Source organism: Zea mays, chromosome 5 (genome assembly GCF_902167145.1).
Source record: "Zea mays cultivar B73 chromosome 5, Zm-B73-REFERENCE-NAM-5.0, whole genome shotgun sequence".
In the NCBI taxonomy this organism is placed as follows: Eukaryota; Viridiplantae; Streptophyta; class Magnoliopsida; order Poales; family Poaceae; genus Zea; species Zea mays.
In genome coordinates, this window is record NC_050100.1 from 185,579,519 (window position 1) to 185,642,260 (window position 62,742).

A 62,742-nucleotide genomic window follows, 5' to 3' on the forward strand; every position below is an offset into this window, starting at 1 on the left:
TGCATAATGACCCGTCTTCCCACACTTGAAACACGTAGTGCCTGGACTCTGTCCTGCAAACTTCGTCGGGGTGCCAGTGGGAGTAGCCTGTCGAGGAGGTGGAGTCCTCAGTGGTGATTGCTGAACTGGGCGCGGTCCTCCAGGTCGAGTCGGTGTACCCTGTGGTGAACTGTAGCGAGGACGAACACTGCTGCTACCCTGTCCTTGTGAGATAGCCTTCCTCTTCAAATCACCCAGTTGAACACGCTTGTGTTCAATAGCAAGAGCCTTATCAAGTAGCCTCTGAAATGATGGAAAGGTGTGTGCAACCAGTGCATACTGCAAGGGTCCATTAAGCCCTTCAATGAAGTGCTCCTGCTTCCTCTCATCCTCAGCAACTTCCTCTGGAGCATACCTCGAAAGCTGAATAAACTTGTCTCTGTACTCGCTGACCGACATGTTGCCTTGCTTTAATGACAGAAACTCCTTCTTCTTGATCTTTATCATGCCAGCTGGAATATGGTAGTTCCTGAATTGCGTACTGAACTCTGCCCAGGTGATAGTATCAGCAGCATCATGGGCAGCAGTATATGAATCCCACCAATCAGCAGCAGGACCCGTCAGACGTCCAGAAGCATATAGAACCTTCTCCCGGTCCGTGCACTGTGCAATATTCAGCATCTTTTCAACGGATTTTAGCCAATCATCCGCGTCCAGTGGATCCGGTGAGCTTGCAAATGTAGGTGGCTTATGACTCATGAACTCCCGGTGCTTATCACGGGGTGGAACTGGTGGTGGTGGTGGAGGCAGTGGCACTTGTTGCTGCTGTTGCTGTTGTTGAAGTTGTTGTTGCAGCTGCTGTTGTTGCGCCCTCCTTTCTTGGCGTATCTCATCTCTCTCCTGGCGCAACTCCTGGCGTATATCTTCTCTTTCCTGACGCATCTCTTGGCGTTCTTGCTGCATCTGGGCACGCATATCAGCCATAGTGTCCGCCATTTGCTGCATCACCGCCATCTGAGCAGCAACCAGTGGGTCAACTCCGCCTGGTGGAGGATTAGGAGGATTCATCTCTGCAGGCTGTGGCTGAGGTTGTCTATATATCCTTCGAGTGTGTTGGTTAGGAGGCAAATCAATTCCACCACCCCTCCTGGTATTGACCATCTGAGTTAGATACATATGGTAAGAAAGAGCAGTAGACAAGGCAGTAATTACAATCAGGTTTCTTTGGGGGATTTATTAGCTAAGTAGATTAGTGTGTCACCTACTAAAGCTAATACAATACCTTATAGTGGTACATGCTAAGATGTCCATCTATACTATTTCAATCAATCAAAGAAGCAAATCAGGCATTGATCATCAGAACAATCAACCAACTTTTTTTTAAATATAGAAAATAGTTTTGATTTGGTCTTAGGCCTCATATCTCTTAAAATGTCATAGGGGTAGGGATTCCAAGGTGTGAAATCCATCTTGTCTCAGAGTAGAAAAGGTAAGAATGATCAGAGTAGAACAGTATAAGGTGAGACAGGATCAAGATAAGTGTAGAAAGAATCAGAGTAAGGTAAGTAGGTAGGGGTTTGTCCATTTCTATCTAGGTTTCGTCCTACAGTCAACATTTCCCTCTGATACCACTTCTGTAACACCCGGCTTTAAGGAACAAAGCCAGGTGCATCTCATACATGCGCCAAGAAGACAACATATATAATAACAGAGTGTATAGAGATAAATGTCATAAAACATCAGAGTATTTATTACATAGCGAAAGACTTATTACAAAATAAAAGTGTAAACCTAAAACGAACTAAGGATCGTCGGCGCCAATGTCGACTGAGAAACGCCACCTAGATCAAGTCGAATGCCTCAGTGTTAGGCAGCTCCTCTTCGACCACCTGTTCTTCTCCTGTGGGGGGGGGTGAGACAGCAAGAGTGAGCTCACATACGTTCATAGCTCAACAAGTCGTGGGGAATAATGTGGCATGAACTCACCAAAGGTGGGAGTTCATGTAGTGTAAGGCTAATCAATGAAGTAAAGGCTGAGGCTGAGCATTGCTTTTATAAGTTGGTCAAAATTTTATTAGCAATTACTAAGTGTAAGTAAATACCAAACCTTAATAATAAAGAACAGTAATAGTAAAATAATCCCAAATGCGATGCAAATGTCAAATTGAATTTAAGTTCCATAATTAATCATGTGAGGGTCCGAGCCGCTCATGACCGTGAGCACGGCTAGTATACTAGTTTTACACTCTGCAGAGGTTGCGCATCTTTACCCACAATCCGTGTTACCCATCTGCCAAGGGGTCATGAATCCCATACACCTCTACCAAGGAAGCGAGGCAGGATAACACTACGAGGCCTTTACAAAGTTCCACTAGCTTCAGACTACCCGCTACAGTTTATAGGAAGTTCCAATGCAGGGTTCCTGGCTGACCGCCATCGCAGCAAAATCAACCAGGGACCTCCCTACACTGACCACTCCCCTACTGCCCTTGCCCCTTTCGGGTAAGGTAGCCCTCCACTAGCTTTCCTAGTTAATCAGCCAAGGGCGTCCCATTAAACCCTTGTGGTAGCACTGTTTTCCCGGGTGGTCGCTCCATGTTCCCATTAATTTAATGATCTTAACATGAACAGTAATAATAACAAGATAATAACAGGATAATCATGTGTAGTGTAACTCCATACCCAATCCACATAAAGCAATAGCAAGTACTACCCAAAAATATTTCAGGGGTGAACAAGGTATAGAGGTAATCAAAACTGGGGTAACATAAAGGCTCCCATCAAAATTAACCTATGCAGATCATTAAAATTAATAAGAACATGGCTGGGAAAAGTAAGTGATCAAGGGCACAACTTGCCTTCAATGAGCTCCTGCTCAGCTACTTCTACTTGTTGAACCTCAGTTTCCACAGTGGCTTGCTCGTCTACTCGCATCAACACAATACATACATAGTATAGCCAAAATCAACATCACACCAAACAGATGAATAAAATATACAGTAAAAATCTACACATTAAAATGAAATCATAGGAACTGGAATCACTAAATTTGGAGTTATAAGTTTCAAGTTATGAATTTCCTAAGGTTTAATGTGATTAAATTAGGATTAAATGTTAAATTAATTTTATAACTCTTTTCATGTCAAAACAGAGATACAGGGTGATAGAGAACATTATTACAAAATTTTAGAAACTGGAATGGAGTGATTTGGACTAAAAATGAATTTTCTATGGATTAAATAAGTTCTAGGAATTGTTTTTATATTAAAAAACTATTTCTGAATTTATTTATTTGATTTTTTTCATGATCTCTGGACTGGGCGCACGAATTTCAGAAAGCTCAGGGGCTCCGGGGTAAAAATCCCCAGACTCAGAGGGCACCCCGAGCTGGACGGCGGGTTAATTTATTAAGTCCCTAGGGTTTCTTTAGCAAAAGGTGCAGGCCGAAGAGGTACGGAGAGATCTCGGCCGCTAGATCCAGAACCGAGGGTCCGGATTAAATCAAGCCAGCGACGAACCGGTATGCGACAGGATCCACCCGATCTAAGATCGACGGACCACGGTGCCCCAACCCCAGATCGATTCGGCGCCCTTAGATCCTGCATCCACGGTTCCCGATTAGCCGAACCCCGGTTTCTAATCTGGATCGCTGATATCCTATCCTACGGCTGGTATCGTTTTCCCCAACCTCGCTCACGCCGCGGCGGCGCCGCACAGTGATACGGCGGAGCATCGCCGTGGACTTGCAATTCGACGCCTGGACGCCCCAACCTTGAAATTGACCGGTGCCAAACTTAGAGAGGGCGATGGCGATTACGGAAAGTGGTTTCTCACCGACGAAGGCGCTACGGTGGTGTCGGTCCACGGGAGGAGGCGGATTTGTGGCGGTAGAACTCCTCCGTCGAGGAATTCCCGTGTTCCTCGTGGCTCTCAGCTCGACTTGAGGGCCTCTGCAGCTTCACTGCTTCCCGGCGAACGTCTTCGACCACCAGTGCGGATCCGCGCGCGAGTGCGCACGGGAATCACCGGCGGCGGAATCTCTCCCCGAAGCAGCGCACGGCGGGGAAGGCTTCGGAGGGCGCAGGCGGTGTGGGTCGAGGGTCGCGAGGGTGGAATGGAGAGGGGGAGGAGACGGACCGAGTCCCGCTCCTATAAGAACGTGGCCGCGGCCGGGTCGCTCCAACGAGCTTCGCGGAATCCGCGCGCGCGCCATGCTCGGAGCAGTCGGTTGAGGGAGGTGGAGCTGACACGAGGGTCCCACGAGGCAGTGAGCGATGCGCGAGCTGAGTGACTGGACAGTGGGGCCCACACGCCAGTGTGACCGCGCGCGGCAGGAAAGGGGGTCTTGGGCCGCGCGGGTGTGATAGGTTTAGTGGGCCAGAAACGAAGTAGTCGGCCCAGGTAAGCTTTTATTCTTTTTCTTTTTTATTTTTCTTTCTATTTTCTTCATTTCTAAGGTTTTTAGTTTGAATTCAAATTTAGTTTCAAACCTTGTACAAATTTGTTATCAAATCATATTATGAAATGAAAAGTACAAATTCTAGAAATATATTGATATTATTTTTATTTTCATATCATTTCTCTTCTTACTTTTAAACCCTAGTTTTCAATGTAGGGCTTAATCCAATTTCTAGTCATTTTATATTATTATTATTTTTATTTAATGCACAAACATAAAAACTCCAACAAATGCACTTTTTTTATTTTAGAATAATTGTTCTATTTAGTCACTCTCAATTACATAGGTGCTCTTTTTATGATGCAAATAAGGCACACAAAATGTGGAAATCCACTATCTTCCTTTGTATACAAATTTGAGTATTACAAATCCTACCCCCTTAAAAATAATCTCGTCCTCGAGATTTAAGAGGACCTAGGGAAAAGGTGGGGAAAATCTATGCGAAGCTCTTCTTCTCTTTCCCAAGTTGCTTCATCTTCACCGTGGTGACTCCATTGAACTTTGCACATCTTTATAACCTTATTCCTCGTAACTCGAGTCAATGTATCAAGAATCTTGATGGGGTACTCAGCATAAGTCAAATCCTCTTGAACACTAAGGTCTTCCATTGGTAACTGTTCTTCAGGTACCCTGAGACATTTCTTCAGCTGAGATACATGAAATACATCATGAACATCCGCGAGATGATCCGGTAACTCCAATTGATATGCGACCTCTCCCACTCGCTTTAAGATTAAGAAGGGTCCAATAAAGCGAGGGGACAATTTTCCTTTGACCTTGAATCTTCTCATACCCCGGAGTGGTGACACCTTCAAATAGACATAATCACCCTCCTTAAACTCAGGTAGTCTTCTCCGGGTGTCAGCATAGCTTTTCTGCCTGGACTGTGCAGTTCTCAAATTCTCCCTTATTTGCTGGACTTGTTCTTCTGCTTCCTGTATAATCTCAGGTCCAAACAACTGTCTTTCACCAGTTTGATCCCAATACAGTGGAGTCCTGCACTTTCTGCCATACAAAGCCTCAAACGGTGACATCTTCAAACTGGCCTGATAGCTATTGTTATATGAGAACTCCGCATACGGCAAACTCTTATCCCAACTACCACCATGCTTAAGGGCACAAGCTCTTAACATATCTTCCAGTACTTGGTTAGTCCTCTCAGTCTGCCCATCAGTCTGTGGGTGGTAAGCCGAACTAAAATTCAATCTTGTATCCAATGACTCGTGCAACTTCTTCCAATATCGAGAGGTAAACTGTGATCCTCGATCTGACACAATCTTCTTTGGCACACCATGTAGGCAGACAATCCGTGCCATGTACAACTCTGCTAACTTGGCTCCAGAATATGTGGTCTTCACTGGAATAAAGTGGGCTACTTTAGTTAGCCTGTCCACAATCACCCATATAGAATCATAACCAGCAGACGTGCGGGGTAATCCAACAATGAAGTCCATGCCAATCTCTTCCCATTTCCACTCAGGTATCTTCAGTGGGTGCAATAATCCGGCTGGCCTCTGGTGTTCAGCTTTAACTCTTTGGCATACATCGCACATAGCCACATGTGCAGCCACATCTCTCTTTAGTCCATACCACCAATACTTTTGCTTCAAATCCTGATACATCTTATTACTCCCAGGATGGATAGAATAAACTGAATCATGTGCCTCCTTCAATATAGTTTCCCGAAGACTTTCAATGTCGGGAACACAGATCCGATTCTTGAACCAAATCGTGCCTTGTTCATCCTCCGTGAACTCTGGGCCTCTACCCTCTGTTATCAAATCCTTGATCTCCTGGATTTTAGCATCACCAATCTGACCTTTACGAATCTCTTGCTCCAAGGTAGGTTCCAATTCAATAGTCACTCCTTCCGTATGTGTAACAATCCCCAGGTTGAGCCTCTCAAAATCTTTTGCTAATTCATCAGGTAGCTGGACAACGAAAGCGGAGTGAACATGTTCCTTACGACTCAAGGCATGTGCAACCAAATTTGCCTTGCCTGGGTGATAGTGAATCTCCAAATCATAATCCTTAATGAGCTCCAACCAACGGCGTTGCCTAAGGTTGAGATCCTTCTGAGTGAATATGTACTTCAAACTCTTATGATCCGTGTATACTTGGCACTTAGTTCCCATAACGTAGTGTCTCCAAATTTTAAGTGCATGCACAACCGCTGCTAATTCCAAGTCATGGGTGGGGTAGTTCAGTTCATGCTTCCGCAACTGACGAGATGCATAGGCAATCACATGTCCTTCTTGCATGAGCACACATCCAAGTCCTTGGCCACATGCATCACAGTAAATGTCAAATCCCTTCTGCAGATCTGGCATAATCAATACTGGAGGTGACATCAATCTCTCCTTCAATTGATCAAAACTCTCTTGGCATTTCTCATCCCACTTAAATTCTCTTCCTTTCTCCAAAAGCGAGGTCATCGGCTTGGCAATCTTAGAGAACCCTTCAATAAATCTCCGATAATATCCTGCGAGTCCCAAGAAACTCCGAATCTCCGTAACTGTAGTGGGCACTCTCCACTCCATTATCTCCTTCACTTTAGCAGGATCCACTGCTATTCCTCCATTAGAAATAATATGACCAAGGAATGGCACCTTGTCAATCCAAAACTCACACTTGCTGAACTTAGCGTAAAGTTGATTATCCCATAACTTCTGTAGCACCAACCTTAGATGTAGTTCATGATCACTTTCATTCTTAGAATAGATAAGAATATCGTCGATAAACACCACGACGAATCTGTCCAAATACTCCATAAACACTTTATTCATCAAATTCATGAAGTAAGCTGGTGCATTGGTTAGTCCAAATGACATAACAGTAAACTCATATAATCCATATCGAGTCGAGAATGCCGTCTTGGGAATATCCGATGGTCTAATCCTCATCTGATGGTAACCAGATCGGAGATCAATCTTCGAGAACACTCTAGCACCTCTCATCTGATCAAATAAATCCTCAATACGGGGTAATGGATACTTGTTCTTCACCGTAACATCGTTGAGAGATCTATAATCCACACACATCCGCTGTGATCCATCCTTCTTCTGCACAAATAACACCGGTGCTCCCCAAGGTGAGGAACTCGGACGAATGTAACCAGCCTCTTGTAACTCCGTTAACTGCTTCTTAAGTTCCTTCAATTCTTCTACGGACATTCTATATGGCCGTTTAGAAATAGGGGCGGTTCCAGGTAAGAGATCAATAACAAACTCAACTTCTCTATCAGGTGGCATCCCTGGTAACTCCTCTGGAAAGACATCCGGAAAATCTCTAACCACCCGGATGTTGTCTCCAACAAACTCCTCAGGCATGAAGAACATTGCACGCATGGATGAGAAGGTTACTGCAATATTAACTTGAAACCTTTCTCCTTTAGTGGTAGTGAGTTCCACGGTACCTCTACCACATGCTATAACGGCCTTTGCCTTTCTTAGCCATGACATACCAAGGATCAGATCTATACTGCTTGACTCCAATATTATAGCAGTAGCTCCAAATTCTCTACCCATAATGGTCAAGGTCAATCTGTGTGTCATTTGATTCGCCTCAACAGGCCCTTTAGGTGTAATTACTATCATGGGTTTTCTCATATTTAGCAGTGGTATTTCATTTGTGTTGGCATATCTAGCAGACATGAATGAATGTGTAGCACCAGAATCAAATAATATGGTTGCAGGAATTGTATTAACATAAAACCTACCAATTACGAGGTCCCCACCATCAGGAGTATCATCAACGCTGACTTGATTCACCCTGGCTATAGAATATCCCTTGCCAGGGGTCTGTTGCTTGTTCTGAGCTGGAGTAGTAGCAATCCTCTGTGGGCAGACATTTGCATAATGACCCGTCTTCCCACACTTGAAACACGTAGTGCCTGGACTCTGTCCTGCAAACTTCGTCGGGGTGCCAGTGGGAGTAGCCTGTCGAGGAGGTGGAGTCCTCAGTGGTGATTGCTGAACTGGGCGCGGTCCTCCAGGTCGAGTCGGTGTACCCTGTGGTGAACTGTAGCGAGGACGAACACTGCTGCTACCCTGTCCTTGTGAGATAGCCTTCCTCTTCAAATCACCCAGTTGAACACGCTTGTGTTCAATAGCAAGAGCCTTATCAAGTAGCCTCTGAAATGATGGAAAGGTGTGTGCAACCAGTGCATACTGCAAGGGTCCATTAAGCCCTTCAATGAAGTGCTCCTGCTTCCTCTCATCCTCAGCAACTTCCTCTGGAGCATACCTCGAAAGCTGAATAAACTTGTCTCTGTACTCGCTGACCGACATGTTGCCTTGCTTTAATGACAGAAACTCCTTCTTCTTGATCTTTATCATGCCAGCTGGAATATGGTAGTTCCTGAATTGCGTACTGAACTCTGCCCAGGTGATAGTATCAGCAGCATCATGGGCAGCAGTATATGAATCCCACCAATCAGCAGCAGGACCCGTCAGACGTCCAGAAGCATATAGAACCTTCTCCCGGTCCGTGCACTGTGCAATATTCAGCATCTTTTCAACGGATTTTAGCCAATCATCCGCGTCCAGTGGATCCGGTGAGCTTGCAAATGTAGGTGGCTTATGACTCATGAACTCCCGGTGCTTATCACGGGGTGGAACTGGTGGTGGTGGTGGAGGCAGTGGCACTTGTTGCTGCTGTTGCTGTTGTTGAAGTTGTTGTTGCAGCTGCTGTTGTTGCGCCCTCCTTTCTTGGCGTATCTCATCTCTCTCCTGGCGCAACTCCTGGCGTATATCTTCTCTTTCCTGACGCATCTCTTGGCGTTCTTGCTGCATCTGGGCACGCATATCAGCCATAGTGTCCGCCATTTGCTGCATCACCGCCATCTGAGCAGCAACCAGTGGGTCAACTCCGCCTGGTGGAGGATTAGGAGGATTCATCTCTGCAGGCTGTGGCTGAGGTTGTCTATATATCCTTCGAGTGTGTTGGTTAGGAGGCAAATCAATTCCACCACCCCTCCTGGTATTGACCATCTGAGTTAGATACATATGGTAAGAAAGAGCAGTAGACAAGGCAGTAATTACAATCAGGTTTCTTTGGGGGATTTATTAGCTAAGTAGATTAGTGTGTCACCTACTAAAGCTAATACAATACCTTATAGTGGTACATGCTAAGATGTCCATCTATACTATTTCAATCAATCAAAGAAGCAAATCAGGCATTGATCATCAGAACAATCAACCAACTTTTTTTTAAATATAGAAAATAGTTTTGATTTGGTCTTAGGCCTCATATCTCTTAAAATGTCATAGGGGTAGGGATTCCAAGGTGTGAAATCCATCTTGTCTCAGAGTAGAAAAGGTAAGAATGATCAGAGTAGAACAGTATAAGGTGAGACAGGATCAAGATAAGTGTAGAAAGAATCAGAGTAAGGTAAGTAGGTAGGGGTTTGTCCATTTCTATCTAGGTTTCGTCCTACAGTCAACATTTCCCTCTGATACCACTTCTGTAACACCCGGCTTTAAGGAACAAAGCCAGGTGCATCTCATACATGCGCCAAGAAGACAACATATATAATAACAGAGTGTATAGAGATAAATGTCATAAAACATCAGAGTATTTATTACATAGCGGAAGACTTATTACAAAATAAAAGTGTAAACCTAAAACGAACTAAGGATCGTCGGCGCCAATGTCGACTGAGAAACGCCACCTAGATCAAGTCGAATGCCTCAGTGTTAGGCAGCTCCTCTTCGACCACCTGTTCTTCTCCTGTGGGGGGGGGGGGTGAGACAGCAAGAGTGAGCTCACATACGTTCATAGCTCAACAAGTCGTGGGGAATAATGTGGCATGAACTCACCAAAGGTGGGAGTTCATGTAGTGTAAGGCTAATCAATGAAGTAAAGGCTGAGGCTGAGCATTGCTTTTATAAGTTGGTCAAAATTTTATTAGCAATTACTAAGTGTAAGTAAATACCAAACCTTAATAATAAAGAACAGTAATAGTAAAATAATCCCAAATGCGATGCAAATGTCAAATTGAATTTAAGTTCCATAATTAATCATGTGAGGGTCCGAGCCGCTCATGACCGTGAGCACGGCTAGTATACTAGTTTTACACTCTGCAGAGGTTGCGCATCTTTACCCACAATCCGTGTTACCCATCTGCCAAGGGGTCATGAATCCCATACACCTCTACCAAGGAAGCGAGGCAGGATAACACTACGAGGCCTTTACAAAGTTCCACTAGCTTCAGACTACCCGCTACAGTTTATAGGAAGTTCCAATGCAGGGTTCCTGGCTGACCGCCATCGCAGCAAAATCAACCAGGGACCTCCCTACACTGACCACTCCCCTACTGCCCTTGCCCCTTTCGGGTAAGGTAGCCCTCCACTAGCTTTCCTAGTTAATCAGCCAAGGGCGTCCCATTAAACCCTTGTGGTAGCACTGTTTTCCCGGGTGGTCGCTCCATGTTCCCATTAATTTAATGATCTTAACATGAACAGTAATAATAACAAGATAATAACAGGATAATCATGTGTAGTGTAACTCCATACCCAATCCACATAAAGCAATAGCAAGTACTACCCAAAAATATTTCAGGGGTGAACAAGGTATAGAGGTAATCAAAACTGGGGTAACATAAAGGCTCCCATCAAAATTAACCTATGCAGATCATTAAAATTAATAAGAATATGGCTGGGAAAAGTAAGTGATCAAGGGCACAACTTGCCTTCAATGAGCTCCTGCTCAGCTACTTCTACTTGTTGAACCTCAGTTTCCACAGTGGCTTGCTCGTCTACTCGCATCAACACTACATACATAGTATAGCCAAAATCAACATCACACCAAACAGATGAATAAAATATACAGTAAAAATCTACACATTAAAATGAAATCATAGGAACTGGAATCACTAAATTTGGAGTTATAAGTTTCAAGTTATGAATTTCCTAAGGTTTAATGTGATTAAATTAGGATTAAATGTTAAATTAATTTTCTAACTGTTTTCATGTCAAAACAGAGATACAGGGTGATAGAGAACATTATTACAAAATTTTAGAAACTGTAATGGAGTGATTTGGACTAAAAATGAATTTTCTATGGATTAAATAAGTTCTAGGAATTGTTTTTATATTAAAAAACTATTTCTGAATTTATTTATTTGATTTTTTTCATGATCTCTGGACTGGGCGCACGAATTTCAGAAAGCTCAGGGGCTCCGGGGTAAAAATCCCCAGACTCAGAGGGCACCCCGAGCTGGACGGCGGGTTAATTTATTAAGTCCCTAGGGTTTCTTTAGCAAAAGGTGCAGGCCGAAGAGGTACGGAGAGATCTCGGCCGCTAGATCCAGAACCGAGGGTCCGGATTAAATCAAGCCAGCGACGAACCGGTATGCGACAGGATCCACCCGATCTAAGATCGACGGACCACGGTGCCCCAACCCCAGATCGATTCGGCGCCCTTAGATCCTGCATCCACGGTTCCCGATTAGCCGAACCCCGGTTTCTAATCTGGATCGCCGATATCCTATCCTACGGCTGGTATCGTTTTCCCCAACCTCGCTCACGCCGCGGCGGCGCCGCACAGTGATACGGCGGAGCATCGCCGTGGACTTGCAATTCGACGCCTGGACGCCCCAACCTTGAAATTGACCGGTGCCAAACTTAGAGAGGGCGATGGCGATTACGGAAAGTGGTTTCTCACCGACGAAGGCGCTACGGTGGTGTCGGTCCACGGGAGGAGGCGGATTTGTGGCGGTAGAACTCCTCCGTCGAGGAATTCCCGTGTTCCTCGTGGCTCTCAGCTCGACTTGAGGGCCTCTGCAGCTTCACTGCTTCCCGGCGAACGTCTTCGACCACCAGTGCGGATCCGCGCGCGAGTGCGCACGGGAATCACCGGCGGCGGAATCTCTCCCCGAAGCAGCGCACGGCGGGGAAGGCTTCGGAGGGCGCAGGCGGTGTGGGTCGAGGGTCGCGAGGGTGGAATGGAGAGGGGGAGGAGACGGACCGAGTCCCGCTCCTATAAGAACGTGGCCGCGGCCGGGTCGCTCCAACGAGCTTCGCGGAATCCGCGCGCGCGCCATGCTCGGAGCAGTCGGTTGAGGGAGGTGGAGCTGACACGAGGGTCCCACGAGGCAGTGAGCGATGCGCGAGCTGAGTGACTGGACAGTGGGGCCCACACGCCAGTGTGACCGCGCGCGGCAGGAAAGGGGGTCTTGGGCCGCGCGGGTGTGATAGGTTTAGTGGGCCAGAAACGAAGTAGTCGGCCCAGGTAAGCTTTTATTCTTTTTCTTTTTTATTTTTCTTTCTATTTTCTTCATTTCTAAGGTTTTTAGTTTGAATTCAAATTTAGTTTCAAACCTTGTACAAATTTGTTATCAAATCATATTATGAAATGAAAAGTACAAATTCTAGAAATATATTGATATTATTTTTATTTTCATATCATTTCTCTTCTTACTTTTAAACCCTAGTTTTCAATGTAGGGCTTAATCCAATTTCTAGTCATTTTTATATTATTATTATTTTTATTTAATGCACAAACATAAAAACTCCAACAAATGCACTTTTTTTTATTTTAGAATAATTGTTCTATTTAGTCACTCTCAATTACATAGGTGCTCTTTTTATGATGCAAATAAGGCACACAAAATGTGGAAATCCACTATCTTCCTTTGTATACAAATTTGAGTATTACAAATCCTACCCCCTTAAAAATAATCTCGTCCTCGAGATTTAAGAGGACCTAGGGAAAAGGTGGGGAAAATCTATGCGAAGCTCTTCTTCTCTTTCCCAAGTTGCTTCATCTTCACCGTGGTGACTCCATTGAACTTTGCACATCTTTATAACCTTATTCCTCGTAACTCGAGTCAATGTATCAAGAATCTTGATGGGGTACTCAGCATAAGTCAAATCCTCTTGAACACTAAGGTCTTCCATTGGTAACTGTTCTTCAGGTACCCTGAGACATTTCTTCAGCTGAGATACATGAAATACATCATGAACATCCGCGAGATGATCCGGTAACTCCAATTGATATGCGACCTCTCCCACTCGCTTTAAGATTAAGAAGGGTCCAATAAAGCGAGGGGACAATTTTCCTTTGACCTTGAATCTTCTCATACCCCGGAGTGGTGACACCTTCAAATAGACATAATCACCCTCCTTAAACTCAGGTAGTCTTCTCCGGGTGTCAGCATAGCTTTTCTGCCTGGACTGTGCAGTTCTCAAATTCTCCCTTATTTGCTGGACTTGTTCTTCTGCTTCCTGTATAATCTCAGGTCCAAACAACTGTCTTTCACCAGTTTGATCCCAATACAGTGGAGTCCTGCACTTTCTGCCATACAAAGCCTCAAACGGTGACATCTTCAAACTGGCCTGATAGCTATTGTTATATGAGAACTCCGCATACGGCAAACTCTTATCCCAACTACCACCATGCTTAAGGGCACAAGCTCTTAACATATCTTCCAGTACTTGGTTAGTCCTCTCAGTCTGCCCATCAGTCTGTGGGTGGTAAGCCGAACTAAAATTCAATCTTGTATCCAATGACTCGTGCAACTTCTTCCAATATCGAGAGGTAAACTGTGATCCTCGATCTGACACAATCTTCTTTGGCACACCATGTAGGCAGACAATCCGTGCCATGTACAACTCTGCTAACTTGGCTCCAGAATATGTGGTCTTCACTGGAATAAAGTGGGCTACTTTAGTTAGCCTGTCCACAATCACCCATATAGAATCATAACCAGCAGACGTGCGGGGTAATCCAACAATGAAGTCCATGCCAATCTCTTCCCATTTCCACTCAGGTATCTTCAGTGGGTGCAATAATCCGGCTGGCCTCTGGTGTTCAGCTTTAACTCTTTGGCATACATCGCACATAGCCACATGTGCAGCCACATCTCTCTTTAGTCCATACCACCAATACTTTTGCTTCAAATCCTGATACATCTTATTACTCCCAGGATGGATAGAATAAACTGAATCATGTGCCTCCTTCAATATAGTTTCCTGAAGACTTTCAATGTCGGGAACACAGATCCGATTCTTGAACCAAATCGTGCCTTGTTCATCCTCCGTGAACTCTGGGCCTCTACCCTCTGTTATCAAATCCTTGATCTCCTGGATTTTAGCATCACCAATCTGACCTTTATGAATCTCTTGCTCCAAGGTAGGTTCCAATTCAATAGTCACTCCTTCCGTATGTGTAACAATCCCCAGGTTGAGCCTCTCAAAATCTTTTGCTAATTCATCAGGTAGCTGGACAACGAAAGCGGAGTGAACATGTTCCTTACGACTCAAGGCATGTGCAACCAAATTTGCCTTGCCTGGGTGATAGTGAATCTCCAAATCATAATCCTTAATGAGCTCCAACCAACGGCGTTGCCTAAGGTTGAGATCCTTCTGAGTGAATATGTACTTCAAACTCTTATGATCCGTGTATACTTGGCACTTAGTTCCCATAACGTAGTGTCTCCAAATTTTAAGTGCATGCACAACCGCTGCTAATTCCAAGTCATGGGTGGGGTAGTTCAGTTCATGCTTCCGCAACTGACGAGATGCATAGGCAATCACATGTCCTTCTTGCATGAGCACACATCCAAGTCCTTGGCCACATGCATCACAGTAAATGTCAAATCCCTTCTGCAGATCTGGCATAATCAATACTGGAGGTGACATCAATCTCTCCTTCAATTGATCAAAACTCTCTTGGCATTTCTCATCCCACTTAAATTCTCTTCCTTTCTCCAAAAGCGAGGTCATCGGCTTGGCAATCTTAGAGAACCCTTCAATAAATCTCCGATAATATCCTGCGAGTCCCAAGAAACTCTGAATCTCCGTAACTGTAGTGGGCACTCTCCACTCCATTATCTCCTTCACTTTAGCAGGATCCACTGCTATTCCTCCATTAGAAATAATATGACCAAGGAATGGCACCTTGTCAATCCAAAACTCACACTTGCTGAACTTAGCGTAAAGTTGATTATCCCATAACTTCTGTAGCACCAACCTTAGATGTAGTTCATGATCACTTTCATTCTTAGAATAGATAAGAATATCGTCGATAAACACCACGACGAATCTGTCCAAATACTCCATAAACACTTTATTCATCAAATTCATGAAGTAAGCTGGTGCATTGGTTAGTCCAAATGACATAACAGTAAACTCATATAATCCATATCGAGTCGAGAATGCCGTCTTGGGAATATCCGATGGTCTAATCCTCATCTGATGGTAACCAGATCGGAGATCAATCTTCGAGAACACTCTAGCACCTCTCATCTGATCAAATAAATCCTCAATACGGGGTAATGGATACTTGTTCTTCACCGTAACATCGTTGAGAGATCTATAATCCACACACATCCGCTGTGATCCATCCTTCTTCTGCACAAATAACACCGGTGCTCCCCAAGGTGAGGAACTCGGACGAATGTAACCAGCCTCTTGTAACTCCGTTAACTGCTTCTTAAGTTCCTTCAATTCTTCTACGGACATTCTATATGGCCGTTTAGAAATAGGGGCGGTTCCAGGTAAGAGATCAATAACAAACTCAACTTCTCTATCAGGTGGCATCCCTGGTAACTCCTCTGGAAAGACATCCGGAAAATCTCTAACCACCCAGATGTTGTCTCCAACAAACTCCTCAGGCATGAAGAACATTGCACGCATGGATGAGGAGGTTACTGCAATATTAACTTGAAACCTTTCTCCTTTAGTGGTAGTGAGTTCCACGGTACCTCTACCACATGCTATAACGGCCTTTGCCTTTCTTAGCCATGACATACCAAGGATCAGATCTATACTGCTTGACTCCAATATTATAGCAGTAGCTCCAAATTCTCTACCCATAATGGTCAAGGTCAATCTATGTGTCATTTGATTCGCCTCAACAGGCCCTTTAGGTGTAATTACTATCATGGGTTTTCTCATATTTAGCAGTGGTATTTCATTTGTGTTGGCATATCTAGCAGACATGAATGAATGTGTAGCACCAGAATCAAATAATATGGTTGCAGGAATTGTATTAACATAAAACCTACCAATTACGAGGTCCCCACCATCAGGAGTATCATCAACGCTGACTTGATTCACCCTGGCTATAGAATATCCCTTGCCAGGGGTCTGTTGCTTGTTCTGAGCTGGAGTAGTAGCAATCCTCTGTGGGCAGACATTTGCATAATGACCCGTCTTCCCACACTTGAAACACGTAGTGCCTAGACTCTGTCCTGCAAACTTCGTCGGGGTGCCAGTGGGAGTAGCCTGTCGAGGAGGTGGAGTCCTCAGTGGTGATTGCTGAACTGGGCGCGGTCCTCCAGGTCGAGTCGGTGTACCCTGTGGTGAACTGTAGCGAGGACGAACACTGCTGCTACCCTGTCCTTGTGAGATAGCCTTCCTCTTCAAATCACCCAGTTGAACACGCTTGTGTTCAATAGCAAGAGCCTTATCAAGTAGCCTCTGAAATGATGGAAAGGTGTGTGCAACCAGTGCATACTGCAAGGGTCCATTAAGCCCTTCAATGAAGTGCTCCTGCTTCCTCTCATCCTCAGCAACTTCCTCTGGAGCATACCTCGAAAGCTGAATAAACTTGTCTCTGTACTCGCTGACCGACATGTTGCCTTGCTTTAATGACAGAAACTCCTTCTTCTTGATCTTTATCATGCCAGCTGGAATATGGTAGTTCCTGAATTGCGTACTGAACTCTGCCCAGGTGATAGTATCAGCAGCATCATGGGCAGCAGTATATGAATCCCACCAATCAGCAGCAGGACCCGTCAGACGTCCAGAAGCATATAGAACCTTCTCCCGGTCCGTGCACTGTGCAATATTCAGCATCTTTTCAACGGATTTCAGCCAATCATCCGCGTCCAGTGGATCCGGTGAGCTTGCAAATGTAGGTGGCTTATGACTCATGAACTCCCGGTGCTTATCACGGGGTGGAACTGGTGGTGGTGGTGGAGGCAGTGGCACTTGTTGCTGCTGTTGCTGTTGTTTAAGTTGTTGTTGCAGCTGCTGTTGTTGCGCCCTCCTTTCTTGGCGTATCTCATCTCTCTCCTGGCGCAACTCCTGGCGTATATCTTCTCTTTCCTGACGCATCTCTTGGCGTTCTTGCTGCATCTGGGCACGCATATCAGTCATAGTGTCCGCCATTTGCTGCATCACCGCCATCTGAGCAGCAACCAGTGGGTCAACTCCGCCTGGTGGAGGATTAGGAGGATTCATCTCTGCAGGCTGTGGCTGAGGTTGTCTATATATCCTTCGAGTGTGTTGGTTAGGAGGCAAATCAATTCCACCACCCCTCCTGGTATTGACCATCTGTGTTAGATACATATGGTAAGAAAGAGCAGTAGACAAGGCAGTAATTACAATCAGGTTTCTTTGGGGGATTTATTAGCTAAGTAGATTAGTGTGTCACCTACTAAAGCTAATACAATACCTTATAGTGGTACATGCTAAGATGTCCATCTATACTATTTCAATCAATCAAAGAAGCAAATCAGGCATTGATCATCAGAACAATCAACCAACTTTTTTTTAAATATAGAAAATAGTTTTGATTTGGTCTTAGGCCTCATATCTCTTAAAATGTCATAGGGGTAGGGATTCCAAGGTGTGAAATCCATCTTGTCTCAGAGTAGAAAAGGTAAGAATGATCAGAGTAGAACAGTATAAGGTGAGACAGGATCAAGATAAGTGTAGAAAGAATCAGAGTAAGGTAAGTAGGTAGGGGTTTGTCCATTTCTATCTAGGTTTCGTCCTACAGTCAACATTTCCCTCTGATACCACTTCTGTAACACCCGGCTTTAAGGAACAAAGCCAGGTGCATCTCATACATGCGCCAAGAAGACAACATATATAATAACAGAGTGTATAGAGATAAATGTCATAAAACATCAGAGTATTTATTACATAGCGGAAGACTTATTACAAAATAAAAGTGTAAACCTAAAACGAACTAAGGATCGTCGGCACCAATGTCGACTGAGAAACGCCACCTAGATCAAGTCGAATGCCTCAGTGTTAGGCAGCTCCTCTTCGACCACCTGTTCTTCTCCTGTGGGGGGGGGGGGGTGTGAGACAGCAAGAGTGAGCTCACATACGTTCATAGCTCAACAAGTCGTGGGGAATAATGTGGCATGAACTCACCAAAGGTGGGAGTTCATGTAGTGTAAGGCTAATCAATGAAGTAAAGGCTGAGGCTGAGCATTGCTTTTATAAGTTGGTCAAAATTTTATTAGCAATTACTAAGTGTAAGTAAATACCAAACCTTAATAATAAAGAACAGTAATAGTAAAATAATCCCAAATGTGATGCAAATGTCAAATTGAATTTAAGTTCCATAATTAATCATGTGAGGGTCCGAGCCGCTCATGACCGTGAGCACGGCTAGTATACTAGTTTTACACTCTGCAGAGGTTGCGCATCTTTACCCACAAGCCGTGTTACCCATCTGCCAAGGGGTCATGAATCCCATACACCTCTACCAAGGAAGCGAGGCAGGATAACACTACGAGGCCTTTACAAAGTTCCACTAGCTTCAGACTACCCGCTACAGTTTATAGGAAGTTCCAATGCAGGGTTCCTGGCTGACCGCCATCGCAGCAAAATCAACTAGGGACCTCCCTACACTGACCACTCCCCTACTGCCCTTGCCCCTTTCGGGTAAGGTAGCCCTCCACTAGCTTTCCTAGTTAATCAGCCAAGGGCGTCCCATTAAACCCTTGTGGTAGCACTGTTTTCCCGGGTGGTCGCTCCATGTTCCCATTAATTTAATGATCTTAACATGAACAGTAATAATAACAAGATAATAACAGGATAATCATGTGTAGTGTAACTCCATACCCAATCCACATAAAGCAATAGCAAGTACTACCCAAAAATATTTCAGGGGTGAACAAGGTATAGAGGTAATCAAAACTGGGGTAACATAAAGGCTCCCATCAAAATTAACCTATGCAGATCATTAAAATTAATAAGAACATGGCTGGGAAAAGTAAGTGATCAAGGGCACAACTTGCCTTCAATGAGCTCCTGCTCAGCTACTTCTACTTGTTGAACCTCAGTTTCCACAGTGGCTTGCTCGTCTACTCGCATCAACACAATACATACATAGTATAGCCAAAATCAACATCACACCAAACAGATGAATAAAATATACAGTAAAAATCTACACATTAAAATGAAATCATAGGAACTGGAATCACTAAATTTGGAGTTATAAGTTTCAAGTTATGAATTTCCTAAGGTTTAATGTGATTAAATTAGGATTAAATGTTAAATTAATTTTCTAACTGTTTTCATGTCAAAACAGAGATACAGGGTGATAGAGAACATTATTACAAAATTTTAGAAACTGGAATGGAGTGATTTGGACTAAAAATGAATTTTCTATGGATTAAATAAGTTCTAGGAATTGTTTTTATATTAAAAAACTATTTCTGAATTTATTTATTTGATTTTTTTTCATGATCTCTGGACTGGGCGCACGAATTTCAGAAAGCTCAGGGGCTCCGGGGTAAAAATCCCCAGACTCAGAGGGCACCCCGAGCTGGACGGCGGGTTAATTTATTAAGTCCCTAGGGTTTCTTTAGCAAAAGGTGCAGGCCGAAGAGGTACGGAGAGATCTCGGCCGCTAGATCCAGAACCGAGGGTCCGGATTAAATCAAGCCAGCGACGAACCGGTATGCGACAGGATCCACCCGATCTAAGATCGACGGACCACGGTGCCCCAACCCCAGATCGATTCGGCGCCCTTAGATCCTGCATCCACGGTTCCCGATTAGCCGAACCCCGGTTTCTAATCTGGATCGCCGATATCCTATCCTACGGCTGGTATCGTTTTCCCCAACCTCGCTCACGCCGCGGCGGCGCCGCACAGTGATACGGCGGAGCATCGCCGTGGACTTGCAATTCGACGCCTGGACGCCCCAACCTTGAAATTGACCGGTGCCAAACTTAGAGAGGGCGATGGCGATTACGGAAAGTGGTTTCTCACCGACGAAGGCGCTACGGTGGTGTCGGTCCACGGGAGGAGGCGGATTTGTGGCGGTAGAACTCCTCCGTCGAGGAATTCCCGTGTTCCTCGTGGCTCTCAGCTCGACTTGAGGGCCTCTGCAGCTTCACTGCTTCCCGGCGAACGTCTTCGACCACCAGTGCGGATCCGCGCGCGAGTGCGCACGGGAATCACCGGCGACGGAATCTCTCCCCGAAGCAGCGCACGGCGGGGAAGGCTTCGGAGGGCGCAGGCGGTGTGGGTCGAGGGTCGCGAGGGTGGAATGGAGAGGGGGAGGAGACGGACCGAGTCCCGCTCCTATAAGAACGTGGCCGCGGCCGGGTCGCTCCAACGAGCTTCGCGGAATCCGCGCGCGCGCCATGCTCGGAGCAGTCGGTTGAGGGAGGTGGAGCTGACACGAGGGTCCCACGAGGCAGTGAGCGATGCGCGAGCTGAGTGACTGGACAGTGGGGCCCACACGCCAGTGTGACCGCGCGCGGCAGGAAAGGGGGTCTTGGGCCGCGCGGGTGTGATAGGTTTAGTGGGCCAGAAACGAAGCAGTCGGCCCAGGTAAGCTTTTATTCTTTTTCTTTTTTATTTTTCTTTCTATTTTCTTCATTTCTAAGGTTTTTAGTTTGAATTCAAATTTAGTTTCAAACCTTGTACAAATTTGTTATCAAATCATATTATGAAATGAAAAGTACAAATTCTAGAAATATATTGATATTATTTTTATTTTCATATCATTTCTCTTCTTACTTTTAAACCCTAGTTTTCAATGTAGGGCTTAATCCAATTTCTAGTCATTTTTATATTATTATTATTTTTATTTAATGCACAAACATAAAAACTCCAACAAATGCACTTTTTTTTATTTTAGAATAATTGTTCTATTTAGTCACTCTCAATTACATAGGTGCTCTTTTTATGATGCAAATAAGGCACACAAAATGTGGAAATCCACTATCTTCCTTTGTATACAAATTTGAGTATTACAGTAATGGAGTGCGTTTTGAAATACGAGGGTAGCGAAGGGGCATCTTACTATACTTCTTGCGCTCATGGCGCTTAGAAGTGGCGGATGCCGATTCCGAGCCGGAGGTGGAGGGTGACGAAGAGTCGGTCTTGTAGTAGACCACCTTCTTCATCTTTTTCTTCTTGTCACCCTTCCGTTGGGACTTGATGGAGGAAGATGATTCCTCCTTGTGCTTGTGGGCGGACTCCCTCGAGTGTGTTCTCCCCGAGCTTGCGGACTTGTCGCCGCCGGTCCCGATCTCCCTCATGGCGGATGCTCTCGACATCACTTCGAGCGGTTAGGCTCTAATGAAGTACCGGCTTTGATACCAATTGAAAGTCGCCTAGAGGGGGGGTGAATAGGCAAATCTGAAATTTATAAACTTTAAGCACAACTATAAGTCGGGGTTAGCGTTAGAATTAAATTCGAGTCCGAAAGAGAGGGCGAAAACAAATCACATGCAAATAAGGCGGATGACACGGTGATTTGTTTTACCGAGGTTCGGTTCTTGCAAACCTACTCCCCGTTGAGGTGGTCACAAAGACCGGGTCTTTTTCAACCCTTTCCCTCTCTCACACGGTCACCTAGACCGAGTGAGCTTCTCTTCTTAATCAATCGGGACACTAAGTCCTCACAAGGACCACCACACAATTGGTGTCTCTTGCCTTGATTACAATTGAGTTGGAAACAAGAAAGAAGGTAGAAGAAAAGCAATCCAAGCGCAAGAGCTCAAATGAACACAAATGTCTCTCTCTCTAGTCACTAATTTGTTTGGAGTGATTCCGGACTTGGGAGAGGATTTGATCTCTTTGATTGTGTCTTTGAATAAAGTCTAGAGCTCTTGTATGAGGTTTGATGGCTGAAAACTTGGATACATTGAAGTGTGGTGGTTGGGGGGGTATTTATAGCCCAACCCCCAAAAGAACCGTTGGTGAGGGCTTCTGTCGTATGGTGCACCGAACAGTCCGGTGCGCCATCGGACACTGTCCGGTGCGCCAGCCACGTCACCAGGCCGTTGGGTTCCGACCGTTGGAGCTTCTGACAAGTGGGCCACCGAACAGTCCGGTGGTGCACCGGACAGTCACTATCCACTGTCCGGTGCGCCTTCTGGCGCTGCTCTGACTTCTGCGCGCGCAGGCGCGCACTGTTCACTTTCACTGTTCCTCTGCAGATGACCGTTGGCGCTTAGAGCCGTTGCTCCGCTTGGTGCACCGAACAGTCCGGTGCTACACCGGACAGTCCGGTGAATTATAGCGGAGCGGCCTCCCAAATTTCCGAAGGTGGCAAGTTTGGAGTTGGGTTCCCTGGTGCACCGGACACTGTCCGGTGGCACACCGGACAGTCCAGGGCGCCATACCAGGGCTGCCTTCGGGTTGTCTGTTGCTCCTTTTATTTGAACCCTTTCTTGGACTTTTATTGGTTTGTGTTGAACCTTTGGCACCTGTAGAACTCATAATCTAGAGCAAACTAGTTAGTCCAATTAATTTGTGTTGGGTAATTCAATCACCAAAATTCATATAGGAAAATGTTTGACCCTATTTCTCTTTCAATATATATATATATATATATATATATATATATATATATATATATATATATATGGGAAATTAAGGACGGTGGCAACATTAGAGTAGGGTGGGCTTAAGCCCCCTGCCGTTTTCGAACCGTAGTCTCATAAAGCCTTCTCTAAAATTACATTCTATATTTTTCATTATGTATTTTATGATTTATATCGTTTATATTTTAATATAAGACTACTTTAAACTGTTATATTGGTTTATTATAAGTGGTTTAGTGAGATTATGGCGTTGTTTAGTTCAATCTCTTTTATTTTTTTTCTAGCTTTGTCTTGGTGGACATAACTAACCTTGATAAATGTGGCTAGCAAAAAAATGTGATTATAAAATTTAGAGCCACACTTTATTACACTTAAGTAATCTTGTCATGCGATATGTGGAGTTCAAAAGAATCTTGTCTAAGGGATCGTTTGGGATAACTCCCTTCTTTGAAGAGAATCACTCCGAGTTAGTGAACCACTTAAAATATCAATTGATTCATGTGGGCTTGTGGGGATTAGGAGACAATCATTTCTTCATTTATATTAGGAGTTGTGAGCTAAAAAAACATGTTTCACCGTGCTCCATGTTATATTCAGGTGGGATCAGAAGAGAACCACTTCTCATCATCTCCTAACCCTGCTCCATCATATGAATACACTGAAATCACTCTATCGAGAATCAAGTAGCAGAGTTGAAGAATCATGGAGCAACTCCCAAATCATGCCTCAGACTATCTACTATTCATTAAACAACAATGTGAAAGAGGTTGTCCTCTCCTCGTCGCTCCTAAATTTGTATCCGGATGTGTACTAACACTTTATCACACCTAAGAAATCTTGTCCTATGGCACATGCAGCCCAAAAAGATCTTGCCTAAGGGGCCGTTTGGGAAAGCTTCAACTTCTTTTGAGATAATTACTCCTAACCAACCAAACAATCAAATGTATCAATTGATTCAGGTGGGGATCAATAGATATTTATTTCTCCATTTACACCAGGAGTTAGAATCTAAAATAATATATTCCATTCTGCTCCCTGTTATATTCAAATGAGAATGAGGAGAGAATCACTTCTCATCAGCTCCATGTGTTGTAGGGCGTTGTCGGCTCAGGCTCGCTCCAACCGAGCCCCCTTTCCCTCCCTAAACTCAAGTGATGGAAGGGCTCCAATGTCCCCCCTCCTTGTCCCCCAATAATCACTTGTCAGCTCTTTTCACTCTTAGAGCTGATTTGGTCATAAAGAAATGGAGGGAGTTCATGAGGAGAAATCTCCTTATTATTCAATTTTGAATAGCAAGGGAATTGCTTTCTATAGATTCCCTACATTTCTTTAGTCAGCAAAGCAGCCTTTGAACGGGATCTCTAATCTCTCCATTCATCGATTAGTGATATTAGACTGTGTTCACCGGTCGACTCTTCCCTCCCCCTCCCCTACTACTGTAGACCATATAGGGGCTACAGTACACCCCTAAACCCTTCATCGCAGCCCTCTTCCTCCTCCTCTCCCCTCCCGTTTCCTTCTCTCTCCCGCTACATGGATGGGGACGCTACCGCGCTCGCCTCCCCCTCGGCTGGTACCTTCCCAGACAAGCACCCGCGGTCGGAAAACTCCGTCCAGCGAGCTCCAGGTGATTCTATCGCCACTTCAACGCCGCCGGAGAAGGAAGCCGTGGATCCGCGCACGGCCGCGATTCCTTTCTACTGGTCTGTGCGAAGGCGCCGCCGCCGGTCGTCTCTGTCCGCCGGATCGACGTCTGCTGGGCGGAGGTCAACGAGGGTTCGTCGATTCGCCGACAGATCTACGCTCACCCGATCTGCGTCATTAGAGCTTCAAGTGCCAAGGTACGTGACTCGCTGCTCCAAGTTCCAGAGCTCCGATTCAATCCGTGTCCCAACATAACCTAAGTTCGATTGACCCTAGGGTTTACATGTACTTCACATGTTTAATTAGAACGATTTATATGTTCATGGCGAACTTGGTCAACTAGGGTTAATTGGTCAACAGATCCGTCGTTATCATCTACACCAAGACCAATGCTTTAAGTTGTCGATCATAGGATACGACATGAACACTCTTGTCTGCTTTTGATATTCGTCATCGTCGTCTGCTCATTTCAGTGTATCCACCAAACTGTAACTGGTGAATTAATTTGCAGTCATGTTGTTTGTATGATGTTTGCTCAATGATGCTCGTACTGAAATGAATGTTGTTCTTCCTATTCCAAGAACTAAGTACCAATAACCGTTTACTTTCCCAACAGATCCCCTTGTTGTTCCATATCAATTTCTTCTAATTGGACTAAGTACCTCTCTGTATGACTTGTAGTCAGTTATCATAATTTCTTCAAATTGGACTAAGTACCTCTGTGCATGAGTTGTAGTGAGTTATGATAATTACTTGTAATTGGACTAAGTACCTCTGTGTATGAGTTGTAGTCAGTTATCATAATTTGTTCTAATAGGACTAAGTCCCTGTGTGTATGAGTTGTAGTCAGTTATCATACAATTTTCCTTACATGCCTCCGCATTGCAGGGAACTGACGATACCTTTACTTATTATGCAGCTTCAAAATTTTAATTTCATTATTTGACGTCCACTTCAACTAACTGAGGTTCTAAATCCTTTTTTGCTTTAGTTATTTGTTTGTAATGTACTGCTTAAGTGTACTGTCCATGTATGTTGTCTGTGCTCCCATGTTTCTTCTGCAAGTTTATTTTATTACAAGGCACCAACATATTCACCCTTGCATGGATACTGTGATCAAATAATTTAAAGTGCTTAAACATTGGAACCAACAATTATTGGTAAATTGCAATAACATTGTGGTTCATAACTTTGCCACAAATGTTTATTACATTTGTACCCACATTTGTTTCCTAACTTACATTAACACTTCAATTTATGCAATTAGTAACGGAACTGGCCCTAATTTTTTCATCTATGCACCTTGTCTAGCCAACGAGCAACTGCTTGAGGATTCAAATCAAGATGAGCAGCCATGATGCCAAAGTGCTGCAACACTTGGGCCTCAATCTTGCATCCTCAGTGGAAAGTCGTGCAGTCAATATTAGGACCTTTTTAGAAGAGGCTTTCCGTCATTTGGGTGACGAGCATTACCTTCTCAATGCTCTACTTGCTATTCGAAAGGAGGTAGACCTGATGGAGCAGGATGCACTTGAGACCAAAGCAAGGTCTGACCCAGAGAAGGAGAGGATGGAGGAACAAATTAACCTTGCTGAGGATGCGAAGCCAGTGCCTAGACATTTAACTTTCACCCCCTTCCTCACCAGAATTGTATGAGGCCAGTGACAATGACTCCTACGACTCGGACAGGTCCACTAGGTATAGCATTTGGAACCTGTAGTAGTGCTACCTAGAACCTGGTGTTAGTGGTAGTCATGCATCCAAATAAAGTAGGATGTTATGTGTTATGTGTTTCATGCATGCGTAACCGATGTACCAATGCTTGAAGCTTATCTTCGTTATGTACGAACCTTTTGTGGAATGCTTTATCCTTTTGTATTAAACTTATGTGGAACTTAATGTATCCACGTTTGTTATGTGTTGTCCAACTTAATGTATTTATGTATTTCATTCCAGAATGGCAGACAACAACACAAACACACCTTTTCGACCACCTGCTGCTAGCCCAAATACAGGTAACCAAATTTTCCCCCCCACCTATGTGGGATCCTCAGATGTGGCAGGCCCAAGGGTTCGACCCAACACAGGGTTCAACATTTAGTAATCCTTCATTTTCCCATATGATCAATCCTACCTGGTCCCAGGGACCTAATGACCCATCTGCATGTACCTTTCGTACTCCATGGAACCCATATTTTGGTATGACAAATCCTGGGGGTCCTCCTACACAAACATCTTTCGGTCAACCACAATTGGTACCACCCATTCCATGTCCACCGGTGTCCACCCATGTTCCCAACCAGACTGACCCTATAACTTTTGAATCCGAAGCAGAACACAGCGTCCAGGAAGTTAACAGCCCTACCAAGCCTTCAGATACACCAGGGACATTTAGGAGGACGAAGGAACAGAACTTCAAACCTGATGAAGACTTGTTGCTTTGCAAAACATGGTTAGAGATTAGTAGTGACCCAGTGATTAGCACAGGGCAGAGGAAGGAGGGTTTGTGGGCTAGAATAGAGAAAAGGTACAACGAACTTAGAGGTGAGTTTCCATTGAGACTTAATAGGGCTCTCAGCAGCAGGTGGGACAAAATAAGAGCTGAAACAGGCAAATTTGCTGGATTCTACGCAAGAGTCCTCAGGGAAAACCAAAGTGGCCTCACAGATAACGACAAGGTACACTTATATGAATTTGTAATACTTTATGTATGGTCATGGTTGATGTGAACTTACTGTTATTCGTGCACTGACACGTGGTTGTACATGTTCTTTAGACTTCGAAAGCAGCAACTTTGTATGCAACATCACAGAAAAAGCCATTTCATTTCATGCACTGCTGGACGCGCCTGAAAAACGAACCCAAATGGGATGCCATGGTTCATGGCAGCCCCTAGAGAGGCAATGCGGGGACAGAGCCTGTTCGTAGTCTAACACCTACAGGTTCTGTTAATGAAGTGCAATGTGATGAGGGTGGTTCAAAAGGCAAGAGACCATTAGGACGTGACTCGACGAAAGCATCCAGGAAGAAGTCAATGTCCAGTTCATCCCAGTCTACTGACTACCTGTCAAGACTCCATGACATTCAAATTGCAAGATTGAAGCAAAGTGAAGAAAAATCAGACCTCAAACAACAAAACATTGAGTTCATGAAGGAAGTTGAACTTAAGAAGTTGGAGGTTAAGTCCAAGGAAATAGAAGTGCAGGAAAAAAATTGATGATGGAAGATAGGAAGCAAAAGGTTGAAGAGCTCAACAAACTTTTTGCCATGGATATGGATGCTTTACCAGAAGAGTTGAGAGCTGTATACATGGCGATGAGAAAAGGTTTAATTGATTTTTTCATCAACAATCCTATCTGAAGAGTACTTATTTATTTCATAAGGTGTTGCTCACCTTTGTATCAGCGTACCCAATTCATGTGTGTTTGCACTTTATACAATTTGGACTAGTCTGAACATTTCCTTACTATATTGAGAACATGAGCATGGTTTTTGAACATTGTTTATTGTAATAAAATTGATATTCATAATAACGTTGTCATACATGACTAAACGTTTGGCAACATATGCAAATTATTTGTAGCAAATGCATTACAGAGGATAGTTACCATGACTGCTTCACTGACGCCCAACATACATGACTTCCATTGCTACAACTACTTGTACTTAGTTCATAATCGAAATATAGAACATTATTGAACCACATAATATGGATGAAGACCTTCAACCCATCGACCCTCGACGTGCCCAAAGGTGTTCTATCAGGTTGTGCTGCAAAGACAAGTATGTGGTCTGAGATGTGATGTCCTGGTCGGGGTCGTTTGGTAATTCAGAACGGATATGATTGTTTAGCCACTCGTTGCGGACCTCAGGAATATTGTTACAAACTTCGGGGGGACCTGTCGGGCCAACGAAATCCAGATTTGCTGCACCATCACCTTCGTCCTCGACAATCATGTTGTGCATAATAATACAAGCAGTCATCATGTCTGCGAGGTGATTACGATCCCAACCATAAGCAGGTCCACGTAGAACTGCCCACCTCGCCTGCAAAACCCCAAATGCTCGCTCTATGTCCTTTCGACAACTCTCCTGCTTTGTTGTGAAGTGAACCTTTTTTTCCTCAAAAGCGTGCCGAATTGCTTTTACAAAGGTAGGCCAATTGGGATATATACCATCGGCTAAGTAGTATCCGAAATTGTACGTGGTACCATTAATAGTGAAGTGCACAGGTGGCATGGATCCATTACGTAACAGATCAAACACTGGTGATCGATGAAGGACGTTGAGATCATTGTTAGTACCTGGCATTCCAAAGAAGGCATGCCAAATCCAAAGGTCATACCCTGCGACTGCCTCTAGTATCATTGTTGGCCTCGAATTGCGCCCACAAAACTGTCCGCGCCATGCAGTAGGACAGTTGCGCCATTCCCAATGCATACAGTCGATGGAGCCTAGCATACCCGGAAACCCCCTGTCCGCGTTAACACTAAGTATGCGAGCAATGTCGTCGTGGTTAGGGATACGGAGGTATCGTTCGCTAAAGGAAGATATGATTGCGCGACAGAAACGGATAAGGCAGTCCCTAGCCGTAGTCTGTCCAATCTGTATGTACTCATCGACGACATCGCTTGGTAACCCGTACGCAAGGATACGCAAAGCAGCACATACTTTTTGCAATGGACCAAGACCTGCTAAACCAGTTGCATCACATCTTACTGTGAAGTAATCGTCTTCTCGTTGAACGGCACGAAGGATACGTAGAAACAAAGGACGTTGCATCCGAAACCTAAAATCGAAAACAACGCAAAAAATAAGAATGTGAAGCTCCAAATGAAAGTCAAAATATTACTTAGGAAACGTACCGTCGACGAAATACATGGGATGGATACACTGGATTAGGTCCGAAGTAGTGGTGCTTGATGAGATTTTCTCCAGCAGCGTGATCCCTATGGATAACACGGCGAGGCAATGAGGAGCGCCTACGACGCATGCTCGTGTCTCCGATTACATGGTGCTCAACATGGTGCCAAAGCAAAAGGTTATCGATCTCATCGTCGGACTCATCGGACGATGAAGACAACACCAGGCTTCGCAATGAGTCCATCACGAGCTCAACTTAGACTACGTAGTATGTATTTTTGATGGAATGTCGGATGAAACAGAAGACACGAATGTGTAGGTGGGTGGAGCATGCCCGCAGGAGGACCTTATTTAAAGATAGCTTCAGTGTGTGAAGGAAACCAGAGGGTCGTGGCTTGCCGGAGAAGACAGTCGTGTGCTGGAAGCCAATCGTGTCGTGTACGAGAAGAATGTTAATTCCTTTTTTTTAAAAAACATAAAATGGAACCGTATTTATAAGACCGTATTAATACTAATTATGGCGTTTGGTAATTAATTGTGGAACACGTGACGCCGGTGTACTGTTCAAATAACAAATACAAATAAAATTAATATGTCATGGTACGAATGTCCGTGTACTGTGCAAATAAGAAATAAAAATTAAATTAATATTTAATGGTAGTTATCCCCGTGTACTGTAGAAATAAGAAATAAAAATAATATTAATATTGGATGGTAGTTGAGTTAGTTGATGAAGAAAATATATAATATTATTGTGGTGGGGTTTAGAGGATAGATATAGGGGGAACCGTTGTAGAGTGTGGAGAAATAGGGGGAGAGAGAACGCTGACGTGGCACGTGAGTGGGATATAGGGGGAGAAATTTAGGGGGAACCGTTGAAGTCAGTCTTAACTGTGACATCCGTTGTATGCACGACCACACATTTATTTAATATTTGTTGATGCGTACTTCCGTCAGATTCGTTTACATCACTGTCCTTTGCATACCTACCTTTGTGTCCTTCACGAATTTTTTTACGACATCGAAACTAGAATATGAATTTTAGTAGCACTGCACGTATGGAGGACCGAATTTAAAGAATATTATTAGAGATAGGCATTTTATTTAATCTCAGTGACGATGCAGCTTCTCTCATGCATGTTCCAAGGCGAGCGGGGGCAGCGGAAGGCGAGCGGCGACGTCGGGGGAAGGCGAGCAGAGACTGGAACCTATGCGTGCTACGATGAGGATCCACACAGCAGCTTGAGCTTGCTTCTCGCCTTCTCTCGCGAGCAAGTTTTTCATTGTTTTCTTGGACCGTTAGGTGGAAGGAGCCGTCCGTTAGTTTTTCTTTACCGTTTGCCATGACACGGGATGAGAGGAGAAATTTGTGACTGTGCCACTCAATTTTGGTTGTCTGTTATTATAACATCTCGTGTCTATGATTAGTGGGACTATCTATGTCTATGATTTATACGTCCGATGATATACTAGCGAATGGCGATGAGACTATCTATATCTATGATTTATACGTTCGATGTTATACTAGCGAAGCTAATAAATCATAATAACAAAATTGCCAATGTCTCGGATGTGAGAATCTCGAGAAGACGAGGGGGCGTCCCCGTCCAGAAGAAGGGGGCCAGTATGACGTGTCTATCTAGTTAGTTCTCGATAGCCTCTCTCTCCCTGCCTCCCCGCTGTTGTGGTTGCGGTGCTTCTGCTGATCTGCTCCGTCTTCTCCTCCCGGCAATGGCCTGCTTGGAGGCGCCCCCGCGCGTCGAGCTCTGCCCGGTCTCGTGCCAGCCCCGCGGCCTGCAGCTTCCGCCATGGCGGCTCAGCCTGTCGAGGTCCTCCTCTTCATGCAGGTACTCTCGCTTCCTCCCCCCTTCGAAGTGTGTCCTCTGTAGAGCGAGGGTGAGATGTAGGGTCTCCTTCTTCCAGAACAACCTAGGTACCCAGCGGCGTACGTGCCTTCCTAGCTACCCCACTGCTAGTCTGCTAGTAACTGTGCGTTCTAGGTTTTTTTTTTGGTAGCTTTGGCAACCAGTTTAAATTACCTCAAGAAAGCTTCTTTCTTCGGGGGGTCAAAATTATCTGGGACAAACCCTGCCCCTTGGCACAGTAATGGGGTGTTTGGTTTGAGTAATGAGCTAGTATATCATTTTCTCACTCCTAACTTTTTTGTTTGGTTTGTGGAATAGAATAAGTTGATACATCACCACTCAATTCCTCATAGTTAGTTAATTAGTACTAATATGTGGAATGAAGTTATCCCATCAAATTTGAGGAATGGATCCATGATGCACCACTTTATTTTGGATGGAGTAGTTTCTCAAACCAAACACCACATAAGTTTGTAAAGAATGCACTACCTGGTTGCTGGCCCAGTTCTCCTCAACGATTTTCGTAAAAACGTCATCCACACCCGGCCACTTGGGTTAGAAGTGGATCGAAGGGATTGAAGGAGTTTAAATCTTGTTAGTCAAAATTGAATAGAAATGGACTAATCTCCGTCAAGCATCCCCATGCAACCGCTAATGGATGGTTCCAGTGCACTGATTGTTGTCTTGTGTCCATGCAGATCTTGCACCCTTGTGTCTCGCCAGCTTCCAATTTGCAATGCACAGTCATGTGAGATTACCTGCTCATCCCTTAACAACTTCTCTCCTTAAAAGCACGCTGCACAGGCAATTTATCTTCGCAGCGCACGGAACTCCTCTGTGATGCAGATGCTGATGATTTATGGGTGGCTGCGCCTCATAGCCCTGCATCTGTTCGCTCAAGGTTGCTTGCAGCGGAAAGAGAGGAAGCAAAGGCTGTCCTGTCCCTGTTTCTGAGGCAGAAAGGTCTGCGAAGCACGCTGGCCGCACGGATCGTCAACAAATCGGATGGCTTCATCGAGCACCTGGTCTCGAAGCTCCAGATTGCTTACAGATCTCGATATGCTGAAGGTTTTGTGATTTTTTTTTTCTTACAACCTATACCTATTGGTCATGGTCTCATGGACTTTTTTTGACAACCTGTGTTTTTATTTTTCAGGAAGGGAGCTGAGCACGCCTGAAATCAGAGACGCTCTCCTTCCCTATCTCGAAGCTCTCTCCAAAGAACATGGCGACAGTTTGGTCGAGGTGGTGGAGAATTTCCCCGACCCTTTTGCTATGGAAAGGGAAGCCTTATCTTCATCAATGGCGTTTACACCCACGAGCTCAAACAAGCAGAAGGCGATTGCTCGAATAAGCACGGCAGCCTCAGGCGCCGCCCTCCCTGAGCTGGTCCCCTACCTACTAGACCTTGGCATGGACCACGAGGAGATAAAGGACATCGTGCGCAAGTTCCCAGCGTTCGCGTACTACAGCGTGGATCGCAAGATCAAGCCCCTGGTGGAGCTCCTGCTTGAGCTTGGGGTGAAAAATTCCAGCATACCAGGAATCATCAAGAAGCGGCCCCAGCTGTGCGGGATCAGCATGTCAGACAATCTCAAGCCGATGATGGCTTATCTGGAGAGCATCGGCGTCGACAAGGCTCAGTGGAGCAAGGTGATCACCCGCTTCCCGGCGCTCCTCACGTACAGCCGGAACAAGGTGCAGACGACCGTGAGCTTCCTCGCCGAGCTAGGTGTCTCCGAGAAGAGCATCGGCAAGATCCTGACGCGGTGCCCCCACATCATGAGCTACAGCGTGGACGACAACCTCAGGCCGACCGCCGCCTACTTCCGGTCGATCGGCGCGGACGCCGCGTCCCTTATCCAGAAGAGCCCGCAGGCCTTCGGTCTGAACGTCGAGGCCAAGCTGAGGCCGACCACGGAGTTCTTCCTGGCGAGGGGGTTCAGCGTCGAGGAGGTCGGCGTCATGGCGAACAGGTTCGGGATCGTTCACACGCTGAGCCTGGAGGAGAACCTGCTCCCCAAGTACGAGTTCTTCCTGGCGATGGAGTACCCGAGGTGCGAGCTCGTCAAGTTCCCGCAGTACTTTGGGTACAGCTTGGACCGGCGGATAAAGCCACGGTACGCGAGGATGACTGGGTGTGGGGTGAGGTTGATTTTGAACCAGATGCTTTCGGTCTCCGATGCCAGGTTTGAGAAGATTCTAGAGAAGAAGACGGCTAGGCTTTGATAAGACAGCAGTTTCAGATTAGGCACAGTGTTGGAGTTCATTTGAGAAGAACTGTCAATGATAAAACCATCAGTTTTCAGAGCACGTAGCTTATTATCGTGGCCTTCATGGACGTGCAACGTCCAGAGGCGAACTGTTTGATGTGCTAATCTGTAGTTAGCTTCTGCGAGGTATTGAAATGCATGCAACTTTGGCAATCAGAAATGCCAGTTGCAGTGGGCGAGATTGCTTGGTGCTCATTTATGCAGTACTCGGCGACAATCTTTGTTTGAAAATGAAAATGGAATCAGATGACACCGATTACAAACAGTAGGAAGCAAACCGATGTAACGGTAATGAATACCACAAGTAATGGTGTTGCGTTACATTTTAAGCGAACAAACAGCATATACATGGTTAACCCAAGATTCTCCTGCATAAATGAAAGGTATTCCAATAGAAAGCGTATGCATATGGCACACAGCTGTACATAGCAGAGCAAAATCATCAAACGAGATGATACGATCAGATTTTGCTATATCACTGAAATTTTAAGGGATCAATGATCAGTGCATTGCAGCCAATGGCTGTACATGATACGAGTTAAGTTACAGTGCACACAGGCACATCAATACCACAAGTCTAGCCTTCGTTCAGGGCACACAGGCACACCAATAATACCACAAGCTTAGCATTCGTCAAAATTTGTCAACAGGCACCAGTATCACTCGCTCAAGTCTGATTAAACACATAAAATGTGATTTCAGGCAAACCTGTTTTCTTTTACATAACAATGTCTTTGGTCCCCCCGGTGCCAGCACTTCAAAAGATGTTCCTTCTTGTACCTCAGTGCTCGTCTTGAGCTCACAATGAAAGCTTCAATTGGCCAGTCTGATCCAAAGTAACCAGGTTAACAAATGTTGAAACTTGAGGCAAGGTAGTGACTCTATATGGCAAAAAAAGGAGGAAACTTCACTGGTGCATCATATACATAAAAAAGGAGCACAACATGACATGGTACTCTTTACCACATTCGGCCTTATTCGGTTATTCCAATTCCATGTGGATTGTAGTGTATTGAAATGGATTGGAATGAATTTTAACTTGCTATGGATTTAAACCGACTCAATACCACCCAATTCACATAGATTAACAGTGAAACGAACAAGCCCTTCAGTGGAAAGATGTTTCAGTTACTCCCTCTCCCCAAATTATATCAAGTTCTAGAGTTGTCCCAAGTGAAATTATTTTAAGTTTCATCTAATTTTATAGAAAAAACAATAATATTTATGACATCAAATTAGTATCACTAAAGATATCGTGAGATAGATTTTCATAATGCACTTATTTGATGTCATAGATGTTATCTTTTTCTATAAAGTTGGTCAAACTTAAATGGTTTGACTTAGAGTGACACTAGAAACTGATTTATTTTTTAACTGAGAGTACATAGTATAACAAATAAGCTCACAAAATCCCATATTGCAATGCAACTACCAAAAATCTTGGGAATGTGCTCTTACTATTTCACAAATCTGAATGTCTCGACTAAAAAACAGTCTACTCTAAGCCTCTATGAGCAAGTATAATAAGATGATGTAGACGAAATGTAAGACATGTCACATCAGATTTATGGTGATGTGGAAGAGAGAGAAATGGAGAGAGAGAAGGAAAGCGGACTGCTCACTAATAGCCAGCTGAAAGTAGGCTACTCACAGTCTCCAACACGGTTTGTGAGAGGAAGAGATAAGCCAAGCATTAAATATGCAAGCCGCTTTGCTATATGACTAGACTTTTAGTTGGTTACATGTGATATGGACGGGTCATACAACCCGCTGTGGGCTATATTATTAAACTTGCTCTAAGGGTTCTATAGTAAAGGAAGGGGGGAAGCGGCAGCACTGAATTCTCAACAAAAGGCAGAAATATCTGATGGTGAGGCAGCTCAGACAGCCAGGCATGCTTAATTTCTGCTTAACTAGCAATAAGGAATCAAGCATTTTTTTACATTACAGGCAGTTGTTTTTATGACAGTTACCAAAGGTTTCAAACCAGAGTATAGAAGAATTTCAGACCTTGATTGCTTAACTAGCAAGTAGCAACAAGTACATATTATAACTAAAGGGTTTGACCTTGTTAAAGAAAAACATTCAGTTTGTGTATGTTTTACACCAAAGTAATAGTAGCTCTAAGGAGACCTGATACCAAATTTCAACAAGTCTCAAAAACTTTTATAAACACAACTACTTAGATGTAGCTTCACAGATTAAACAGCGCATAGATCAATGACAAACAATACACCGTTTTTTCTACTCTAAAGCAGTATAAGTTGAGGTTTCACTGCATCTATATTTCAATGATGAACGCAGCTTTGAACATCCAAAACCACAATATTACTAATGCAACACAAACAATGGATTAAGAATTGTAAAAAAGAGGCACTGCATCATCATCTGAATTCTTTGCAGCAGTCGGTACCAACAGTAATGGAAGAAATAATTTTGAATGCAACAAAAACAAGAACACTCATCTGCTTAACTCTATAGTACTTTAAGTCAGGAGCACTACATCAGTTAATAACTTTCATTGGAGACATGGAAATCGAGGACAGACCGTCTTCTAGCGTCGGACATTGAGCATCTCCTTGGCCTCCTCCTGCTCAACCAGCAGGGAATCGCTGGCATACTTGCTAAGCAGCTCCTTCTTCTTCCTCTCTAATACCATGCGCTCAATCTCCTTTTCATCAGGTAGCGGCACATGTGCAACGAATTCCCTCCCAACTTCCTCGCCTTTCTCCCTCTCTCTCTTCTCTTCCTCGCGCTTCCTCTCCTCTTCGACCTCCTCCTCCACCCCCTCAAACAGAACCTCTCTAGCAGCCTCCCCGCTGCGCCCTCCAGCCGCAGCCACCTCACCGCTCATCACCCCCTTCATGGCCTCCCGCCGCACCCGTTCCACACGGTGCCACTCTGAAACAATCTCCTCCCGCATGCGCTTCTCGGCAGGGCCCTCAAGGCGCTCTAGCACGCCGTCCTCATCGTCATAGTATCCGTAGTACCCGGCGTTGATGCGCTTGTGGATCTCGTAGCGGGTGCGTCGCTTCCGCATCTCAGGCGGCTTGTCGAAGAGCTCCCGCACGCCAGGGAGCTTCCTGGCCGCGCCAAAGTAGCGGTACCCCGGTCCGCGACCCGAGGGGTTGGGGACGGCGACTATGTTGCCGTCGAGGTCGGTCATGAGCGGCGCGTTGGAGCTGCGGGAGTAGTCGCGGCCGCCGAGCTCGACGATGCGGCGCTCCCAGTGGCCGCGCTCGCGGAGGAGTTTGTTGATCTCGTCGTTGAGGTCGCGGAGGCGGTGCTCGCCGAGACCCTCGTTCTGGATCTCGGCGACCTTGGCGCCGATCTCGCGGAGGATCTCAGAGCGCCAGCGCTCGGCGTCGGCGAGGTCCCGGCACTCGGAGGCGAGGTAGGGCCGGCGCTCTCGGGGCTTGCGCTTCTCCTCCTGCTTCATCGTGATGAAGCGGTTCAGCATTGACTGCGCCTTCTCCTCGTTGCGAGCCATGGCGGCGGTCGGACGGAGACGGCGGCCGGCGGCCGGCGGCGAGGACCTCGAGCTGGGCGAGGGTTTGGGGCGATAGGCGGACGGGTTCGATTGGGATTTTTGGGGGACTTGAGTCCGGACTCCGGAACCGTCTTGCTCCCTATTCAGTTTGCAGCGTCTTTATCCAACGGTTTAGATTGATAGAGATCCAGAGGTCAGAAATCTCTGTCATCCGCTCTCCACGAAACCACGACCCTGTGGAGATAATTAGATTTTTTTTTGCCGCTCACAATGTTGTCTCCTTGTTATAATAGGTCAGTGCACATGTATTGCAATGGTATCATATAATAGCTCGATAATTTATATATACAAATGTGTGTTATACTGTTATGAGATGGAGGACGACATCCACGAGCCGTCCGGGATAACGTTGAAGAGAAACTCGGTCCTGTGACGCACGAGCACTCACCTAATAGTGTAGTATACAAGATTTAACAAGACAATTTAAAGGCAAAAATTCAAGAATGATCTTCATAGAACATCATAGTTTAGATATTCAAATCAATAAATATAAAATAAACATAAGCATAACTGTTTATTTAATCTATTTTTCATAATAGGTTGAGGTACTCTTGTATATTTCCATAAATGTTAAATCACGAGGGGAATGGAATGGGAATGGCGAATGCACGAACGTGGAGAGGGCGACACACGAAACCGCTGCCAGAGATCAACATCATCGGTTGGGAGAAGACTCTGAGCGTCCCTAGCGACGCGGGTGGGCCGCGGGCGGAGGTGGTTGCGGCTGGCGGAGCAAGGATTGCACGTGATTGATTCAGAGCTCGAAGGTTACTGGGCGGCGGTCAGCTGTGGGCCCATGTGATCAGACGGTCCAGATTGACCGAAGCAGAACGACAGAACCAGAGAAGTAGGCTACCCTTACAGCCTTAATAAGTAGTAGAGAAAAACAGGTGCATTCTTAGTGATATCCAGAGCAGCTCTATTCTTTAATCATATATCCATTAGAGAAATTATACAATGAGTCAGTGACATCATTTCTGCAGGAGTAATGTTGCAAGATGCAAGAGTTTAAAACGAACACCACTACCTCGTATTAATATGATAAGAGCATGCTGGAAAAATATATAAAGATACATGAGTAGGAAGGTCGTTTCAATGAAGGATTTCCAATATTCTGTATAACATCCCATTTGAAATTGCCAGAAGATATGTAAGTAATCTGAGCATAATATGAGAGGTAACAAATTTAATTTAATAATCAATGTGTTAATAAATGAGGCTCGTGCGTTGCAATGAGAACATATAATATCACAATAACTTATATACAAATGAGTGTTATACTACTATGAGATGGAGGACGACATCCGCTAGCCGTCCGGGATAGCATCGAAGCGAAACTCGGGTCGCGGTCGAGTGCGCTGGCCCTATGGCGTGAGGTCGCTCGTCTAGGTGCCGTGTGAGGTGGAGGGGACAGTCTCGAGGAGGGAGCAATCTCCGAGGGCCAGTGGTGGAGTGGCGGCGCGCGGTCACCGAGCCGCTCGCCTTGCGGCAGCGGAGGGATCAGATATACACACGACGCAAAATTTAAAGTTAAATGAGTAGAGTTGAATGTTGTCCATGTATGTAAATTGAGAGTTGAGATCTTTGACTCCGATTGTAAATACATGAGTCCATACAGAAAGCAAAAGTGTCGACAACAACACGGTGTCACTTCGTCGCATGACACTATGACAGCAGGATCTGATTCCTCCGGCTAAGAGCAGGCACTCTGTATTGGAGGGATCAGGCTCTGTTGAATCATGATCTTCAGGTTCAAAATAGCATGAATGAAGGTTTGCAAGGGGCTACATTCTTTGATATGAAAAAGCAAACGCATACATCAAATGAAGGTAAAGCTAAGGTGAAATTCTGTAAAAAAATCTTGAAATGCCTCATGTAGCAACAAAATGATGGAATGGCCAAACAAGAAGTACCACCTAATACTTGCATAACTTGGTAATACACAGTGTTATATTTAGCGTTCTGTTACACCAGGTGTTGAATACTGGGCAACAATACCATTTTCTCTTAGGAACCTCGCGAAAGGTCCTGGGACCTGGCCATACTCGGTATGGCGCCCATAGTACTCCCCCCACGATCTGATCGAACAATCTTTATCTTCAGATCGTGTTGATTCTCTACTTCAGCCTTGAACTGTTTAAACTTGTCTAAAGCTTCTGATCTTTCCTTAATGGGATAAATATAACCGTAGCGAGAGTAGTCATCTGTGAAGGTTATGAACGAGTTAAACCCATCTACTGTCCTAACTAAAAAAGGACCACAGATATCTGTATGAATAATTTCTAACACTCTCGTACTATGCTTAGCATTTTTCTTAATCTGCTTCGCAAATTTACCCTTAATGCAATCTCTGCATTGCTCTAAGTCTGTGAAGTCTAGGGGGTGGAGAATCTGTTCCTTAACGAGACTTTCTATTCCCCCCTCGAAATATGGCCCAAACGATAGTGCCATTTTGACGAGGTTTCTCCATCACTTCGTTTTCTTTTCCTGCCACTGTTGGCTGGATCGTTTTCTGGTATATCTAATACATTAACAACATCAGTTTGCGAAAGTAAATAAAGCATATCTCGTCGGATGGCGAGACCAACATCTTTATCATCAAACTGAATAACACACTGTCTATCACCAAAATGGCAATGAATGTGCTTATCATCTAATCTAGAAACCGAAATAAGGTTCCTTCGCAAGGAAGGTACATAAAGTATGTCTCTCAATAACAGTACAAAACTATTAGGTAATTTAAGATGTATATCTCCAATGGCCTCGACTTCTGCTTCAACTCCATTTGCCACTCTAATTGTTCTTCAGCCCCTTGGGAGCCTTTGGCTTGTACGGAGTCCCTGTAGAGAGTTTGCAATATGTACAGTTGCACCTGAGTCAATCCACCAAGAATAACTGGGATATTCTAAGTATAAAGACTCATTTACAAAAGTAACTTGGTCATTACCACTCTCTAGTAGATACTGCAGGAATTCAGGGCACTTTCTCTTGTAATGACCTGTCTTCTTGCAATAGAGGCAGGTATCAGGGGGAACTGAAAAACTGCCTCCTTGTCTTGGCTGATTATTGTTGCTTGAGGAAGCCTGGTTATTCTGTTTACCCTGCTTCTTGAACTTCTTCTTTGAGTTCTTGTTCTGTCTGGGGATATTGCCTTTTATGAGGTTGACAGAGTCTCCAGTCTGCTTTAACCTCTTTTCCTCCTAGACACACTATGCCAAGAGTTGATCTATGTTCCACTTGTCAGTGACACTGGTGTTATAGTGTATGTGGAAAGTCTCAAACTCCTTGGGTAGTGTCGGTGTTTTGGGTCCGACCGCACACCCGGGGTTGCCCCTCAAGGTGTTTTTAGGAGTAGGACGGTGTCGACGACTGTAGCAAAATGGTTCGTGCCGATCGCACGAGAGACAATGGACAAGATTTGCAGGTTTGGGCCGCTTAGAGATGCGTAACACCCTACGTCCTGATGAGTGTTCGAGTGTGGTTACAAGAGGACTCTCTGAGTTGAAGGCACAGAGAGTTTACGTGGGTGGCTAAGTAAAGTAGGGTCGATCGTTCTGAAGGGGTGCCCCCTAGGCCTTATATACTCGACCGTGGGGCAGTACATGTGATATGATAACAACAAGTAGCTAAAAGATAGTGAACCTCTTGAGTTTATCCCTACGTAACCCTCGCCGACTTATCCTCGCATGGCTCCGTTGCATGGGGGCTTCAGCGCGGGAAAGTCGGGTCTCTGTTGCGATTCATTCGTTCGACGTTGTGGGCCGTCCGGGTTTGCACCAATCCAGTCTCATGTCTTCTCTTCTTTGTTGGTTGTCTTTCCCTAGGCCCACGAAAGAATGACCTTACGAATTATTGGGCCCTTGGGCCTTTCGTGAGGCCTTTTACTTCTTTAGTGGACCCAGGGGATATCTATCCCCCACAAGCCCCCGATCTTTGGGTTGATTTAGAGGTAATCAACTCAAAGATCCAAGGTCCAAAAAATGACTTCCTGCTGTCTTCTCTTGCTCTGATCACTCGTTCGACCAAAGTTTAGTTTTGTGCTTGTGCCTTAGAGGTCGGCATTTTGGATTGTAGGATTCTGGACTTCATTGGGTGCACTGGAGGTGCACCCAATGGGTGTAGCCCCCGACCTTTGAGTAGATTTTAGAAGATAATCTACTCAAAGGTCTTCTCCAAAGATTATCTCCATTCGCGCTCCTGCATCTCGGTTGAGGATTGGTCTTTTCAATCTTGTCCCACGCCTTAGAAGTCGGCGCTATATCGGTTTAGAATGATACTCCATGGGGTGCACCGGAGGTGCACCCAATGGGTGTAGCCCCCGACCTTCAAATGGATTTTTTAAGGATAATCCATTCGAAGGTCTTCCTTTTGCTTGAAAAAATTGGCATGAAGCTATTCGCATTATGCTTTGGAGGTCAGCATTATGTCATCAAAATTTTGCTGCAGAGGTCAGCATATATTTTGTCTTTAGCAGCCGAGTTTGCAATCCGTCCATATCTTGCTAGGTAATGCAATTTATTTGCTTCTGCAACTTGATTGGACGTTTGATGGACGTTCTCTGTCTAGTCCTCACATCGCTTCTGTCGGTCATATCTTGTACTTTGCTGGCTATATTTGGCTTTCCTCTGATCCTTACTGATATCTCATTTTTGTCTTGAGGTATTTACTGCGTGCCCTGCACGGATGTGACCGTTTTGAAAAATATACTGATAATTCCTGGGCGTCCCCCCCCAATGGGTGTGGGCAAGGGACGGCTTGGTACGCTGAGTGTTTTAGACGACTACTTCTGAGTAGTAATGTGATGGGACGGCTAGTGTAATCATATCCTTTGCGCTGTTGACTGGAGTCCCAATGGGTGTAGTGTTGCATGAAACGGCGTCCGCCGTCTGACGTGTCTTCAGATGGGTGGGAGTGCTTATTGAATGCTTTGCGACTGTTCAGTGACCGCGGTTGGAAGTGAGCGGTTGCCTTTCCTTTCTATAAATAACGCCCTTGCTCCTCTGGTTTTTTCACATCCTTTGTTGTTCTCTGTTTCTTCCCTTTCTTCTCTCCCAAAGCTTCCACCATGGGCAAGAACAACAAGCGCAAGCGTGAGCCGACTCCTCCATCGGAGGAGTTTGGTGACTCGGAATACTCAGAGGAGGAGTTCTCCTCTGAGTCCGAGGGGTCTCCGGCTCCCATCCCCCTGCGTGAGTCGTCTGATGACTCAGACGACTCCCAGGGGCTTGCGGCGGAGGTCTGGACGTACATCCGGGCCGTCGAGCGCTCCGGGCTCGAGGGCTCGGATGAGTCTGAGTTCTCCTCGGACGAGGAGGACTCGGACGGCGGCGAGGACGAAGATGACGACGACGACGGCGGCGACGACGACGACGGTGGCGACGGCGATGGTGACGGCAGCAACGGCGGCGGAGGCAGCGGCGGCAAGGGCAGCACCAAAGGCGGCAGCAGCACGGGCAGCACCAAGGGCGGCGGTGGCAAGGGCAGCATCGGCAAGGCCAGTGGCTAAACGCCGCTGGTCTTTAGATATTAGTATAGTGTAGTTAAAATAATGTAGTAGTAATGTAGAGTAGTATAGTGTAGTTTAGTAGTAGTAATGTAGAGTAGAAGTAGGGAAGCACCAACTCGCGAAGAGTTGGTTTGTAAACTTATTAACTTCCCCTTAATGAAGAATTGTCGTTGACCCCCTTTTCGATGACTCGCTTTCTCTGATTGTTGAACTGATTCTTTTGATATAGTAGATGAATAACTTGCGCATCACATTGACGCCTCCAGAAGTAGCTGCCGAGTAATATCTTAGTCGGTACCGGCGTTTTAGAAACAACGCCGAGCGATGTGAAGGTTGACATCAGCGTTTTAGAAGTAACACCGAGCGATTGAACACGTGGTCGGCGTGTTAGAGGCCACGCCGAGTGATTGGAGGTCGGCGTCGGCATTTTAGAAGTAATGTCAAGCGATTTGAACACGAGGTCGGCGTTTTAGAGATAACGCCGAGTGATTGGAGGTCGGTCGTCGGCATTTTAGAAGTAACGTCGAGCGATTGAACACGTGGTCGGCGTGTTAGAGGCCACGCCGAGTGATTGGAGGTCGGCATTTTAGAAGTAATGCCAAGCGATTTGAACACGAGGTCGGCGTTTTAGAGATAACGCCGAGTGATTGGAGGTCGGCGTCGGCATTTTAGAAGTAACGCCGAGCGATAGAATATGAGTTCGGCGTTTTGGAGGCAACGCCGAGTGATTTGAAGGTCGTCATCGGCATTTTAGAAGTAATGCCGAGCGATTGAACACGAGGTCAGCGTTTTAGAGACAACGCCGAGTGTTTAAAGGTCGACGTCGGCATTTTAGAAGTAATGCCGAGCGATTTGAACACGAGGTCAGCGTTTTAGAGACAACGCCGAGTGTTTAAAGGTCGACGTCGGCATTTTAGAAGTAATGCCGAGCGATTTGAACACGAGGACGGCGTTTTAGAGGCAACGCCGAGTGTTTAAAGGTCGACGTCGGCACTTTAGAAGTAATGCCGAGTGATTTGAACACGAGGTCGGCGTTTTAGAGGCAACGCCGAGTGTTTAAAGGTTGACGCCGGCATTTTAGAAGTAATGCCGAGCGATTGAACACGAGGTCGGCGTTTTAGAGGCAACGCCGAGTGATAGCCAGCCGCACGAGTTATTTTGAGGATAATAACCGAGTGATGAAGTGGCACGTCGGCTTTTTTGGAAATAACTGTCGGATGTCCACGTGGCATGCTGGGATTTCGGAAATAACCGCCGGGTGATGACTGGGCACTTTTTGAAAGGGTATCTGGCTCAAGAATATCTCATAAGAGTTGCGCTTTTAGCCGCCTTTGCTTTCCGTGCCCTAGTTCTTGCATTCCCGCATCTGAATCTTCTCTGCCACTCGCCTCCTACTCTGTTCGCCAGTGAGAAGCAAGATGGCGCCCAAGAGGAAAACTGCGAACTCGTCTGCTGCAGTGATCCCCACAATCGACCCCAACAGTCAGTTACCCTTTGCAGGTAACCACATGTCTGTTATTTCCGAAGCTGAGCTTCTCCGCCTCGTCTCCATCGGGGTTCTTTCTCCGCGGGAACTCTGTTCTTGGCGGATCTGCCACGGGACTACTGTCCCAACCGAAGATACTCACGAGTCAGTAGTTTATGCTCCTTTTCTTCTCCGCGGCCTCGGCCTTCCCATCTCTCCTTTTTTCCGTGGCCTTCTTGACTTTTATCATATCAACTTGACCCATTTGAACCCTAATTCCATTCTCCAAATCTCCATCTTCGTTCACCTATGCGAAGCCTACCTCGGTGTGCTGCCGCATTTCGGTTTGTGGAAGTATCTGTTGGAGACTTGTTCTCAAATGCTATGAGTTAAGAACAAGGCAACACAGAAAATGTTAATCGTTAAAGTCCTTCGTCCTCCGAAGCATTATCTCCCTTAGGATGTAATGGTTTGCGGACGAAGGTTATGAAGGACATACCTTTATAAATTCATTAAACAATGACGAAGGATGAAATATAAAGAATGTAAAAGACAACATGAATAATCATATATTATTATCGGGCATAAACGAAAACATCGTTGAATTACAAGTGTACCTTCAATCGGAAGGAGATGACAGTACAAGCGTGACGCAAAAAGCGAATGCTCAGTCAGCGTGAACAGTACGAGAGTACTGTTCACCTATTTATAGGCACGGGGCACAGCCCATACAAAATTACATTCATGCCCTTTACATTTGATAATAATTCTATAGTAATCTATCGAGGTCTGAATAGCCTTTTCATCTTTAAGTCGGTTTCATTTTCTGCAACCACGCCGAAGCTCTCCTGCTAACATCTTCGGCGTTGTATCAAGACCTTCGTATTATCCTGGTCTTCTCCTGCCGTGATACCGACTTGAGTTCGAAGGTACCTGCTCACACATTATACTTCCAGAAATACTGTTAAATCCTGTTTTTGAGGACCTTCGGATGCCGAAGGTCCCCAACAGTAGCCCCTCGCAATATTAATTTGTTTAAAATAACGAATTTAGATTGCGACATGAACGAAGGCTTTACGCCGAAGGTCCGAAAAAACACCTTCCCTTTGCTAGAATAGCAACAATCACTGACAAGCGGGGTCTTTAAATTTTCAGCGCTCTTGGCGTATAAATACGGGCATACCGCAAACTCATTTGACACGCTTTCTGGCCAACTGCTCCCGCTTACTCAATTTTTAGCTCTTGCACTGCGATTTGCTAGGCTTTTGGTTTTGAAGCTTCGGCTTTGAAAATAGTTTTTTAGCGTCTCCGAAGATGTCTGAAGATAAGAAGACTGTTGCTGAGATGAAGCTGAGCCTTGACGAAGAGAAAAACTTGGGGTTTCTTATAGCGATGTCAAAGACCAATACAGAAAAGATTACCAAGGAGATTCTGGAAGGTTTGTCCGAAGATACTGGTGACAGTGACAGCTATGATGTGGACAGTGGTGGCGAGGACTCCGAAGATCGTCCCTGGCGACCGAGCCATTCAGTTTATGGTAAATCAACTATCAAAGAGAATCATCTTGTCAACATGAGAGGAAGGTATTTCCGGGATTTGTCCATTGTGAGGGCCGATGAAGGTGAAAAAACTTGCCCACACCCTGAAGAGAATGAAGTCGTAGTGTACCGAAGCTTTTTGAAAGCTGGACCGCGATTTCCCTTGAGCAGCTTCGTTGTGGAGGTATTGAAAATATTCGAAGTTTATCTCCATCAACTTACCCCCGAGGCAATTATAAGGCTAAATATCTTCGTGTGGGCCGTGAGAAGCCAAGGTTTGAAGCCTGATGCAAAAAGTTTCTGCAATATACACGAATTATCATAAGAAACAAAACCTTGGGGTAAGGAACAGTATCACAATAATTTTGGCTGCTACAATTTCGTTTCTCGGTCCGGGTCAAGCTGTCCCGTGCCGACCTTTCGGAAGAGATGGCCCGGCGAATGGATGACAGAATGGTTTTATGTAAAGAATGATCTGACAGCGCGAGAAGATATCAAAGGTATAATTATGCGCCCTATTTGGCAAAGCTTCGGCCTTCGGAGGCCGAAGGTTGAAATGAGTGAGGCTGCCGAAGAATGCCAGAGGGCCTTCGGCGTTATCTGTTCTTTTATTGGAACGAGGGATTTAGTACAAGAGCATATCGCCTTCAGGGTATGGCCGCTTGCGGAGAAATGGGAAATGCCACAAGAAACCATAAAAGAGGCCGACGAAGGTGGACTTATCAGGTTGAAGTATACCTTCAAGTTTGGAGATAAATTCGTTGAGCCAGATGATGACTGGTTAAAAAGCATTGAAAATTTAAGTGATGAGCTGCTTGGGACCTATTCGAAGGCCGAAGACACTGCAATGTCAGCAGCCTTCGGAGGCCGAAAAAAGAAGAGGCTGAATCGGGTATTTGATGCCATCGGGTTTGTCTACCCTGACTATTGCTATCCCATTCGAAGGCAGAAGAGAAAAAACACAACCTCTGCAAAAGAAGAAGCTGCAGCTGCTCCTAGCGAGCCAGAACCGAAAAGGAAGAAGATAAAGGTCCTTACGCATCGGCCGCGCTATATTGAACCAGCTTCGGTGCCTGAGTTTACCGGAGAAACTTCTTCGGCAACCGAAGCTGAAAAACCAACCGAGCCAACTTTGCTGCCAGAAGTCGCAGAAATGGCCGAAGTGCCACCAAAGATAGAATTGGAACAATCAAAGATTTTGTTATCAGAAACGAAAGAGAAGGCCGAAGCGCCGTCCACAGAAAAAATGGAAGAGGTAAAAGAAGCAACTGAGGGCTCCAAAACATCAGAAGTTTTGAGTCCTGCAGCAAACATTGAGACAGTAAAAAATCAAAAAGTGCCAGCAGTGACTCCGAAAAGAAAGAGAATGGCTAATGTGCTAGATGTACTGGAAACGATCAAATCTTCAAGCACACCTCCGAAGAAGGCTGTTGTCACTCCTGAAACAACAGTTGAAACTTCTGGTTCTAAAGCTCCAGAGCAAAAGACTGAAGCCGAAGCTGGGCCCTCAGAGCCCGAAAAGATAAAACCCTTGGAAAGTGAGACAGAAAAAATAACAAAGCCAACTTTTGTTGAAGAAACCAGTGTTATTGCCCCCGAAGCATCCCCCAAAGTTCGTGATTATATTGTTCGTCATGCTTCGGGGAAAAAACTATCAGAAAAAGAAGAACAAGAGGCCCAGCACTACGCCCAAAAACTGAAATATCCAAAGGGAGCGTTAATATTCAATGGCAGTGGAGAAGAAGACTTCTTGTACTGTCTTCCCGACAGCAAGGAGATTTCTGTCTGTCGGGAGATGAGCAAGAGCTTCGGATTCCCAACTTTAGAAGACGGGCTCTCGGTGCTGTCGAAGAACGATCTGGCCGACAGCCTGGCTTATAATAGCTTAAAGGTGCGATAAATGAAATTCTTGTATATTTTTTTGTTGAATCCAAAATTTTTTGTTTGTTAAAACCTATTGACGCACACATATTCCTCTTCGCAGGGCCTGATACTTAGCAATGCCCTCAGGGCACAGAAAGATGCTGAAGACGAAGGGTGTACTATAGCCCTGAGCAACCTTCGTTCCGAAGTAATTGAACTGAGGAACGAAGGTCTCGAAAAAGATAAAATATTATACTCATTGATAAATAAAATAAAGGAAGACGAAGCTGCTTTTAAAAGTCAAGCTGAAGCTCAGAAGCGCGAAATTGAAGACCTTCGGAAACAACTGGCCAGAGCCAAGGAAGAACGCATACTTGAAGAAACAAAGCGTGAACTCAGCGATCAATGGGCAGATCACCTAGAAGTGACTGTTGAAGAGCTTCGTTCGTCCAAAAAGAGATGCTATAACAAATCTATAGATTGTGTTAAGAAGTTAAAGGCTAGCTTCGCCAAGGTCGGCGCATTTTCAAGTGAGGAAAACTTTTCGAGAGGCAACCCCGAAGGTGTCATCGAATGGATTGACCACGAAGCTGAAGCCTTCGAAGAAATTTTAAATAGCCGAGGAGATATATGTGCCTTCTCTGGCGCCAGAGGGATTGCCACCATCTTAGAGAAGAAGGGCTGCGAACATGTAAAAATTTTAGCTCAATCCGAAGCTGCTTTGCCCTTCGAAGATGCAAGAGATCCTTCGGCTGAAGCTAGTATAATTGGTGGAAATTTTTTTACTGATATCTGGGATAATGGTGGCCGGAGAAATTATTCGAAGAAGTGAAAAAGGCATTCACGATGCTAGAGAAGTGGCTGAGGCTGCTGAAAAAAGCGCAGAGACCGAAGGTCAATTAGGTATTAACTAATGGTTTTTATCGTGTTGTAATCTTAGGTTTTAAGATTTGTTTGCGATTTGTAATAGCAATGTAGTCGTATCCTGTCTTGCTTCAGATCCGACTAAAGCGTCTTCGGGCCCTCAGCCGAAGGGAGACGACGAAATTAAAAAGATGGCTGAAGATATTATGGACGAAGTCGTCAACCGGCTCCTGAACGAGGCTGCAGAAGTCGTTTTGAGAGAAGATTAAGTATTTCTGTAAAAACTTCTGGAATGTAATATAGTGTAACATTTTGTAACCTCAAATGTAATATATCTATTTTTGTTACTCAATTCTTTACGATGCATGAAATTTTACACGTACCGCTTTTGAGTCTTTGACGAAAAAACACCTTCCCTTCTTTTCATGCTTCGTGAAGAAAATATCCAATGTTCTGATGAAAAATATCCAGGCTTCGTGAAAATATTTTCCGAAGCTACATTTCCGAAGATCAATGGTGTATCTTTTTGTGACTATGATTTCTCCCTTTCAAACCGTTCTTCTGTAGATTAATAATGTATCCACCTCTTGTGCCATGTGCAAAATGATGTATGATGCTTAATGCTATGCGAGATGATGTGATGATGTTATGTTATGTGAGATGATGTTTATTCCAAAGATACATACACATCCCTGCAATAAAACACAATCTTTTATAAGCCTCCCTTAGGAGCTTCTTCGCCTTTTACTTCAGCGGAATCAGCGTTTATTTTTCGCTGTAAGCCTCCCTTAGGAGCTTCTTCGCCTTTTACTTTCAGCGGTATTCGCGTTGACTTTTCGCGCTTCGCCTTTTACTTAGGCGGTATCAGCGTTGACTTTTCGCTGTATGCTCTGCATTCCCTTTGGAACGACTTTGGAGCAGAAAACTTACACTGCGCTCCCTTTGGAACGACTTTTTGTGACTTCGTCAAACTTACTCTGCGTTCCTTAGAACGACTTTTTGTTGCTTCGAAGAATTTTCGATAGTTCGAAGGTCCTTTTTATTATCACAAGCCTGTGAAAAAAAAACATATTTTTCTTGTAGGAATCAACGAAACTAATTACATGAAACCTAAACAATGTCCTTTATTACAGAAAATAAAACTGAATGAAAAAAGATTGTTATTAAGGTAGGATATTCGTCAATAGATGTGCTTTGACTCTGGCACAGTGCTATTGACTGTACGAGCTTCGGACTGCTCTCTGAAATCCCTCTGGTGTGGAGCATACTGGCTCCCTTCTGGCTGCTGGCCTTGTTGCAACGGGGGTGGAGGCGGAGGTTGTTGCCAGGAAGCTTGAGGCTGACTCGCCGAAGCAACAGAGACTGCAGGATGGTTGCCCACATATTCTGGGATGTAGGGCGAATGATACAAAGCTGTATGCATGACCTGCTTCGGCTGAGCTTGTTGTGCTGCGGCTTCAGCTATTTCCTTTTGCTTCTGAATGGTAACATGGCACATCCTGGTAGTATGGCCTTTGTTCTCACCGCAGAATAAGCAAAAGATTCTTCTCGGTTGATCTCCAAATCTTCCTCCAAAGCCCCTGGCGCCTCTGCCTCTTGGAGCTGGTGGTCGGAAGGAGCTTTGCTGTTGCCCCGAAGCCTGTGAGGAGCATTGTGGCCTTTGCTGCTGGCTTCCTCTATCATCATTTTGTGTAGAGTTATGAATTGATCTCACGTGCCTCGGGTAGAACCTCCCTCCGAAGCCCCTGGTCATTTCAGAAAACCTGAAAGCCTCCTCCCTTCTTTGGCGAAAATCATTATCGGCCCGAATGTACTCATCCATCTTCTAGAGAAGCTTCTCCAAAGTTTGAGGAGGCTTCCTGGCGAAGTACTGAGCTGACGGACCTGGCCGAAGCCCCTTGATCATGGCCTCGATGACAATTTCATTTGGCACCGTTGGTGCCTGTGCCCTCAAGCGCAAGAACCTTCGGACATACGCCTGAAGGTATTCTTCATGATCCTGAGTGCACTGGAACAGAGCCTGAGCAGTGACCGGCTTCGTCTGAAATCCTTGAAAGCTAGTTAACAACAAGTCCTTCAGCTTCTGCCATGAAGTGATCGTTCCTGGTCGAAGGGAGGAATACCAGGTTTGAGCAACACTTCTGACAGCCATAACGAAAGATTTGGCCATGACTGAAGCATTGCCACCATACGAAGACACTGTTGCTTCGTAGCTCATCAAAAACTGCTTCGGGTCTGAGTGGCCATCGAATACGGGGAGCTGAGGCGGCTTGTAGGACGGAGGCCAAGGTGTAGCCTGCAGCTCAGCGGACAGAGGAGAAGCATCATCAAAAACAAAATTCCCATGATGGAAATTGTCATACCAGTCATCTTCGTTGGGAAAACCCTCCTGATGAAGGTCTTGATGCTGAGGCCTTCGGTGTTGCTCATCCTGAGCAAGATGACGAACTTCTTCAGAGGCTTCGTCTATCTGCCTCTGCAGTTCAGCTAGCCTGGCCATCTTTTCTTTCTTCCTCTGTACTTGTTGATGAAGCATCTCCATATCTCTGATTTCTTGATCTATCTCGTCCTCTGGTGGTGTCGGACTGACAGCCTTCCTTTTCTGGCTTCGGGCCTCCCGCAGGGAGACTGTCTCCTGATTGTGGTCCAGTGGTTGCAGAGCTGCAACCCCAGTCGCTGAAACCTTCTTCGGCGCCATGACGAAGGTTTATGATCGCCGAAGGTGTTCAAAAAACTCAGAGTGGAAGTGAGTTCACCGGAGGTGGGCGCCAATGTTGGAGACTTGTTCTCAAATGCTATGAGTTAAGAACAAGGCAACACAGAAAATGTTAATCGTTAAAGTCCTTCGTCCTCCGAAGCATTATCTCCCTTAGGATGTAATGGTTTGCGGACGAAGGTTATGAAGGACATACCTTTATAAATTCATTAAACAATGACGAAGGATGAAATATAAAGAATGTAAAAGACAACATGAATAATCATATATTATTATCGGGCATAAACGAAAACATCGTTGAATTACAAGTGTACCTTCAATCGGAAGGAGATGACAGTACAAGCGTGACGCAAAAAGCGAATGCTCAGTCAGCGTGAACAGTACGGGAGTACTGTTCACCTATTTATAGGCACGGGGCACAGCCCATACAAAATTACATTCATGCCCTTTACATTTGATAATAATTCTATAGTAATCTATCGAGGTCTGAATAGCCTTTTCATCTTTAAGTCGGTTTCATTTTCTGCAACCACGCCGAAGCTCTCCTGCTAACATCTTCGGCGTTGTATCAAGACCTTCGTATTATCCTGGTCTTCTCCTGCCGTGATACCGACTTGAGTTCGAAGGTACCTGCTCACACATTATACTTCCAGAAATACTGTTAAATCCTGTTTTTGAGGACCTTCGGATGCCGAAGGTCCCCAACAGTATCTGTATCATTGTCGCCCTGGGATGGCCGGGGGGCAACACCAGCTGGTCGGAGGTGCCAGTTTGGAGATGCGCCGTGGGCGGAAGACCGAGTATCTTGAGATTCCCCTCAAAGATAGCATTAAAGGGTGGCGTCTGGAGTGGTTTATAGTTGATAATTATGGAAATTCTCTCCCCTCCCGGTCAGGAAGACAGCCAGACGTTCGCACTCCGAGTTGGACTGAGTCTCCCACAGATCAGGAGGTGGCCGAGGCAGGCGTGCTGCTTACTGAAATCGGATTACTGAAAGAAAGAGGTCTGACTGCCGAAGCTGTGGTCACTGATTTTGTTTTCAAGAACATTCAGCCACTGAAAGACAGGGCCTATCCAGCATATCTGTATCGAGGGCTGGCCGACTCAACTCGGGTTACCAATAAGAGAATTCCTTCTGTTGACTTGGTAAGCCGACTTGAAATGATCCTCAGGGGTAAAGTTTCGAATGTTGGTGCTCCAGTGGCATACTCGGCTTGGAACCTACCTCCTCCCAAAGCTTTCGCCCTTTTTGTGTCAAATCCGCCTGTGACTGACAGCAATTTGGGCCTTAGAGTGCGACCCTCTGCTGAGGAAGTCAGTACTTTGGTTGCTTCGCTCGGGGCGATTCCTGATGATGAACGGCAGGTTTATTTTGAAGTGCCTCTGAACCCCAGTGATGCTGACATAAATGACATGCTTGATCTGTTAGCTGAGGATTCGTCCGATGCTGCTCCTAATGGTACCTTGGCAGTGGTGCCCCTTCCAGAGGTTGATACAACTTTGGATGTCCCGAAACCTATCAGCACTCGTCCGAGGCGCCCTAGCCGAACCAGTCAGCCCGAGCCTTCTGCTGATGAGCAAAAGAAAAAGAGAAGACGCCTCCGGCGAGTATCCAGTTTTGATGAGGACGCCGTCACTTTAGCTCCTGCTGCTGAAGAAGTGCCTGTAATCGGTCTTACTGACACTGATCCCAATGGGTGTGCCCAAACTGTTGCTGATCCCAATGGGAGTGCTGCTTGTGTTGCCGCTGTGGAGGATGAAGAGGAAGAAGATGAAGCTCCTTTAACTCGGAAAAACAGTCGGCAGTTCATTGCCAGCGGTGGAAGTAGTGGAGTTCCTTCTCCTGCTTTGTCTGCCCTTATTGGTCTGCAAGAGCTGTCCATGACCAACTTTGATCAAACTCTAGAGGATATGGTCCCAGAGGATTTGCTATCAGAGCCTGTGGATGTTGATGCAACAGAGACTTGTGCTGCCGTGCCCGATGCTGGGTTGAGGTCATCCCGTGCCTCGTCGACCTTAGAGCATGATCTCGAGGGTCGGGATGCTGATTTGGATTGTCCTGGTCCCATGGAAGTAGCTGAAGGCCCGTCAACCTTAGAGGTGGTTACGGCAGAGAGCTTGGACCCCTTGAATAGTGCTGACACGCGCCCAGCCCCCGAGGATGTCGCCGGGGAAGACTTAGCTCGGGTGAAGAGTGTAAGCCACTGCCCAGCCCCCGAGGGTGTTGCCGGGGATGATCCGGCTCAAGTGGGCAGTGCCAACTTTGACCCAGCCCCCGAGGGTGTCCGAGCGAGGTCTCCTTCCTGCACTTCCATGGATGTTCATGCGGGTTCACCTCCACACTCTGGTGGTATGGTGGTGGCCCAAACTCTAGATCAGGGGGTCGCTTTAGAGGGCAGCATCCCCACTGGTCTGGCGTTAGGCTCTGTTGAATGTACTGAGCTCGTTCCTGCTGGTCTGCTGCAAGCTGCTTCGGGTGGTGGTCTGGCACCTGGTTACCAGCTGATTTCTCCTGACTTGGGGATCCCTTCGCTCTTTTCCAACCTCCAGGTGCTGTGCTGTGCTTTAGTTTGATCTTTATGTTGCATGAATTGTTGTCATTATGTTCATCCGCTCTTCTTATCAGGCTTTGGTGGATGGAATGACCAGCCAACTGAAGTCGCAGGGTGCTTCCATCCCAGAAGTGGCTTCATCTCTTGAGCGTTGGAATCCGGTGTTGCTTCATCGTCGTGTATCCGAGTTGGAGGCAACTAATGCTGGTTAGTGCCCTTTCTTCTTCTTCTTTGCCTTTGTTCGTGGATTGTTTTACCTTCTGACCTCATTTCGTTTGATTACCTCTTGATAGGAATGACTCGACAGATTGCAGTTCTTGAGGAAAAACATTCCCAAGATCAAGCTGAAATGGCTCGACGGTGCGCTGACTTCGAGGAGAGGTATTCTCAGAGCCAGACTGAACTGAGTCAGGTCTCCGCGGCTTTGGATGACGCCAACGCTCTGAGTTCTTCTCTTCATGCTCAGCTTGACTCTGAAAAGGTAACTTACAAAACCGTGCTTCGCCTTATCATGCTCTTATTACTTGCTTGGATTCTGAAGGAGTTGATTTTTGTTTGCAGGAAGAAAAATGTATCTTCGCTGCTTCTCACGACAATCTGGATAGATTGTATCGAGATTCTAGCAATTCGCTGACCATCTTGGAGAGGAGCCACCGTTTTACAATGGAAGAACTGGACAATCAGCGTTGCAGGCTGCAAGAATCTTCGGACGAAGTGACCCGCCTTACGCAGTTGCTATCAGCAAAGGATGCCACCATCAAGGGACTCCGAGCTTCTAAGAAATCCATTGCTCAGGAGTTAGAAGCTGCTCAGCTGGCTGCTAGAGTTGTCGAAGAAACTGCTGTCACTTTCAAAGCTCAGCGTGATAAAGCCCTGGACAAGGCTATTCGGGCGGGACGAATCTTGATGAGAAGACCCGGCGTGGTTGTCCCTGAAGACATAAGAGCCGATGTGAATGCTGCCCCTGATTCTTCGAATCGCCCTTCTTCGTCAGTCGTTCGTGAGAAAGACATTGGAAAATAAAGAAACATTTCGCGTGCTATGAGCGCGCGGTTAGTATGATCAAGTACTCGTTAGGGGTTATCGACTTATCATTCGAATGACATTATCACTCTCTTATTGTATCCGAATTTATTAATTTGCAAATTTGTGGTAACGCTGCATGATGATTATGAAGTTTGTTTTCGGGATATGGAAGTCATCCCCTGAGTTGCGCAAGCGCGAGTAAGCTGCACCGGCTTGAGCCACCACTGACTTTAGCCGATAGCTCCGCTAGTAGGGTATAGTGGTCACCCTGGGTTAAGTAAGCGTGAGCATGTTGCACCGCCTTAAGTCATTGACGACTTAAGTCGATTGCTCCGTTTGTAGGGCATAGTGGTCACCCCGAGTTAAGTAAGCGTGAGCATGTTGCACCGCCTTAAGTCGTTGCCGACTTAAGTCGATTGCTCCGTTTGTAGGGCATAGTGGTCACCCCGAGTTAAGTAAGCGTGAGCATGTTGCACCGCCTTAAGTCGTTGCCGACTTAAGTCGATTGCTCCGTTTGTAGGGCATAGTGGTCACCCCGAGTTAAGTAAGCGTGAGCATGTTGCACCGCCTTAAGTCGTTGCCGACTTAGGTCGATTGCTCCGTTCGTAGGGCATAGTGGTCACCCCGAGTTAAGTAAGCGTGAGCATGTTGCACCGCCTTAAGTCGTTGCCGACTTAGGTCGATTGCTCCGTTTGTAGGGCATAGTGGTCACCCCGAGTTAAGTAAGAATGCAAGTCAATCGTAAATGAGCCGAGTATCTTTGAAATCTCTCTTTATTGATGACGTATTTTCATTATACAGAATACATGGTCGCCCCAGCTGTTTTGAAATACAGCTAGGGGTAAAACTTTCGAAGGTGCTCTATGTTCCAGGAGTTCCCAACTTCTGTGCCATCCATCTGGGTGAGGCGATACGATCCGGGCCGAGTGACCTCTGCTACTATGAAAGGCCCTTCCCATAAGGGTGATAACTTGTGCCGTCTCTCCCCCGTTAGAATTCGGCGGAGGACGAGGTCTCCTATCGAAAAGAGACGTTGCCGCACAGCTTTGTCGTGATATCGCCTTAGAGTCTGCTGGTACCGTGCTGATTGGATTACTGCATTCAGTCGTTCTTCCTCAAGTACATCAATATCCTCCAGCCTGGTGGCCTCGGCTTCTGCTATGCTTTCGAAGATCAATCTTGGCGCCCCAAATTTGAGATCAGCAGGTAGCACTGCCTCTGACCCATAGACCATGAAGAAAGGGGTGTTCCCATGCAGGGCTCGGCTAGGTTGGGTTCTCAGGCTCCAGACAACATAAGGCAGCTCTCTTATCCATTTTCCTGCGAATTTTTCATTCTTATCGAAGACCCTTTTCCTGAGTGCCTCCAATATCATTCCGTTGGCTCGCTCAACCTGCCCGTTGGCTCTTGGATGTGCTACAGATGCGTACTTGATCTGAATGCTCTTTTGCTCGCAGAAGTCAAAGAATTCTGAACTGGTGAAGTTGGATCCCAAGTCAGTGATGATATTGTTTGGTATCCCGAATCTGAATATTATGCTTTGTATGAATTCCACGGCTTTAGCAGAGGTTAAAGAAGCAATGGGCTGGAATTCTATCCATTTAGTGAATTTGTCAATTGCCACCAATACATGGGTATTTCCTCCTTGAGCTTTCTTGAAAGGTCCAATCATATCCAGTCCCCAGCATGCGAAAGGCCAAGTTACTGGTATGGTCTGTAGCTGCTGTGTTGGCATGTGCTGTTGCTTTGACAGGTATTGGCAAGCTTCGCATCTCTGAACTAACTCGGCTGCATCGTTCTTTGCCGTCGGCCAATAGAATCCTGACCTGAAAACCTTCCCGACTAGTGTTCTGGACGCTGCATGTACTCCACATTGCCCTGCATGGACTTCCTCCAGAAGTTGCTTCCCGGTGGACGGGAGAACACACTTCATGAGGACGCCTGACGCGCCCCTCCTGTATAATACCTCCCCAATGAGTGTATAGTGAGCCGATTGTTTGGCAATACGCTCTGCCGAGTTCTTGTCATCTGGTTCTTCTTCATTCTTTATATATTTAATAATCTGCTGTCTCCAGTCATCAGAGTCTGACTCGGGTTGATCTATGATGTTGCATTCTTCTGTTTGATCCATTGAGATACTCGGCTGCAGGATTTCTTGTACGAAGACTCCGGGTGGGACCTGAGTTCGACCGGATCCGAGCTTGGACAGTACATCGGCTGCCGTGTTCCGATCTCTTTCTACATGATGAAATTCCAGACCCTCGAATTTATCTTCCAGCTTTCGGACGGCAGCGCAGTATTTTCCCATTGAATCACTTGAACAATCCCATTCTTTGTTTATCTGGCTGATGACTACCAGAGAATCTCCATATACCATCAATCTTTTGACGCCCAGTGATATGGCGATGTTTAATCCGTGTATCAAGGCTTCATACTCGGCTGCATTGTTAGAGGCCGGGAATAGCAACTGGAGAGCATACTTGAGGTGTTCGCCTCCAGGTGCAGTGAAGAGAATCCCTGCTCCTGCTCCCTGCAGCTTCAGCGAGCTATCAAAATACATTCGCCATACTTCTGTCGTCTCTGGATTGTCTGGAACTTGCTGTTCTGTCCACTCTGATACGAAATCAACCAGTGCTTGAGTTTTGATGGCAGTGCGAGGTCGGAACTCGATATCGTGGGATCCCAACTCGCAAGCCCACTTGGCTATTCGGCCAATGGCTTCCTTGTTGTGAAGAATGTCCCCTATTGGAAAACCAGTGACTACTATGACTTTGTGGTCGTCAAAGTAGTGGCGCAGCTTGCGGGCAGTTAGAAGTACTGCATATAATAGCTTCTGAACCTGAGGATATTTTTTCTTCGAGGGACCTAGAACTTCACTGATGAAGTAAACAGGATGTTGTACCGGATAGGCATGCCCTTCTTCTACTCGCTCGACTACCAACGCGGTGCTTACCACGTGAGTCGTGCAAGAGATATACAGCAACAAATCTTCAGCTGGTTGAGTCGGCGTAGCTCGCCGGGGTGGTTTCAATACTGGTGGTGTTGTCAAGAATTTTTTCAGTGCGTCTAGAGCTTCTTGTGCTTCTGAAGTCCACTGAAACTTGTCCACTTTCTTGAGTAGCTTGTAAAATGGCAAACCTTTCTCTCCCAGCCTGGATATAAATCTGCTCAGGGCTGCCATACATCCAGTGAGTCGCTGAACCTTCTTTTGTGACCGAGGAGCTTCCATCTTCATGATAGCTTCAATCTTATCTGGATTAGCCTCAATTCCCCGGTGGCTGACGATAAATCCGAGCAACTTTCCTGCTGGTACCCCGAAAACGCATTTTTCAGGATTGAGCTTCCATCTATATCTTCTCAGGCTGTTGAAAACCAGCTGTAAATCTTCGATGAAGTTTTCCGAATTCTCTGTTTTGATCACCACGTCATCTACGTAAGCCTCCACACGCTTGCCCCAGTGATTGGCTAGGCATGTTTGAATGGCTCTCTGATAAGTCGCTCCAGCGTTTTTGAGGCCGAACGACATGGAGGTATAACAGAAAGCACCAAACGGAGTGATGAACGCCGTTTTTTCCTCGTCTTCTTTTGCCAAACTAATCTGATGATACCCGGAATAGCAATCTAAGAAAGACAGCACAGAACATCCAGCGGTGGAATCCACCACCTGATCTATCCTCGGGAGCCCGAAGGGATCCTTCGGACAGTGTTTGTTGAGATCAGTATAGTCGACGCACATGCGCCAATCCACTTTATTCTTTTTGAGTACAAGAACAGGGTTGGCCAACCATTCGGGGTGTAATACTTCTCTAATAAATCCAGCCGCGACCAAGCGAGCTAACTCGGCACGAATGGCCTCTCTCTTGTCGGGCGTAAAACGACGTAGCTTTTGCCGGATCGGCCTCGCCTGGGGATAGACCTTCAATTTGTGCTCGGCCAGTTCTCTTGGGACTCCCGGCATATCCGCAGGTTGCCATGCGAATACGTCTCGGTTATCTTGCAAGAACTGGACGAGCGCGCTTTCCTATTTGTCACTTAAACTGGAGTTGATGATGGCCGTTTTGCGCTCATCAGCGAATCCCAGGTTGATTCGCTTGGTTTCTTCAGTCGGCCGCATAGAGTGGTCACGGCCTGAGCTTCGTTTGCCGGTACGGCGAGATCTTCCTCAGGCTTAGAGTTCGCCGGCGTAGAAGGAACCGTTGACGGCTTGGTGGTGAGGGCTGCTTGGATGGCCACTCGGAAACATTCTGCGGCGCCTTGGAAGTCGGCGCGCACAGTTATGATTCCCTGCGGTCCTGGCATCTTCAGTATCATGTATGTATAGTGCGGAATGGCCATGAATTTAGCCAGCCCCGGCCTCCCGATGATGGCGTTGTACCCGCAGTCGAAGTTCGCCACCTCGAACCTCAGGAACTCGGTTCTGTAGTTCTCCGGAGTTCCGAAGGTGACCGGCATGTAGATGTGGTCCAGCGGGTATTCCCCTTCCGTCGGCACGATGCCGAAGAAAGGGGTGTCCGACTCGCGGAGCTCTTTGAGGTGAACTCCCAAGCCTTGGAGTGTCCGGGGGAAAGTGACGTTGATGCTGCTCCCCCCGTCCACTAGCACCTTCTTTACCCGGCTTTCTCGGATCACCGGATCGACGAGAAGCGGGTATTTGCCTGGATGGTCGAAGTTGAGCCACTGATCCTCCCGAGTGAAAGTGATCGGGTGCTCCGACCACCGGTATGGGGCGGGAGGACCGGTGGTCGCCACCAGTATCTGGCGGTCGTTGAGCTTTTGTTGTCTTTTGTTCTCCTGCGACCCATGTCCGCCGAAGATGACGTTGACCTCCCTGTCAACGCGCGGGAAAGCTCCTCCTCCCCCCTCCTCCTGCTGATGGGGCTGTCGTGGTTCATCTGGTCCTCCCCTCGGCGGAGGAGGCGGTAGAGGTTGGAAGGGTCGGCCGTGCCCGACGGAGTGCTTGAAGTCCCGGCAGTTACGAAGAGTGTGGCGCATGTCCTTGTGGTACGGGCACTGGGCGTCGAGGATGTCGTCCAGCGTGCGCTCGCCTCCACGAGGTCCTCCTCGGGCGCGAGAGGCGGGTGGCCCGGCGGCGTGTACTTCTTCACGAGGCCTCTTCTCCCAGCGTTTGTCGGGTGGTTGGTTCGCGTCGCGTCGCGGCGCTGCCGGTGCAGGTTTTGCTCCTCCAATGAGATCCTGGGCCCGCTCGTCGGCGGTGATGTAGAGGTCGGCCTCCCGGAACAGCTCCTCAGAGGTAGTCGGTGCCTTTTGTAGTATGGCTCGGACGAAAGCTGAGTCATTGGATCCTCTGTAGAAGTCCTCGATCACGGCCGCCTCCGTGACCTCGGGGATACGGTTTCTCATGGTCTGGAACCTTTTGAGGTACGACCGGAGAGTCTCGTCCCCCCGGCGCTTGATGGATTTGAGGTCCCATGGTTGCGCTGGTTTGTCGGAGAGGGACTGGAAGTTGGCGATGAAACGTCGACTGAAGTCTCCCCAGTTGTCGATGCAGTGTCGGGGTAGATGTCGTAGCCACTGCAGCGCGTCTTGCCCAAGGACGATGGGCAGATACGCGGTCATGACGTCTTCAGATGCCCCGGCAGCCCGAGCAGCGGTGGTGTAGACGGCTAGCCAACCCCCTGGATCCTGCTTAGGTTCATATTTGTCGACATTGGATACCTTGAAGTTGGGGGGCCATTGGATGGCCCTAATGCGTGGAGTAAGAGCGGATACTCTGCACGTGTCTTCCTGTCGTCGGGGACGATGTCTGTCCCGGGGAGGGGAGTGGTGGTGGTGGTTCCTCGACCGTCCCCGGGTGGTACCGCCAGTTGAAGCTGTTGCCGACTCAGTCCTGGTGGCCTGGCTTTGAGTCGGGAAGCCGTGATCTCGGTCATACTCCTCCCGACGGTGAATTTCGTTTTCATGCCGCCGTTCGCGCGAAGCGTTGATAGAGCTTCACGCGTCTCGGCGACTGTTGATGGCGTGTCGCAAATCGTTCGGCGGGTGAGCGAGCGGTAGAAGATGGTTGGCCGCCTGAGTGAACAGGCGTCGGTATCCCTCGGCGTCGGGAGTCCGAGGAAGTCCGTCAGCTATCCGAGCTAGAACGCCTCCAACTTCGCTCGGCGTGTTCATAGCTCGGGCGAAGTCGGGGTTCAGGTTGCGCCCGAAGAGCGGATTCTCCCGGCGTTGTCTTGCATCTTGCTCGGCTTGCTCCTGAGTCCGTCGGCGATCATGTCGTCGGGAGTTCCTTCGTTCCCTGAAGACGCGTTCTTCCGGAGTTTCCCCTATCTCCGAGACCTCGTCTCGCGAGACAGGCTGCTCCGGATCCCGTTCTCCGGCCGCGTGATGTCGTCGAACGTTCCTGCGTCGGTTCCTCCGTCGGCGGGATTCTCGTTGAGGTGGTTCTTCTCCAGGCGCAGTCGGTTCGTCATCAGAGACGGCATGTGACTCCACTCTCCCGATAAAGAGGACGTCGGGGTAGAATGGTGCTGCTGTCGTGGCGACTTTCTTTCTGTTCTCCTTTGAGGCCGGAGGAACGGAAAGAACGACTTGCCTTTCCCTGGTCTCCTTCTTCCTCGCGATCCGTGTCCATTCTTTCGTCGGGGAAGTAGACAGCGGAGTCTTCCAAGTCAGCGAGCTTCCAGCTCCAGCCTTCCTGGAGATAATCTCTCTTCGAAGAACCGGAGGTAGCGTCTTTCCAGCATTTTCGGAGTTTGTTGGAGGAGACTTCTGTTCCGGCAGATCTGCGAGGCGGTGTAGAATTCCCTCTTCATCCGCTACAGATGAGATTGTCCCGAAGCAGAATACAGATCCGGGACGCACGACGATCTTGCTGTGGAAGGTGACGGCCATTGAGCTAGCTTGGATCGTCGACACACCTCCTACCTGGCGCGCCAGCTGTCGGTGTTTTGGGTCCGACCGCACACCCGGGGTTGCCCCTCAAGGTGTTTTTAGGAGTAGGACGGTGTCGACGACTGTAGCAAAATGGTTCGTGCCGATCGCACGAGGGACAATGGACAAGATTTGCAGGTTTGGGCCGCTTAGAGATGCGTAACACCCTACGTCCTGATGAGTGTTCGAGTGTGGTTACAAGAGGACTCTCTGAGTTGAAGGCACAGAGAGTTTACGTGGGTGGCTAAGTAAAGTAGGGTCGATCGTTCTGAAGGGGTGCCCCCTAGGCCTTATATACTCGACCGTGGGGCAGTACATGTGATATGATAACAACAAGTAGCTAAAAGATAGTGAACCTCTTGAGTTTATCCCTACGTAACCCTCGCCGACTTATCCTCGCATGGCTCCGTTGCATGGGGGCTTCAGCGCGGGAAAGTCGGGTCTCTGTTGTGATTCATTCGTTCGACGTTGTGGGCCGTCCGGGTTTGCACCAATCCAGTCTCACGTCTTCTCTTCTTTGTTGGTTGTCTTTCCCTAGGCCCACGAAAGAATGACCTTACGAATTATTGGGCCCTTGGGCCTTTCGTGAGGCCTTTTACTTCTTTAGTGGACCCAGGGGATATCTATCCCCCACAGGTAGAGACTTCATTATCATAAACACTACAAATTCCTCGTGTAAAGGAGACCCGAGGTACTTATTTATCTTAGCTACGATAGATATCATTTTCTGAATGAATGGTCTGACACCATTTCCATCGTATTTTGCATTGACAAATTATGTCATTAGAGAGCAAGCATAAGCCTTAGAAGACCCTTTATGATGAGAGGCTACCCTCTCAAGGTATTCTTTGACAGTCTCGTACTCTGGTATGGAACTCTTAAGAGGCTCCTTGATGCTCCTCTTAAGAATAATCATACATTTGTCATTTGATCTTTCCCACTTGACCTTGTCGATGTTGTATTGCATCCACGTGTGGTCATAGTTAGGAGTGCCCACTGTGGGCTCTACTGGTTTATCAAACCTCAGTGCGTAATCTATCTCACCCACTGTGGTTATCATGTTAATATCCTCCCACCAAGAATGGTAATTACTACCATCTAGCGGTTTCATCTGAGCAATCTGGCTAATTAGCATGGCGGTATGAGCACCTTTGCAAA

The 62,742-nt window shown here is 46.3% G+C and overlaps 2 protein-coding genes across 3 annotated transcripts; one reads left to right on the plus strand and one right to left on the minus strand.

Annotated features, from left to right (window-relative positions):
• Positions 1-31,108: 31,108 nt before the first annotated feature.
• Positions 31,109-33,843, plus strand: LOC100284609 (uncharacterized). Its single transcript, NM_001349011.1, has 4 exons — positions 31,109-31,325; positions 32,042-32,091; positions 32,190-32,411; positions 32,500-33,843. Exons 1-4 carry the CDS (start codon positions 31,210-31,212, stop codon positions 33,570-33,572), a joined length of 1,461 nt encoding a protein of 486 aa, NP_001335940.1. The 5' UTR covers positions 31,109-31,209; the 3' UTR covers positions 33,573-33,843.
• Positions 33,844-34,047: 204 nt separating this feature from the next.
• On the minus strand, positions 34,048-37,279 carry LOC100282530 (uncharacterized). 2 transcript variants are annotated; one of them, XM_008645454.3, is made up of 2 exons: positions 36,165-37,272; positions 34,048-34,497 (listed from the first exon to the last, which is right to left on the minus strand). In XM_008645454.3, the coding sequence occupies exon 1, from the start codon at positions 37,104-37,106 to the stop codon at positions 36,171-36,173; it is 936 nt and encodes a 311-aa protein (XP_008643676.1). In that variant the 5' UTR covers positions 37,107-37,272; the 3' UTR covers positions 34,048-34,497; positions 36,165-36,170. The 2 variants fall into 2 exon arrangements, with proteins under 2 accessions (XP_008643676.1, NP_001148910.1); NM_001155438.2 differs by having other exon boundaries at positions 34,069-34,442; positions 36,165-37,279.
• Between the last annotated feature and the right edge of the window lie 25,463 nt (positions 37,280-62,742).

Coding starts and splice junctions, on each gene's coding strand:
- LOC100284609 (NM_001349011.1), top strand. CDS start 31,210: ATGGCCTGCTTGGAGGCGCCCCCGCGCGTCGAGCTCTGCCCGGTCTCG. Junction 31,326..32,041: donor AGGTCCTCCTCTTCATGCAG/GTACTCTCGCTT, acceptor GTGTCCATGCAG/ATCTTGCACCCTTGTGTCTC. Junction 32,412..32,499: donor CAGATCTCGATATGCTGAAG/GTTTTGTGATTT, acceptor TTTATTTTTCAG/GAAGGGAGCTGAGCACGCCT.
- LOC100282530 (XM_008645454.3), bottom strand. CDS start 37,106: ATGGCTCGCAACGAGGAGAAGGCGCAGTCAATGCTGAACCGCTTCATC.